The 63,214-nt window shown below is 45.8% G+C and overlaps 2 protein-coding genes across 11 annotated transcripts in view; both read right to left on the bottom strand.

The window, feature by feature from the left end:
- Positions 1-16,288: 16,288 nt before the first annotated feature.
- SLC22A14 (solute carrier family 22 member 14) lies at positions 16,289-45,009 on the bottom strand. Of its 9 annotated transcripts, none has more exons than XM_038570456.1 (12): positions 44,949-45,009; positions 44,744-44,831; positions 29,437-29,952; positions 28,629-28,732; positions 28,265-28,419; positions 27,124-27,292; positions 22,167-22,287; positions 21,791-21,888; positions 21,337-21,551; positions 20,306-20,495; positions 19,515-19,718; positions 16,289-16,362 (listed from the first exon to the last, which is right to left on the bottom strand). In XM_038570456.1, exons 1-12 carry the CDS (start codon positions 44,957-44,959, stop codon positions 16,350-16,352), a joined length of 1,884 nt encoding a protein of 627 aa, XP_038426384.1. In that variant the 5' UTR covers positions 44,960-45,009; the 3' UTR covers positions 16,289-16,349. The 9 variants fall into 9 exon arrangements, with proteins under 9 accessions (XP_038426384.1, XP_038426379.1, XP_038426383.1 ...); XM_038570451.1 differs by lacking the exon at positions 16,289-16,362 and adding an exon at positions 18,455-18,839; XM_038570455.1 differs by lacking the exon at positions 16,289-16,362 and adding an exon at positions 18,455-18,706.
- A 14,115-nt stretch (positions 45,010-59,124) lies between these two features.
- The window catches only part of SLC22A13 (solute carrier family 22 member 13), a 12,111-nt gene continuing 8,021 nt past the window's right edge, over positions 59,125-63,214 (bottom strand). The window contains exons 3-10 of one of the 2 annotated variants that reach the window (XM_038570460.1): positions 63,208-63,214; positions 62,822-62,990; positions 62,512-62,632; positions 62,326-62,420; positions 61,931-62,145; positions 61,623-61,731; positions 60,850-61,065; positions 59,125-60,648 (exon numbers count right to left, since the gene is read on the bottom strand). The exon at positions 63,208-63,214 is cut by the window's right edge and continues 148 nt beyond it. In XM_038570460.1, coding sequence (XP_038426388.1) covers positions 60,555-60,648; positions 60,850-61,065; positions 61,623-61,731; positions 61,931-62,145; positions 62,326-62,420; positions 62,512-62,632; positions 62,822-62,990; positions 63,208-63,214 — 1,026 coding nt within the window. In that variant the 3' untranslated portion in view covers positions 59,125-60,554. Of the gene's footprint in view, positions 60,649-60,849; positions 61,066-61,622; positions 61,732-61,930; positions 62,146-62,325; positions 62,421-62,511; positions 62,633-62,821; positions 62,991-63,207 lie in introns of those variants that run through there. The other variant, XM_038570461.1, reaches the window with a different exon arrangement.

The following is a 63,214-nucleotide window of genomic DNA, read 5'->3' as shown; positions in this document are numbered from 1 at the left end:
CAGATTTGCATAATAGGAGGATGCTGTCTGAAGAATAGAGGCCAAAGGCAGGAAGGGAAAATGGGTTAAAATGGGATTGCAGGGGACACCTGGGTGACTCCGGAGGTTAGGTGTCTCTGCCTTTAGCTCAGGTCATGATTCTAGGGTCCTGGGATCAAGCCCTGCATCAGGATCCCTGCTCCACTGGGAGCATGCTGCTCCCCCTGCTTGTATTGGCTCTCTCTTTTCTGTGAAAAGAATAAAATCTTTTTTAAAATGGGGTTGTAGGAGGCCCGAGGTAGAGCAGAGCTACTGAGGATGGAGACTAGTAAATGAAGTCCTAAGATATTTGGGAAGCTCTGGGCATCATGTGGGCCTAGGGGGGAGGAATCAAAGGCAATGTCCAGGTTTCTGGTTTAGGTAATGTGGTTGGTTAACTGTTAGAACTGTTATTCTAAGCCTTCCAACTTGGTGGCTTATAACAGTAATCTTGCAGTGTCCCTCACTTGTCAGCAGGGCAGCAGTGGGGAGGGAAGGGGGTGTCAGCTGATCTAGGTTAGGTTCCAGTGGAATGGCTCTGCTCTTCCCTTCATGGGACCAGCAGAGTACCCCAGGCATGCTTTGCTCTTCTCATGGAAGCAATGACAAACCTGGACAGGTAGGGTAGGACAATGGCAAACATGTGAGGCCTCCGAAGGCCTAGTTCAGAACTGGCATACTGCACTTCCTCCTCTGTGCCACCAGTCAAAGTCTCAGGGACAGCCAAAGTCAAATGGTGGGGATGAGGCCAGGGCAAAGGTGTGGATGCAGGGAGGGTAAGGAACGGAGGCCACTGATGCAATCTGCCACAGGCCACCACCAGATGGAGAGTGGTTCCATTCTCTGAGTTGGGAAACACGAGGGGAGAAGCAGCTGGGGGAGTGGGGAAGATGGGGAGCTTAGGACATAGTAGGTCTCAGGTACCTGAGGGATGTCTGAGTGGAGACATTGAACAGACAGTTAGATACGTGACCCCCCCACTCAAGAAAGAGCTCTGGACCAAAGACAATGATTTGTGAGTTATCAGCTCCCAATAGGAGTGGGCTACCTGGTGCAGAAAGGGCTCAGAGGGGGACAAATGGAGGCTACCAAAGGGCACTGGAAGGGACAAGTCAAAGATGAGGAAGAGATCATGAGAGAAGGGATTAGTGGAAGCTGATGGAAGACCCCTTCTGAGAGGCTCAACAGGATTAAATGCTACATGGGAACCTGTCCCCTGGGTCAGCAGTAGGAGGCAGGTCATTGAAATCTCAGCAAGAACAGACTCAGTGGAGCCTCTTGGGCCTTAGTTTTCCAGTACTTTCTAAAATTTGGCACTGTTTTTATGGTTCATTCATATTGCCATAGGTATACCTAATTCTGTGGTTCCCAGAGGGTGCCATGTGAACTGCTAATTTGAGGTAGTCCACAGCTCCAGCATTAGCTTGTGCTACATTCTTTTTTATAATATAATGTCATCTATCTTTGCAGAGCTGTGGCACCAGCAGTTGTAGCGAGAAGCAAGTACTGCAGGGAAATCAGGGTGAAATAGAAGATAAAGACAGCGTTATCCAATCCTATGCCAACATTTGAGAAGTTGGGCAGTGCTCAACAGGCACACACATCCTCTTAGTAGTTATTCTGGTTATTTAAGAATGAAGTGAAATATTATTTTCTCCTCCAACTTATGTGCATTATTTTCTTCAGATATTATTTTCTAAGTTGTTAGAACGTACATATATATTAAGCTGTTTGGACCTAATTACCTAATACACAGACTTGTTAGCCATTACTAATGGCCTACAAGTTCCATGAAAAAATTATTGAGATTCTAAGTGTGCCGTGTAGTGAGAACATTTGGGAACTCCTGATCTAGTTGTTTGCTTCTCACTGCTTCATCATACTCAGTAGTATGCCAACCCCACATTTTACAATTCAGGCTCCCAGTGAGTGACACTTGGGTGGAGTCGAGTTCCCTATTAATGCAAACGACACTGCACAAAACGTCCTCATCCATGGCCCTTTGGATGAGGATTTGGGGGATTCTATATGGAGAGAATTATGTGGGCTTATGTATCCAAGAGTAGGATTTCTACTATGTGTGCATAACTAGTTTGATTGGAGTGCTGGGTTCCTCCTAATGTTGGCTATGCCAATCTATGCCCCCAGCTAGAATGCTCAAAGGTATCTCTAGCCCCTTATATAAAGTCCTTGGCATTTCCTCTGTGAAAACTGATCAAAGGAAACTCATTTAGAATAAAGTGCAGAGGCCAGCAGGGGGAGCGCTCACACCCTACCCCTTGTCATTTGCAGACTCCCTAGATAGAGGAAGACCTTACCCTTGGCTACTACTTTAGCTACTGCTTTACTATGCCAGCAGGAGGAGGAAGCCCTCTTCAGCAGCACCCCCCAAGAGCCCAGCCAATGAGAGACAGCCACAACTCAGCCAATCAAAAGCCACTGTCCTTCAAACTCCCAGTTTCCTCCACTGGCTTTTTTTTTTTTTTTAATTTTTATTTATTTATGATAGTCACACACAGAGAGAGAGAGAGGCAGAGACATAGGCAGAGGGAGAAGCAGGCTCATGCCCCGGGAGCCCGACGTGGGATTCGATCCCAGGTCTCCAGGATCGCGCCCTGGGCCAAAGGCAGGCGCCAAACCGCTGCACCACCCAGGGATCCCATCCACTGGCTTTTTGGTGTGTAACATCCTCTCCAACACCTCCGTTTCCTCTTTAAGAGTGGTTCTCTCCTGTGTTTTGCAGACTTGCTTATGGGTTTTGTGGCAGCATAGTTGTTTCTGATTACAATTCTCTGCTATTCCCAAGTAAGCCCATTTTTCCTGATGAAATAACTGGCACTTTTATTTTTTTAAGGTTACACCATCCTTCTGATGTTTGCCAGTCTAATAAGTGAGGAGTGATTTGTTATTTTAATTTGCATTTCCCTCTTTACTGATGATTTTGAGCATCTCTTCAAATATATACTGAGTATATATATACTGAGTATATATATATATATATATATATATATATACTCAGTAGACATTTGGGATTTACTATTCAGTGACTTCCTGCTTGTGTCCTTTGTCCATTTTTCAGTTGAGCAAAGAACAGAAGGAGATTTTTTACTTTTTCTTGTGGATTTGCAGGAGTTTCTGACATTTCAAGGTATAAATCCCTTGTCTGTCTTAGATGTTGCAAATCTTTTCCTCAATATGTCATATATCTTCTGCCTTTGTCCATCTTCCCTTTGTTGACTGGAAATATTTAATTTAAATATAATAAAATCCATTGATTTTTTTTCGCCTTAGTGTCAAAGCTATTTTATCTTGTCAAAGCAGTATTACCCCACTTGCAGGCCACAGAACTAATATCTGACATTTTCTACAAAGATATCAGCCCACATTTTCTTCTCTAAGTACAGTCTTGGATTTTTGAATCGTGAGTTTTCTTTGATCTAGGTGTTTGTCAGCTGAATAAATTACATCATAACACAGAAATCGGCGAAAACTCATCAGTTTGAGAGGTAAGCACTAGAGACAAGTGTTTCAGGGAAAGAAAAACTTTTGATTTAGTACATATAATAATGAAATTCATTGTAACATAGGAAAATAGAGACAAGCCTAAATTCAAATCTGGTCTCCAATGAAACAGCACCAGAATATCTGTTCATTCTTTAAAGTTGGCAGCCACAACACAGATTTTTCTCCAAGTAAACATGGGATTTTTCTCAGAAATAAGCCTTTTTCTTTGCAAAAGTCCTGAAGAAAATATGCTTTCTTTCTAAAGATGCATTGTGTATAAATTCCAATATTTTATTTTTTTTCATATAAAACTAGCAAACTAGTTTTTTATCCCACCCAGCCTAAATCTATGTTCATTAGTACTGAACTATTGAAATCATCCAGGCCTATGTATATTTTTCTAAATGAGTAGTTTTGAGAGACACCTGGGTGGCTCAGCGGTTGAGCGTCTGCCTTCAGCTCAGGGTGTGATCCCCGGGGTCCTAGGATCGAGTCCCATATAAGGCTCCCTGCAGGAAGCCTGCTTCTCTCTCTGCCTAGGTCTCTGCCTCTCTCTTTCTGTGTCTCTCATGAATAAATAAATAAAATCTTTTCTAAAAAATCAGAAATTAGGGAATGAAAAAGACATTATAATTCAGGCTAATTTATTTTATCTGTCTGAAATTTTTTAGATTCATCTTGGGATATGTTACCAGTTAAATAATTCTTCTGATTATATCAAAGGTAGTACAAATTCTTTGTAAGATGAGTGGAAAGCTGTAAGGAGGGAAAAGAAATATTTTGAACTATAGTCCCTAGCAGGGTAGATATCACAGAAATTTGTTTGTCAAAATTTGAAAGTAAGGAGTGATCCAGCCTCCAGTTTAATAAGTAACTGATTTAGCTGAGGTTAAGATTTTTTAAAGGCTGATTTTTGTGTTTATATCTGAAGAAAAGTTTGATGGACTTTGATTTTTAAGCAAATAGATTCTCAAGAGCCCTGAGGAGAAAAGTGCTTATTTTCACCAGAGTATGGATATGCCTGCTGTTGATGTGTTTGTACTCACCTCAGAAACAAACTTGGGGGATGCCCGCCCGGCTGGCTCAGCAACTGAGTGTCTGCCTTCAGCTCAGGGCATGATCCTGGAGTCCTGGGATCGAGTCCCACGTCAGGCTCCCTGCATGAAGCCTGCTTCTCCCTCCGCCTGTGTCTCTGCCTCTCTGTCTCATGAATAAATAAATAAAATCTAAAAAAAAAAAAAAAAGCAAACTTGGCTTAGGAAAATTTTTTTTGTATATATTTTTATTGGAGTTCGATTTGCCAACATATAGTATAACACCCAGTGCTCGTCCCATCAAGTGCCCCCCTCAGTGCCTATCACCCAGTCACCCCTTCCCCCCACCCACCTCCCCTCCTACTACGGGTTTAGGAAAATTAAATGTAGGTGTGGATATCTTCCTTTTTTCTGATTTTTCTGCATTTGTGCCTTGGTATCTGCCCTTCCCCACTCTGTGGGCATTTGAGGAAGATGTGTATATGTGAAAGAAAGGTCTGGAAAGATTAACTCAAGTAATCAACAATTATCTGTGAGAATGGGATTTAAAAAAAAAAAAGATTTATTTATTTATTTATTTAAGAGAGAGGGAGAGAGAGAGAACTTGAGCAAGGGGGAGAGGGAGAAGCAGGCTCCCCACTGAGCAGGGAGGGCCCGACTTGAGGCTCCATCCCAGAGCCCCAGGATCATGACCTGAGCCAAAGTCAGATGCTCAGGCAGCTCAAGCGACTGAGCCACCCAGATGCCCTGTGAATGGGATTTAGAAACTGGTGTTTGGCAGGTCACCTTTGTATTTTAATTACCTCTGTATTGTTGGGGATTTTTGGTGGGGGGTGTAGTTGATAAATTATCGAACTTTCAACCTTTGGGCTGAAAGAATTTTAAAAAGAAAACAAAACAGCAATAATGGTACCCCATTAGTACCTAAGTACCAAGGTACTTAGGACTTTTAACTAATTCTCTTAAATAATTATTGGTCAAAAAGGAAATAAAATCTTTTTTTAAATATGTGTAAGTTCCTTTTTTTAAAAAAGATTTTATTTATTTATTCATAGACACAGAGAGAGAGAGGCAGAGACACAGGCAGAGGGAGAGGGAGAAGCAGGCTCCATGCAGGGAGCCCGATATGGGACTCGATCCCCGGTCTCCAGGATCACACCCCAGGCTGCAGGTGGCACCAAACTGCTGTGCCACCAGGGCTGCCCAGGAAATAAAAATCTAACGCACCATCTAGAAAGCAAGAAAATAGAAACATCTTCAGCAGAATCTTTGGGATTGACTCACAAGTGAATGCATATTCTTGAATGTTTTCATTAAAGAGTGAAAAGAAATTGACTCTGTGTAGTGAGTACAATTGTGTGCCCCCCAAAATACAGGTAAAATTCTAACTCATAGTACCTGTGAGTGTAACCTTATTTGGAAATAAGATATTTGCAGATGTAATCAAGTTAAGATGACATCATACTAGATTAGGGCAAGTCCAAATCCAATGACCGGTGTTTTTATAAGAGGAGGGGAAGTTAGAACAGACACACAGAGGGGAGGAAGCCACATGAAGTCAGGCACAGATTGGAGAGTAGCATCTACAAGTCAAGAAGCCCCAAAGATTGCCGGCAAGCACCAGAGGGTTAGTTTGGCAAAAAATATACATGTTTTCCTAAGACATGCTTAGTCTTACTCAAACCACTTTCTCTTTTTTATATCATTAAAATTGTAAAGGCTTTTTAATGGAGACCTTTGAAAATCCATGAAAGTAGATAGAATGATATAATGAACCCCTATGGACCCATCACACAGCCCCCAAATCATCTACCCATGGCCCATCCTGCCCATGCACACTCCCCTGCTCATCATTTCCCCTACTTTATTATTATCTTGAAGCAATCCCAGATGTTACATCATTTCATCAGTATGTATTTATTTCTTTTAAGAACCAACTTTTTTACTTTTTAGGTTTTTATTTATTTTGAGAGAGAGAGAGTGGAGGGGGACAGAGGGAGAGGGACAAGCAGACTCCATGCTGAGTGTGGAGTCTGACACGGGGCTCAGTCCCACAACCCTGAGATCATGACTTGACCCGAAACCAAGAGTTGGACACTCAACCAACCAAGCCACCCAGGCACCTTTCAGAAAACAGCCTTTTTGAAAAATAGCCACAATCCCATTATGAAACTTAAATTTAAAGTGATTTCCTATTATTTTCAATATTCAAATTTCCATTTGTTTGCAAATGCCATAAATATTTGTTTGAACCGGGACCCCAAAATGTGCACACTCTGTGATCAGCTGATCTACCTTTTAGGGCTCCCTCTCTCTGCAGGCTCTCCTTCCATCTTTTTTTTTTCCCCTTGCAAATGATTCAATGCAGAAGATGGGTTGTTTGTTCCATGGGGTTTCTTATGATGTATATTTTAGTGAATGCACCCCTGGGGTGTCATTTAACATGTTTGCCTGTTCACTGTCTTTCCTGTAAGTTGATAATTTTATTCCTAGAAACTTGATCACATGGAGGTGGGAACAAGAATGGAAGAACAGATCAGAACCCAGTGATATTTTGGGGGGAAGAGTCCACAGGTCTTGGAGACTTAAGTGGAAATACAAGGGTGATGAAGATGCTAAAGTGAGCTTCACTCACAGCCCTCAGCCCCACTTAGTGTCAGGGTGTAAGGATGTCCTGTGCTTTGGAGACGCTCCATCAGAGATCTTTCTTGTCTTTTCAAAAGCTTTATGTAATGTTGAGCTTTTAACATCTCTTAATGAAGTTTTGTATCCCTTCCTAAGGTCACTATCTTTGTGAATTTTGAATTTTGAAGCCTTCTTCTCAGGGCTGTGCTCTTCCAGAAGTCCCCTAATAAAGACATTGTTTGGTGTTGTCCTCTGGTGACTGGCCAGCTCCTCTGTCTGGGTATCACTCTGGGCCTGGACTTGGACAGGAGGCTTGCTCCTTGGCTAATTTGCTCCCAAGAACTTCACAGGTGGTGTGTAGATGTGGACTGAAAACCTGCCTGGAAACCAGCTAGCTGTATCTTTCATTTCCTTTATTCATAGAGTTTTAAACTTTTCCTACAAGGACTTGTCTGCAACTATAATGAAGACATTTTAACATGCTTATCCCATTACTTGTCTCACTAGACTGGCTTGGGTGTCTAGCAGCTGCAGAATAGAAGTAGTGAGAGCTACTTTTCTTTTCTCAAAGAAAAACACTTTCAACATTTTAACACCAAGTACAATCTCTACTGCACAATCTTATATAGATACTGTATTGTTCAGGGTTCTCCAGAGAAACAAAACTAATGGGATGTATAGAGATATAGACAAGAGGAGATTTATTTTTTATTTATTTATTAGAGACACACAGAGAGGGAGAGAGAGAGGCAGAGACACAGGCAGAGGAAGAAGCAGGCTCCATGCAGGGAGCCTGACATGGGACTCAATCCTGGGTCTCCAGGATCTGGCCCCGGGCTGAAGGCGGCGCTAAACCGCTGAGCCACCCAAGCTGCCCAGAGGAGATTTAATATAGGAATGGACTCCTAGGGCAGCCCCGGTGGTGCAGTGGTTTAGCGCCGCCTGCAGCCCGGGGTGTGATCATGGAGACCTGGGATGAGTCCCGCCTCGGGATCCCTGCATGGAGCCTGCTTCTCTCTCTACCTGTCTCTCTCTCTCTCTCTCTGAATACATAAATTTTTTAAAAAATCTTAAAAAAAAAAAAAAAGGAATGGACTCCTATGGTTATGTAGGTCAAGAAGCCCCACTGTCAGCCACCTGCAAGCTGGAGGAGAACTAGGAAAGCTGGTGGTATAGTTCAGTCAAGTCTGAAGGCTGGAGGGTTGAAGAACTGTAATGTAAATCCCAATGTGGGTCTGAAGGCCAGAGAACCCAGAGTACCAATGTCAGAGAGCAGGAGAAGGTGGATGTCTCAGCTTAAGGAGAGAGAGAGTGAATTTGCCCTTCCTCCACCTTTTTGTTCTATTCAAGCACTCATTGGATTCAATGGTACCCACCCACAGTGGGGAGAGCCCTCTCTGCTTTACTAATTCACATGCTAAACTCATCTGGAAACACCTTCACAAACACACCTAGAAATAATGCTTTCGGGGGGCGCCTGGCTGGCTCAGCGGTTGAGCATCTGCCTTTGGCTCAGGTCGTGATCCTGGGGTCCTGGGATCGAGTCCCACATGGGGCTTACTGCAGAGAGCCTGCTTCTCCCTCTGTCTATGTCCCTGCCTTTCTCTCTGCGTCTCTCATGAATAAATAAATAAAATACTAAAAAAAAAAAAAAAAAAAGAAATAATGTTTTCAACAGCTCTCTGGGGATCCCTTACCACAGTCAAGTTGACACATTTTCCCAGATGCCCTCCCTCTCACATTCTTGAGTTTATACTAAGAGGTTTTTTTTGAAATTAATGCATATTAAATCTATAAATGATTGTTTTTAATTCTATTAATGTGCTCAAATATATTAATATATTTTTTGAATATTTTATTTATTTATTCATGAGACACACACAGAGGCAGAGACACAGGCAGAGGGAGAAGGAGGCTGCCCAAGAGGAGCTCCATTTAGGACTCGATCCCAGACCCCAGGATCACAACCTGAGCCAAAGGCAGATGCTCAACCACTGAGCCACCCAGGTGCCCTATTAATCTATTTTTTAAAAAGATTTATTTGATGTAGGGGGGCATGAGTAGTGGGAAAGGGAGAGAAGCAGACTCCCTGCTGAGGGCAGAGTCTGATGCAGGCTCAATATAGGGCTTAATCCCAGGACCCTGAGATCATGACCTAAGCTGAAATCAAGGGTCAGCTGCTTATCCAACTGAGCCACCCAGGCACCCCACATATATTAGTCTACTTTATAAGGAGGGTAAGCCAATCTTGAGTTTCAGGAAAATTCAACCTGGTCAAAATGTATTTTCATTTTTTCTATATTTTGCTAGATTTGGTTTGTAATCTATTGCTAAAATTTTTACATCTATGTTCATGAATGAGATTGAGATGCAGTTTTCCTTTTCTAAATAGTCCTAAGTGGGGCAGCCTGGGTGGCTCAGTGGTTCAGCACTGCCTTCAGCCCAGGGCGTGATCCTGGAGACCTGGGATCAAGTCCCACGTCGGGCTTCCTGCATGGAGCCTGCTTCTCCCTCTGCCTTTGTCTCTGCCTCTCTCTGTGTGTGTCTGTCATGAATAAATAAATAAAATCTTTAAAATAAATAAATAGTCCTAAGCTGTGTCCATGTTCTTATCAAGAATTTGCAAGCCTTGTGAATGAGTTCACAACTATTTTCTCTTTCACTGTCTTCCAGAAAATTTTATGTAACATTTACATTCCTTGATGAGTGGAGCTTGCCCTTTTGTCCTCTTTCATTTAAAAAAAATTTTTAATGTTTCTCCTCCTTGAGAATACCTTGCTGTTTTATAAGCATCATGCATATATATATTTTATACTTCCAACATTATAGAAAAAGATAAATAAAATTTAAAAAAATATTTCCTTAAGACCTTCTTTTAAAAATAAAGATTTTTTAAAAAGATTTTATTTATTTGAGAGAGAGAGAAAGAACACAAGCAGGGGGAGAGGAAGAAGTAGGGAAACCGTCTCAAGACTCCATCCTAGGACTCCAGGATCACCACCTGAGCTGAAGGCAGATACCCAACCTACTGAGCCACCCAGGCACCCTCTTTAAAACCTTCTATCCAGTGGAAATCACTCAACATTTTGATGAACATCCCTAAATGTATGAATACATGTCTAAATTTTATATAACTGGATGTACAACATGTGATTCTGTAAACTGCTTACTTCCCACAACATTATGCCACTGACACTGTCCACGTCAGGAAATACAGAACTTTATTATAAATTGTATCAGTTACTTAGTTTGAACTGTAATGTCTCCTATTGATGACTTAAAGATTGTTTTTAAAAAGTGTGTTTTTAACGTAACAAAGCTGCAGTGAATATCCTTGTGTCCATGCATGTTCATGTTGGGGTAATGATCCCCTTGGAGTAAATCCTAGAAGAGGGATTACAAGTCCAAGGGTACACACATTTTAAATGTTTGCACATATTGCCAAATTGCCTTCCAGAAACGTTACACAATTTGTTCCTGTCCAGGAGAGCACCTTATTCTCTGCTTATTCTCTGCTTCTTCACCACTCTGACTTCTGCTAAACTTTCTTTTAAAAAACTAACCCTCCCTCTTGATATGTAAGTCATATGCCACACAATTAACCTATTTAGAATATGCAGTTCCATGGATTTTAGTGTCTTCGTGGAATTGTGCAATTAGTTTAGTTTTTACTTAAATTCCAGTTAGTTTACATACAATGTAATACTGGTTTCAGGTGTAGAATTTAGTGATTCAACACTTTCATACAACACTGAGTGCTCATCATAAGCACTTTCCTTAATCCCCATTGCCACAACCAATCCTGGAACATTTTCATCACCTGCCCAAAGAAATCCCATTCTTTATCCTTTCCCTTTCCCCCCAGCCCCTACCCTAGGAGACCACTAGTCTACTTTCTGACTGAGGATTTGCCTATTTCAGCCATTTAAAATAAATGGAATCATACAACATGTGGCCTTTTATGATGGATTTATTTCACTTAGCATACTGTTTTCTAAATTTTTTTTAAGATTTTATTTATTTATTCATGAGACACAGAGAGAGAGAGAGAGAGAGGCAGAGACACAGGCAGAGAGAGGAGAAGCGGGCTCCCTGCATGGAGCCCAATGTGGGACTCGATCCCAGGACTCCAGGATCACACCCTGAGCCAAAGGCAGACACTCAACCACTGAGCCACCCAGGCGTCCCAATTAAAAAAAAAAAAAAATTTTTTTAAAGATTTTATTTATTTATAGCATACTGTTTTCAAAATGCATCCATGTTGTAGCAGGGTGAGTACTTTTTTTTTTTAAGCCAAAAAAAATTTTTATCACATGTATTTACCACATTTTATTTATCCAGCTAATGGACATTTGAGTTGTTTCTACTTTCAGGCTCTTATTTGTAATGCTGCTGTGGATATTCCCACAGATTTTTGTGTGGATGGATGCTTCATTTCTCTTGGGTATACACCCAGGAGGGGGATTGTAGGGCCACATGGTCTATCCAAACATCAGTCCATGTCTGATCTTTTGAGGAGCTTCTTTCCCTTTTAATTCTTTTTTAAACTTTTTTTAAGATTGTATTTATTTGTTTGAGTGAGAGCATGAATGGAGGAGTGGAGGGAGAAACAGACTCTCTGATGACAGGGAACCCACAGGGCTTGATCCCAGGACCCTGGAATCATGACCTGAGCCAAAGGCAGACAGTTAACCGAGTCATACAGGCACCCCTTCTTTCCCTTCTAATTCTTAATACTGTTTATTTGTGCCCTCTCTCTCTCTCTCTCTCTCTCTCTAAAGAATTCTTATAGGTAAAGATTTTTCCATTTGTCGCTGTAATTAATACTCTCAAATAACAAATTATCAGGCTTCTTTGCTTTTGTATTTCATTCATCTCTGCTCTTTATCATTTCATTCTTTATATATTTGATGGACTTGTTTAATTATCCAATTTCTAACTTCTTACATTGAAATACCTAACTCATTAATTTTCAACCTTTCCTGTTTCTTTTTTTCTTTTTTTAAATAGATTTTATTTATTTATTCATGAGAGACACACACAGAGAGGCAGAGATACAGGCAGAGGGAGCAGCAGGCTCCCTGTGGGGAGCCTGATGTGGGACTTGATCCCAGGACCCCGGGGTCATGACCTGAAGGCAGATGTTGAACCACTGAGCCACCCAGGTGCCCCACCCTTTCCTGTTTCTTAAAAAGAAAAGTGTTAAGACTCTAGCCACATGTGGCTAGTGGCTACTGTGTGAACAGCACACATATAGAACATTGCCCAGAAGCTTCCACTAAACTGGTCTAGTTGAAAGGGTCTAGGAGCACAGCCTTAAATCTTTCAGAGTCTTAATAAAGAGTCTTAGAGTTGGTTGCATTTTTTACTTACTCTTGATCCTGTGGCCCACAAATTTGTATTTTAACAGGTGTATTTGATAAATTCCTTGAGCGAGGTTCACTGACCTGTGTGGAAGTCACACATCCAAGCCCCATCTAAGCCCCAAGTTATACCTCAGGCCCTTGACTCTTGTGCCCCCTTGCCGCCTCCCCACAGCAGGCAGAGTGACCTCCGTGGAAGGCAAAGCTGACCTGGATGTGTCCCCACCCCGGTGCTTACAACCCATTAGAGCGGCTCCTCTTTGTTCTCAGGTTAAAGACACAGGCAGGACCTGACTGACAGGTCAGGTTTGCATGTGGTCCTCCCCAAGGTCCTTGGCTCCTGAGGCCCCATCCCCAGGACTAGTAGGTGCAGGGCACAGAGCACGGCCAGTGTCTATGGACCGAATGCCCCAGGCAGGGGCACCAGGAGGAGGCAGGCGCACTGCTGGGCTGGTCGTGTCAGGGGCCAAGCTGGGGCCTTGCCGGGCAGCTGGGGGCCGTGGAGGGGAGGAGGACGGAGCTTGGGGTGAGGGGTGGGGGGCGGGGGTGCCTGTCTGCAGCAGCCGGAGCTGACAGCCCTGTTTGCACCTGCTCAGGTGAACGTGTCCTTCTCACTGTCCCTGGAGCTGCTCTCCTACCAGAAGCTCCCGGCTGACCAGATGCTGCCCGGGGTGGACATTCGGCAGCATGCCAGCGGGGAGAAAGAGATGGTGTTTACTCAGAGCCTGCTCCTGGAGTACGCCAACCACACCACTCAGGTGAGTCCCGGGCCCGCCCCACACCGAGGAGGGTGCAGCCGGGCCAGACTGTTCTCGGGGGTCAGAGGACAGACCCCGACGAAGACTTCAGAAACAAGAGGAGCCCCGGCCCATGTCCTGAGGGCCCCGTCTGCCCTGGAAGAGGACCTTCCATGAGGACACACACATGGAGAAAGGAGGATCATCTCTCCTTACCTACCTCAGCTCAGAACCAGGTGAGGTACTGTAGGGTGGGAAACAGGGAAGGCTTCCCAGAGCAGGTGGCATGTGAAGTGTCCCAGCTGGAAGGTACAGGTGAGGAACAAAAAGGACTAGCCTCAGGGATGGATTCCAGGGAAGCCAGAAGGAAGAATCCATTTGTGACCAGGCAGGCCCTCCAGCTTGGTCCTTGGGTGGCTGCTGGGGCCCAGAGGTGGGGTAGGCTGAGGCAGGGCCTGAGGGTGATGTGGGGGGACCGCCAGGAGCTAGGACCACTCAGCGCACAGGTGGGGCCTGAGGCTAAGAGAAGAGGTGAGATGGGCCCCAGCAGGAGCAGGGGGCTGGGCCTTGGGGCCCCCACAGGATGGGGGAAGAGGAGGAGGAGAGAGGCCTGAGCAGGGAGCAGAAACCAGGGCTTGAACAGGGCAGGGGGTTGGGGGGATCACTGGCCTCTTGATGGTCAAAGGCCTCATTGATCTCAAAGATGGCCACGTCCTTCACCATCAGGGGGTGGCAGGGAGAGCAGAGGGCATCTTCTGGGCCCTTGATCTGCAGACCCCCACCAGCCTTGGTTTCAGCTGCTGGCGCCCAGCCCCCTTCTGCTCACCGAGGCGCTGCCCATGGGCTCCCCAGAAGCTGCAGTACCTGGGGTCAGAGGGCCCCGTGTCCCTGAGACCCTGGCCTGGAGCCCAGCAGGAGTGGGCAGGGGCCCCACACCACAGGCTCTGTCCCCCTAGGTGGTGCCCCTGAGAGCCACCGTGGCCGTGCCCGAGCTGCAGCTCTCCACCAGCTGGGTGGACTTCGGGACCTGCTTTGTGAACCAGGAACGGGTCCGGGAGGTCTACCTCATGAACCTGAGCGGCTGTCGGAGCTACTGGGCTGTGCTGATGGGTAGGCTGGGCCTGCCCCCCACTTCCTGTGCAGGCTGGCACCTCGTGGGAGGCCCTGCAGAGAAGGCTGGTTCCCAAATCCCAAGTGATCCCAGGGTGGCCTTGCCCTGTGGCCCTGGGCCAGACCCGAGGTGCACCCCTGGGATCCAGGGAGGGGCAGGGGGCTCTCTGGGTGGTGCATGAAGTGCCCCAGCTCCTGCGTGCTCCCTTCCCTCAGTGCAGGCCAGCAGGACCTGGACAAGGATCCTGCGGCCTTCATAATATCTCCAAACAGTGGGCTGCTGGAGGCACAACTGGTCAATGCACCCCCAACACCATCACCCTCTGGGCCCAGGTCCCCTCCCAAACCTCAGCCCCCACTCCCCATAGGAGCAATGAGCTATATGAGTCCCTCCTGGTGGTGGGACGTATGCTTGGTGAGAAGGCCTGTGCCCTATGGCTGTAGGGCCAAGCCTCCACCAGCTCAGAGACTCTGCTTCACACCCCAGTCCTAAGTTCCCAGAGCTAAGAAGCAGGTCTGCTGGGCAAGTGGCTGGACCAGACCACAAACTGAGGAACAGATGAGCTGGCACCTTAGACCTCCACTTACTCTGAACAGCTCTTGGGATGGAGGGACCCCTTTCCAAAAGGGCAATATTTGATAAAATTTAAGATCCAGAGAAGAAAAAAAAAAATCCCAACTCCTAGAAAAAGAAAAATAGTAAGGCACTTCCTTAATCTGATTAAGGCTATCTACAATAAATTGATAACAAGCATCAGGCTTTTTTTTTTTTTAAAGATTTTATTTATTTATTCATGACAGACACACAGAGAGAGGCAGAGACACAGGCAGAGGGAGAAGCACGCTCCATGCAGGGAGCCTAATGTGGGACTTGATCCCGGGTTTCCAGGATCACACTCTGAGCCGAAGGCAGCGCTAAACCGCTGGGCCACCTGGGGCTTCCCGACTTTTTTTTATTAAATATTTTATTCATTTATTTGAGAGAGAGAGAGCGCACAATCGGGGTAAGGGGTAGAGGGAGAAGTAGACTCCCCACTGAGCAGGATTCTGATGCGGGACTTGATCCCAGGACCCTGGGATCATGACCTAAGCTGAAGGCAGACACTTAACCGACTGATGCACCCATGTGGCTCACAGAAATCATACTTGTTGAATGCCTTCTCTAACATCATGAGTAAGACAAGGATGCCTGCTCACACCACTTCTGTTCCATTTTATACTGGAAGAACTAGTTAAGATCTAATAAGACAAGAAAAAGAAATATAAGACATAAACATTGGAAAGGAAGAGACTATTTAATAATGCTGTGGATATAAATCTAATATACAAAAGTCAATGGCATTTCCATCTACTAGAAACTGATGGAAAATGAAATTAAAAGCAAACACCAAAAGTAGTATTTATGATAGCTTAAAAAAATCAAGTACCCAAGGAAGAATAAAAACCATATGGGGCCCAAGAAAGAAAACTATAAAACTTTGCTGATGGGTTTTAAAGAAGGCCTAAATAAATGGAGAGATGATCTAGTATGTTCTTGGATTGGAAGACTCTGTATTGTAAATTGTTCTATAGATTCCTCCTACTCCCAGTCAGAACCCCAACATATGCTTTTCATTTATGTTGTGAAACTTAATGAACTGGCTCTAGGGTCTACATGGAAGTGCAGAGGGCTGGGAGAAGCCTAGAAAAAAATTAGGCATCCATATTTTTTTTTAATAAAAGTAACTGTAAAAAATTTTTGAGTGAAATGACAGACCAAAGAGAGAGAAGATATTTGCAACACATATAACTGACAACAGACTCATTAAAAACACATAACAGAGACACCTGGGTGGCTCAGCGGTTGAGCATCTGCCTTTGGCTCGGCGTGTGATCCTGAAGTCCCGGGATCGAGTCCCACATTGGGCTTCCTGCATGGAGTCTGCTTCTTCCTCTGCCTCTCTCTCTCTATCTCTCTCTCATGAATAAATTCTTAAAAAAAAAAAAAAAAAAAAGAACACATAACATCCTCCTATACAAAGAACAGATAGCCTAATACAAAAATGGGCAAAAGACTTGACCAGGTATTTCAGAAAATAGGAAATCCAAGTGGCCAATAAATTTATCAAGAGATACTCAACCTCCTTAGGAATGAGAGAAACGTAAGCTTAAATAGAAGAGATAGCATTATGCAACAAAAGATTGGGTAAGATTTCAAGTCTGAAAATGTAAAGCATTATCAAAGATGTGACAAAGAAAACGTCTTTTACCTTGCCTTTGTTTTTGTTTTTTTTTTAAGATTTTGTTTATTTGTTCATGAGAGACACACGAGAGAGGCAGAAACATAGGCAGAGGGAGAAGCAGGCTCCCTGTGGGGAGTCCAATGCAGGGACTCAATCCCGGGACCCCAGGATCATGCCCTGAGCCAAAGGCAGTTGCTCAACCACTGAACCACCAGGCATCCCTCTTAACTTACCTTTAAAAAGTGTGAATTGAAGCAACTACTTTGGATGATGCATGGCCTGACATGTCAGGGTTTTTTTTTTTTTTTTTTTTTTACATGTCAGGGTTGAAGTGATATATACCCTATGACCCAGCAATCTCATTCTCAAGTAGAGCCTCGAGAAACGTGTTTCTGTGCTCCAGAACATAGTTACCAGAAAGCTCACAGAAGCTGTGTTAGTCCATTTGGACTCCTATAACAACATGCCATAGATCAGGTGGTTTATGAAAAGCAGAAATTTATTTCTCACAGCTCTGGAGGCTGGGAAGTCCAAGGTGGCTGGGCGGCACCAACAGATTTGCTATCTGGAGAGGGGCTCTCCCCAGGTTGCCAAGGGCTGTCTTCTCAACTGTGCCCCCATGTGATGGAAGGAAGAAGCCAGCCCTTTTAGAAGGGCATGAATCTCATTCATTTGTGCTTCACTCTCATGACACAATTACTTCCCAGAGGCCCCACCTCCTAATAACATCACCTTGGGCATTAAGTTTTCAACATGCTATTCTTGGGGGATATAAACATTGAGACCATAGCATAGAAGTAGAATTATTCATGGCAGCACATCTCTCCCTTTTGGAGACAACCAAAATGTTTGTCACAACGAGAGTGGCTGAATACATTGTGGTCCGTTCATAATAATGGAATTCTCTACAGGATGAATCTCAGAGTTGGAAGAAGCCAGATATACAAGAATTTGAACGGTGACTCCTCCTACCTGTTCAAAACCCCACAGAAGTAACCTATGTGGTCAGAAGGTGACTAGTTTCCTTGGAAGAAGGGAAGGTGGTGAGTGGGAGAGTCAGGAGGAACCCCTGAGATGCTTGCTATTAATCTTATCCATGTGGGTGATGGATTCCATGTGCTTTGTGATAATTCATAAAATGGAACATTAACTGATTTATGCATTTCTCTGCATGTTATTCAGTGAAGTTTCTAAGATTCTTCACTGGGTCCCAGGGCCTGACCCAAAGGTTTCTGGGTCTGGCTAATGGTTGAGGAGCCCTGGGCCCTATTTGGGGAAGCTCCCACACTAGCTGGGAAGGGGAGACTCACCCTAAGCGTAGTTGGGACTGTGAGCTGGATGTGCGGGCTTATTATCCTCAGGGCACTAGAGCTCAGAGGTCAGCCAGGCTGGAGCCATCGGGGAAGGAACCCCCAAAGAGAAGTCTGAGATAAGTAATCCCCAAAGCCATGCTTATTTGTGAGTGGCAAAGAGAAAACTGAACGAGAAAGCTCTGTGCAATGATACAATTGGGAAAAATGATCAATATTCCTTTACATTCCATCCTTGACAGGTGCATATGATGGGGCTGAAGTCTTTGTCAGCCTGCACATGAGCTGGAAGCCCACCACAGTAGCGGACGCCTGGGCAGAGGACATGGGTGGTGTGGGCCCAGTCCTGCCCTTGCCCTCTCCCAGCCCTTACAGACACAACCACCGCCCCCCCCTTCTATCCAGAGAGCTCCTCACCATGCCCAAGGTCAGCTAAGGATAGGAAGGACTCTAGGGAGACTGTTCGACCCACCCTCCTCCAGGCCTGGGTTTCTGGGCTCTCCAGACGCAGTGAATTTTGACCTAGCCATCTCAAGTCCAACATGGCACCTTTATTGGAATGAATCACACACTAGGTCACCCAGGAGGGGCCATTTTTGGATCTCAACGGCTGGCTTTGGAGCAGGGCTGACCTGCCCCTCAGCTGGACTGGGCCTGGAATTCGTGGCCTGGAGTCCACAGCCCCACACCCAGCCACTCAGCTCCAACTCAGATCGTCTGGGGGCCAGGCCCTCAGTTATTTAGTGGGTCTGTTTCCTCTCCTCTGCCCTGCAAAGACGCATCCTGCAAAGACACGTTGGAGAGGATGTCCATGTCCGATTTCTGGATCATGGAATTGAGAATGGTGTTCTTTGTCACTTCGTCAGTCCCATCATCAACTACTACTTCCTTGGTGAACAGTTCCTCAGCCACGTTCCTGAAGAAGCCATTTGAGAACAAGTCATGAGCTGCATCTTTAGGAGCTAACGAAAGCAGTAACTGCATTCCAGACAGTGAGGCTTTTCCTTGCCTGACAGTCCCCAGCCAAGCTTTGTCATGCACTCATGAAGGACCCTCACCTCCAGGACTGGGCCTGTTCTAAATTCCCAACTGCACCCAGACCCTTCATGCTTCTGCATCTTTGGGGGTTATTCTTTCACATTGCTGAGCACTTTTCATGTGCCAGACTTTGCACCAAGCTCTTTCTGTGGGCTTAATCCCGTCAAAAGCTCCACAACAGAGTCATGAGTCCAGTCGGAGTCCTCCTTGAGAAGCTGAGAGTTCAGGTAGGACAGGACAGGTACTCAGAGAGCTGTTCCCAGCCAGGCCGTGTGCTCTGGGCAGGAGAGCCCAGGGTATCTCCAGGGGCAGAACCCAGTCCAGACAGGCGGCCAGAGGGGGTTAAAGGAGAAAACCCAGCCCAGACTGGTCAGGACAGCCAAGAGGACAGAAGCTGGCAGAGGGCAGGCTGCACATAGGAGATGTGTGGCAACATCCAAGAGAGCCGGAGAGACAGCTGTAGGCAGCCCTCGTGTCACAGGCCCATCTGGCAAATGGGCAGGGATGGACAGTGCTTGACCTACTCTCAGTGGCAAGGGCCTCACAAACCTACCTCATCTGCAGGGAGTAGTGCTCCAGGGTATCAGAGAGAGGCTGATCTTGCGTTTCTGGCAGCAGGGAGCAGAGAAACAAGGCCAGAAAGGCTGAGATGCAGCAGAGAAAGATGGGTAGGAAGGTGAGTTTCTGTTGGATGACCACCAGGGATGAGATGGCTCCAGCTGCCCAGGCCAGAGATACCAGCCCCAGACCTGTTGCCCTGGAAGGGGAGGTAAGAGTTCATCTAGGAGGCCTCCTGGGCCCAGAGGCTGGAGGAGGTAGGGTGGAAGCAGCAGCTCCCCAAATCTCACATGCTCCAGTCTCCAGCCTGTCCCTACTCACCAAGCGCTGGTGGAGCATTTGGCTCTCCCCTGATTCAGGGCAGGCAGTCATTTCTTCAGGGGCCTACTTCATGGGTCAGGAGCAGGGGAAGCGGGAGCCACCCTGGCCAGCGCTCCTCCCACCACCCCCCACCCCCAACCCCAGCCCCTCCCGAAGCTGCAGCTGGAGCCTCAGAGCAGCACAGACACACTCAGGCCCGCAGTGCAAGGCAGAGCCTGCGATGAGACCTCTGGGTCCTGCCGTGTGCTGTCTGGCCTCCACTTGACTCTGCTGTCAGAGATAGGGCTAATGACAGCATTTGGGGGCACTTTTGTGAGGGTTAATGGGCTGATCCAGGGAAACCACTCGCACGTGCCCATCACCAGGTGCATGGCCACTCTGAGTGCTGTGTGCATCTGGTTCCCAGGCTGCGCCCCCACCGCACCCCCACCCCGCCCCCACACCCCTGCCTGCCAGCCCGCCTACCTGAGGACGGTGGGCAGGAGCTCTGCGGTGTAGATGAAGAACACTGAGGCCGAGGCGGCCAGGCTGAACTCTCCAAGCACAATCATCAAGACCATCATGGATTTCAGCTCTATGGCCAGATAATGCTCAGCCCACCTGAGTCTGGGGTGGGGGACAAGGGACCCACCCATCTGCTCTCCCTCCATCTCTCCTGGAAGGCATCAGAACCGTCCTCCCTCACCACCTGGTTGGCTGGTCGGCAGACTCAGGCCCAGCCAGGCCAGAAGTTAGTACATCTGCATTAGGAGAGTTGCTAACCCCATGGCCCCTCAGCCCCCTTGCCTCTGCCTCCAGGCTCATTCCTATCTTCCCCTACCCCATGGTCTGCTCACGGCCCTGCCACTGTCCCTCTTATCCTCTGCAAGGGGGACGGAAGCAGGGAAGTAAGTGTGCACAGGGGGCCGGAGGGTCCCAAGAGCCAGGATTCCCAACATTGGGCAGCCAGACATGCACATTGAGGGAAGAAAAGATCCAGGAAAGCCCATTCCTCAGACTTGGTGAAGCCCGGAGCAGGAACCCCCTGCTCCCTGACTCAGAGCTGGAAGCTTGTAGCTGTTCCCTGATGAGCCTCTGCTGGCCCCTGCCCCTGCCCCACTCTGGCCCCAGCTTTTCTTGGCTCTGGGATGAAACCCCAGATCTAGCTGTACTTATTGGGGGTTCTATTGTTAGTTTTTCTCACACTTTTGAGAGACTATCTGTGGGCATCCGCTCACATTCAACTATCAGATCTGACGTGGGCTGGAAGAAGGCCACCCAAGGATTAATCCTTCCGGATAGCACGCCCTCCTCTTCCAGGTTTCTGAGAGCTTCCAGAGCCCAGTCTTGGGATTCCGCCTTGGGCAGGGCAGTGCTCCAGTGTCTGACACCAGCTCGGGAGGGCAGTAGGGCTGGGGGTGCAGGAGGCAGACTCCTAGGGCGTACGTTGGTAGGACAGGGCAGGAGGAAGGGGTCTAAGGAAGCAGGAAGGCTGGGGAGGGGAGGGTGAGCCGTACCTGGGGGGAGGATGAGGATAAGCAAGCACATAAGGGAGCCTTGGAAGAGAGTCAAGATCAAGCTCCATTTCCTCCCCATCAGCTCAAGGAGAAAGATGCAACACAGCCGGGCGGGCACCTCCATGAGGCCAGGAACCACTTGTGTGAGGTTGATGTTCACACCAAAATCCTTCAACTTGAGGCTCATTGTAAAATAGCTGTAACCGACAGTAAACCTGAAATAGAGCAGGAGACAGACACTCAGAGAGAGAGAGAGAGAGAGAGAGAGAGATCAGACAGGCCAGGAATAAAGACAGAAGCAGAGACAAGAGGAGCAGTGTGGGAACAGGAGACGGAAATAAGCCCAGAGCTCTGGGCCTGTAGTCCAGCCAGTGTCCTCGGGCCTTGCCGGTCCCCTCAGCAGAGCTCTCCATGCTCTGCTTGCAGTCCCGGCCGGCCACTCCCAGGTACTTACCACACACAGCCCATCACCAAGGTCACCTTGCGGAGGTGCCTGTTGTTATAGAAGTCCAGGACAGAGGCCTTAGTCACCTTCTTTCCGGGCAGCTGCAGCTACAGGACGAGCAGGACCAGCCAGAGGCAAGACCACAACCCCAGCTTGCTCGCTGCCCCCACAGGACCTCAAGGCCTGCCCGCCCCTCCCCCACTCCCCACCCCACCCCCGCAGTGCCAGCCTGGCCCCTGGCAGGGTCAGGTTTTGCTGTCACCATTCTCCTCAAGCAGTGGCCTGGGGACACCCTCTGGGCAGAGGTCCCACCAGAAAGGACGAGCGAGGAAGAGGCTCCTCCTCACCCCTGCCCTGGCTCCAGTGCAGGACCGAGGCCTCTTACCTTGTCCAGCAGACTTAAGGGAATGGTCTTCTCGTTCACACTGGCCGCATAGCACAGCACCCGCTTGGCCGCCCCCAGCTTGCCTTTCAGCATCAGCCACCGCGGGGACTCGGGCAGCATCCTGCACGACCCACCCGCTCTTACTCATCCTCCTAAGATGCCCCGGAGGTCTCCAGCACGACCAGACGGGGAGGTGGGAGGCCTTGACAGTGACCGGTACCTGCAAGGCGCCCCTGCCCCTGCCTGGCAGCAGCCACTCCGGGCCGCCCAGGGTCTCCGCCGGCCTGGCTGCCCCTGGCCTGCAGCTGCTCCCCGCTCCCTCTTGGCGCTCTCTGCCTTGCCATCTCAGGGCACTCGGAGGGCACCACCCCCCATATCCACACGCTCCCTAAGAGCCCCATTCTCAGGGTTGGCACTGCTCCTGTTTCCTCTCTGTGTCCTAAAAGCCTGGAGACCAGCAGGACCGCAGGGCCAACCCCAGGGCTGACCCCCTGCCCGGTGGACAGCAGTCCTCTCTGTCCCCCTCCGCCCCAGCCACATTGCCACTGGCTTTGACCTTGGAGTAACTCTGGTCCCTCAGTTCTTCTCGATTCTTCCTGGCTGTCAGAATCCACACAGGTGAACACTTAAAGAGCTTATTACAGCCAGGGATTGTGCCTGGTGCCCTTACTTATGAATCATCAGGTTTAATCCCTGCCCAACCCTGGACCTAGTATGATTATCCCCATTTTATTCCCAGACTCAGGGGGTCAGGGCTTGCCCAAGGTCACAGAGGCAGAGCTGGTACGGACCCCAGTGCCCTGATCAGGCACTCTATAAACTATGCCATTGTCCCCTGCTGACTTCTTGCACACCCACCCCCTGCCCAATCCAGGCCCGGCCTAAAGTCCATGGCCAGCCTTGTAAACATGTGCCTCTGACATGAGAGGCAACTTCATTTTCTCTGCCTGTCTCTGCTCCTGCCCTTCGCGGCAGGGGGATGGGGGGATGCGGGGGGGAAGCAGACTCCCTGCCATCCTTCTCCATGGTAAGGCTGGGGAACTCTCCTAAAGAAAGCCACCCAACTGGGGCTTTTTCAAAAAGATAAGATATTGAGCACGTGCCCACTAAACTAGAGGAAAGAGAAAGGAGATCAAAAAAGAGAGCAGTGGAAGAAAGATTTAACAAAAATACACACAGCCCAGCAGAAGATGGAGGCAGGCTGGTGGCCACACGGCAAGGCACGGCATGTAACACCCCAGTCCTCAGATACGGGACTCCAGTTCCCTCTGTAGTTTGCTCCCAGAGCCTAGGGGAGGTCGAGGACAAACCAGGGGAGCCAAGTGGAAGTCCCCATGATGATGACAAGAGGCCCCCCTCCCAGCCCCACTTAGGAACAAAACAACCTGAGCCAGGCAGCTCCCTGACTTGAGGATCCCTCAAAGAAAAGGCTACCGGCCATCTGGTCACCTGATAGTAGTGGTTCGCAAAGTGGTCATCGGATCAGCAGCATCAGCATCACCTGGGAGCTTGTAGGAAATACAGATTCTGCTCTACTCCCAGTCCTGCTGATTGAGAATCTCTGAGCGCAGGGCCTAGTCATTGATGTTTTCACCAGCCCCCATGTGACTGATTCTGCTGCTCAAAGAAATCTGAGATTCATTGCCCTACAGGATTACCAGGCAGTCAGCTTCTGTTCAGTTTCCCACTAGTGTCTTAGTGACTTAGGGATGGAGAGATGCTCTTAGAGATGAAGGATGACCAAAAAAAAAATCGCCCAATAGTGGAAAACAAAATAAAGCAAGCAATCAAACCAAACCCTCCTAGTGAAAAAGGGGCCAAAGTAATCAAGCAGGAAAAAAAAAATTACCCCAGAGGACACAAGTAATGTAGGGAACAAGAGGGGAAAAAAAAAAAACAAAACAAAACTCTAACTTGTAGCCAAAATATTTGTGAATGTTTTTTTGCAATTTTATTGACTTCTATACAAGAATTTCAAATGCTATTGAGAAAATAATAAAATCAGAGAATGAGGAAAAGCAGTGTAAGTGAACAGGACACGGAAATTTTGTCTTGGAATTTCAGCTGATGTCCCAAGGCTAGTAGCAATGACTGGTAACCTCACATTCTAAAGAGGGTTGTTATCACATTCAGGATAGGACCCACTAAAAACCAAAAGCCAAACAAAACAAAACAAAACAGGGATCCCTGGGTGGCGCAGCGGTTTGGCGCCTGCCTTTGGCCCAGGGCATGATCCTGGAGACCCGGGATCGAATCCCACGTTGGGCTCCCGGTGCATGGAGCCTGCTTCTCCCTCTGCCTATGTCTCTGCCTCTCTCTCTCTCTCTCTGTGACTATCATAAATAAATAAAAAATTAAAAAAACAAAACAAAACAAAAAACATCCCAGCGGCCACCTCCTGCAACCATCCAGAGAGGCTAGAAATTTCCATTTTGTGGTAGTGAGACTGTCTTCTCCCCAGGTTGCTCTCATCTATTCAAACCTGATTAAGGAGAGGGTCTTTGAGACAGAGAGTCTGCCCTCCCATTCTGCCTGGAGCTTACTGATTCAGAAACAAGGGGGTTGTCCTGTACTCCAGACAGTCATCTACGGGGAGAGTTAACTCAAATCCCCTCAAGTTGGAGGACCTATGCAAACCCAGAGTTGGGGGGACCTCTCTCCCCTGCGTATGACCAGGCAGTAAGTTGGTGGGAGCCACCACAATGGCAGCCTGGGGGATGGGGTGATGAGAGTCTTTTTGGCCAAGTGGACCCTACTATCTTGAAGTCACCCCACATGCTAGGGCAAGGAGACCTCTGCAGAGAGAGTCTATGGGGTGAACTGCTGAAGACAGCCTGGAGCATTAGAAAACGCCAAGTGGACCCCTGAAGACCCACACATGGGCCCCAGAGGATCCTACAGAAGACACCGACCACCCATGACAGCGCCTGTTGCACACTTGTCTCTTTTCTCTGATGCCCTACCTCCTGCCTAGGACCTGGAAGATCAGAGCAGGTAGACAGAGGAGGAAGGGCAAAGATCAGAACACTAGCCCGACTCAGCCACCAGGGAGAAGCTGTGAACTGGATGTAAGATCAAGTTTAAAATTGGACTGGATTGGATTTTTTAATCCCTGAAAGTGAGTCCAAATTACAAAAATGAGACTTCGCTTTCAATTAAGAATGGCTATAAAGAAGGGTGCCTGGGTGGCTCAGTCAGTTAAACATCTGACTCTTGATTTCAGCTCAGGTCATGATCTTGGGGTCCTGGGATCAAACCCCGCATCGAGCTCAGCACACAGTCTGCTTGAGATTCTCTCTCTCCCCCTCCTCCCACTTGTTTGCTCTCTCTTTCTCTCTCTTTCAAATAAAGAAATAAATACAATCTTTTGGGGGGAAAAAAAGAATGACTGTAAAGAGATGGAACCTGCCCAAGATATTGACAAGTGTCAAGGAAGGAACATCTCACAGGACACGTCTCCAGAAAAATGTGCCCCAATGAGCCGTCTACTCACAGAATGTAGAACTATGTAGGCATCTACCAGAAGAAAGAGCTAAGAGTCCACAGAGTGATGGCTTTTAGGGAAGGAACTGGGGGCTGAGGGGAGCTGAAATTGTTGACTTATTTTTCACCACAGACCTTTTGCTATTCCTTACTTTAACCACATGCATCTATTGCTTTTAAAAACTTTTAAAATTTATGATAGTCACATCAGAGAGAGAGAGAGAGAGAGAGAGAGAGAGGCAGAGACACAGGCAGAGGGAGAAGCAGGCCCCATGCACCAGGAGCCCAACGTGGGATTCGATCCCGGGTCTCCAGGATTGTGCCCTGGGCCAAAGGCAGGTGCTAAACCGCTGCGCCACCCAGGGATCCCCGCTTTTAAAAACTTTTTAAGGTTAAGCCATGAAATGCCATTTCCTAGCTACATGGCAGAGTCATGCCACCTGGCATCAGGGAGCCCCCGGTACACACTTGGGAACGTCGACGACCTTCAAGATGGTCCCCAGCTTTGGAATTTGGAAGGTCTCCAAGCCACCTATGTGCCCTCACTTCTTCTTCTTCTTTTTTTTTTTTTTTTTTTGTGCCCTCACTTCTTAAAGAGTAACCCCACCTCTTACAATCCATGTTGTGTATGGCGGCGCAGTGGGGAAAATTCAGAGGCTCTGAATTCAGTGGCCCCACCCCACAGAGGCTGAGCCAAATCCCAGGTCTGCCACTCTGTAGCTGTGTGGCCTTGGGCAAGTTATTTTGGTCTTCTGAAGCTTCAGTTCTCCCCTCATCCTCACCCCTTCAGCCCCCATGACATGAGAATCACATCCTTCTCTCAGGGTTGTAAAGCTTAAATGTGATGTCAAGGTGAAACCTGATCCCTTCTCCACACAGAACTGCCTGCCCCTTAACGGGGTGATTTCTGTCTCTTCTTCTCTCTACCTTCTCTTCCCTCTCTCCCATCACCTGTCTTTTCCTAGCTTTGGGGTCTCAGGTTCCTGTCTGTGACCCTCCCCCCCCAATTCAGAACACCACACAGCTTTCCCTGACTGCCTTTGCTGCCCAATCACGTTATTACTTCCCCTTGCCCACCTCAGCTCAGCATGGTGAAAGAGTCACCTTCTAGAAGGCTCCATTTTCAGCCTCTCCTCTTTCCTCACTCCCCTGCCGCTCCACTGCAGCCACCTCAAGGTCAACAAGGCCAGTTGACTCTTCCCCAGGATCACCTTTCTTGCCTTCAGCCCTGACTCTACCTTTCAACACCTTGCCTTCTGACTTTTCTGACTACTTCTTTGACATCTCTTCAAGTGTCTCCTCTGATGGGGATTAATGCTATGGTTCCAGAGGCTCTGCTCTGGGCTCTTTCTCATTTCATCCACATGCACTTTCTCCAAGCGAAAATTCCACCCACTCCACCCCTTCCAGGACCCTCCAGACTCCTCAGCATCAGCCCATCAGACTCATCACTGCACACACCCTGTTTGCTCACCAGATGTAGGAGATGAGGGGGAACACAGGTGCCCCACCCACCAGAAACAGTAGCCGCCAGTGGGGAAGGATGTAGGCAAGTCCCGTCAGGAACATGACTCCCATAGAGAAAAAGCAGTGTTCCAGGATGATGGCGTGGGCCCGGTGCTGACCTACGAGCCACTCGGTGGCTGTGCAGAGGCCAAGAGGACAAAATCATGGTCAGCTTAGGATCCCCGGGGCTACCCTGCCACCCAGCCTTCTGAGATGCCCCACCCCAGCTTAGGACAGTTCAGCCTGGGTGAAGGTGCTTTTGCCCTAGGTTGACTTCTAAGCCAAGCAGAGTGCCTCTGGAACCCCAAGATATGCCTGAGACCCATTGCCCGAACTCCCAATCATATGTATAGCCTCCAGTCCCTTCTCCACATGTCTGCTCCCTCTCAACACCTCCCGCCTGACCATGGGTCTCTCTTGCAGAGATGGCCCATTTTTGGGCACAACTCCTCACATGTGCCCTAACACATGGGGAGGCAGGGAGTCTGGGCCCCCATCTGTGTTTTCGGTGCCTCGGTGCTTTGGCTACCTAGGCCTAGGGCTCCATTGGAGAAGCCAGTTCCCTCCGACAAGCTCCAACAAGAAGTCTCTTGCCAGGGAACTCTAAGCTCACCAGGCCGCAGAGGCTGAAAGCTGAATGAGTGCGTGGGCACTTAGGGCTTTCGCATCCCACAGGCCTGGGATGAAATCCCAGCTCTTCCCTGTAACTGTTGTGTGGTCCCGAGCAAAGTGGTTAAACTTCGTGAGGCTCAAGTATCCTTCTCTGCTAAAGGGACAATAGAAGAGTACCTCCCGAAGACAGTGCTGTCACCAGGAAATGAGACAGTGTGTGTGTATATATATAGGTTTAAGAGCAGCCAGGCCTTCTGAAGGGCTCAATGCATATAAGCCATGTGGGGGACCGGGGGTGGGGGGGTGGTCCTCAAGAGGAGAATGTGTAGAGTACAAGGGGGCTAGGATGGAAGACAGGGGAGAAGGGCAGTCTGAGCAGATTCTCCAGCATCTCCAGGGCCCTGGGGGCGGAGGCTCCTCCCTCCGCGGCGGCCTCAGAGGGGCTGCAGCTCTGCTAGTCCAGGGGGCTCCGCGTGGGCCCGCGCCCGCGGCCTCACCCAAGCACACGCTGCTGATGGCGTAGCACACCAAAGCCTGGGACACCACGAAGCGGAAGAACAGGTACTGGTGAAAGGTGTTGACAAAGGCTGCGCCGAAGCCGAAGATGATCAGCCCCAGCAGCGACATCAGGATGGTGGGGTAGCGGCCCAGCCTGTGGGGTCCAAGTGAGGCTGCGCCAAGGGCGCCCACCGACCGCAGTGGCTGCCCAGCCCAGTCCTGGGGCGGTCCTGGGCCGTCTGGAGGCCTCCATGGTGCCGCTGCCCCCCTCCGCCCCACCTCCCACTTGAGACCCTAGCTCTGAAGGCGCGCGAGGAGGAGCCAGGGGCTTCCAGGGACTAGAGGGAACTCCGGGACACTTACTTGTCACTTACGAACCCAAAGATGAGAGACCCTATAAGGAGGCCCGCCAGGAACATGGTCTGCACGCCTTCCATGTTCGACTCCTTGCCACACACCAAGTCAAACTGGGGGTTTTACGCGGGATTGGCTACAGGCCTCCACCCAGGGTCAGCCTCTGGGTCCAGAGACTGAGCCTACACCCCTGCCCCACCCCCTCAGGGTGGGCCTTTAGGCAGAAGGGGCCTGGGGCAGGGACAGGAAGCTAACTGTGGTGCAAAATGCCTCAGCTGTGACCTCTGCAACCCATCCTGCATCTGGCAGACCCTGGGAATGAGGCCTGGAGAGAAGGGACCAGAGGCACAGGCCAAAATAGGGAATAGGTGGAGATGTAACTGAGCACAGGCTGGAATCACTGAAGACCCTTTCCCAAATACAGATGTTGGGCCCCAGCCTAGAGATTCAAATTGGGCAGGTCTGTGCTGTGAAGGGCCCAGGTTACAGTTCTAGTTGAGAAACCCTGTGAGAGGTACCTGATCCAAGCCGCTTCATTCCCTATTTTCTATCTTGTGAGAGTTCAGAGGGCAAAGCCACAACTACAGAGCAATTCCCTGGACAGATGGTAGAGCCTTTGCCTCTACACCCAAATCTATTCTAGCTTCCTGGCTAAGACAGGGGAGGCCAGGCCTAGACAGTTTCTGCCCTCGCTCTGCCTCTGCAAGGTCACCTTGAACAATTGTTCCCCTTCCGGAGCCTCAGTATTGCCACCTGTTCGGTGAGGGCACATCTCTGGGCTGTGGGGTAGCTATAAACAACTCAGGAGAATGCACACCTCATTGACAAGTGATCGCTTCTTGGTCTCAGGATAGATCCACCCATCTTGGCATGACACTGTGTAGTTGAGGCCAAATTGGATAATAGAATCCAGATCCCAGGCCACGGGCAAGTACATGAGACATGTCTGGAAACTGCCATTGGGTTCTCGGGGCAGGGTCAGATTCAACTGCTCAGCCTCTGACAGGTTGGGGTCGATTGCCAGTATCCAGCTGGTATTGCAATAAGGCTTCTGGGCTGTGAACATGAAGATGTCAGCAAACATGAAGAAGGCCAGCAGGATGTTGGGGATGAAGGTGAGGGCCACCAGCCTACGCTGGAATGTGCCAAACTTCCCCACCACATCCAGGATACTGGCAAACTTGTCATCCTGCTGAGCTTCCATTGCCCTCAGTCTGCGTAACAGCATCTCCAGAGATGGGGAATGGATGTGTTCTGGTACCTCAAGCTGGTTCAAGGTCTCGGAAGGATGGTGGTATCTTTGCTTTACCTTGCAGTTGTTTTCTGTCGCCAACTATTGAAAGAAACGACACAGCTCAGACTCTGCTGACACCACTTCCCAGACGTCAGAGATGGGCATGGCAGCCACTAGTCAGAAGTTTGGATTCCTGCCTTGATGTTCTCTGTGGTTCTCTCCTTCGTTTATGAAGTTTCTTAGTTAACATAATCTGTTCCCCATGGGCCCCACCCATCCCTAATTTTCAGTGCACTTAAGATTTTTTAAATGTTTTAGAAAATGCTATGTTTCCATTGTCATGAATAAATTCTGAGGAGCTTTGTCTCCCACAGCTTCCCCACAACTGAAAATCTGGTTACACAGACAAGCAGGCACTGCCAGTCTTGCAAAAGGTAAGAGAGAATCTCCAGGGAAAATTTCTCCAAGAAAACAAACACCCCACCACCACCACCACCACCAAATATCTGGATCAGGAGTAGCCAGAAAACTGAGGCCAAGATGGGTGGGTGACCACAGAAGTGGGGAACCAGGCCTGGAGCACCAAAATGGTAGAGGGGTGTAGAGCAACACAGAGCCTAACTGGAAAGGCAGGTAAGGGGGAGGAGGGGAGGAAGAAAGCAATACTGGCTGTAAGGATATGAAGCAGGTCAAGCAAAGAGTTTAAAATGAAAGGTTCTGAAAGTCCTAAGAAGGCAATCCATTCTGAGTCAATAGAAACAAAGACAGCTCCTGACTGCAGATGTTGGAACTGTCAGATACAGAGTATAGAACCACTATCATATAAACTTCTCAAAGACATCAAAGTTGTAATTACAAGATGAACTCACAACAAGAATAGGCAAAAAAGACATTTTTAGAGGGAAGACACTGAACTTCTAGAAGAAATGGAAACACTGGGGAACCTAGGTGGCTCATTCAGTTGACTGACTGACTCTTGGTTTTCGCTCAGGTCATGATCTCAGGTTATGAGATTGAGCCTTGTGCCGGGCTCTGTGCTTAGTGTGGAGTCTGCTTGGAACTCTCTCTCCCCCTCGCCCCTGTTCTCTCCCTCTTTGTAAAATAAACAAATACATATTTTAAAAAATGGAAACACTAAAAGGAAAAAAATATTAATCAGATTTGACACAGAGAATTACCAAACTGGAACACATAGCAGGAATGTGAAAGAGGCAGAGACTCTGGAGATACAAGGTTTACCATGCATCCTCCAACTGGAAGAGAAATGAGAAATGGAGAAGCAAGATTTAAAGGGATAAAAACAAAGCATTTTCTAAAACTTGGAAAACATGAATCCACAGACTCAGGAAGCAGCATATCCCAAGCAGTATCAATAATAAAGAAACCCATGGCTACACACATTGTAATAAAGCTGCAGCACATCAGGGACAAAGATCTTCAAAAACATCTAGAAGACAGATCACTGACAAACAAGTGGTGTTCACAGTCTTCTGTAAAGAAACAGAAGTTGAGAAGCAACAAGGAAATCAGAAAGAGTGAAAGTCTTTAGAAAAAAGACAATAATAGCCAATCTAGAATTGTTGACTCAGCAAAATTGTCGAGAACTAGGATAAAATAAAGACAGTTATAGCTAGTCAAAAATTAGGGAGCATTCATGTAAGAGATCTGATTAAATGGAGTTTCTAAAGAATAAGAAGGAGGAAAAGTATCTCAGGAGGACAGCCTCAGATGCAATAATGAGCAATCAAAAATGGTAAACATGTAAGTAAACTCAACTATTAATTGTATTAAATAATAAAAATCCTGTCCATTTGTGGAAAATAATAAAGATAAAATGATGGGCAACAATAATATCTGTCAGGAGGGGGACAATCTAAGCCAAAGTGTTGCTCAGAAACCCTTCTATTGGGGCATCTGGGTGGCGCAGTCAGTAAAGTGTCTGCCTAGAGCTCAGATTGAGATCCCAGGGTCCTGGGATTGAGACCCACATCAGGCACTCTGACCAGCAGGGAGCCTGCTTCCCCCTCTCCCTCTGCCTGCTGCTCCCCCTGCTTGTGCTCTCTCTTTCTCTGTTAAGTAAATAAATAAAGTCTTAAAAAAAGAACCCTTTCTTTCTATTATTTGGGGTGTATGACAGAGAAGGTACACTTGCATGATAACATTTTAAGGACAACCATTCCAGTTGTCCAGTTCCATTCTCTACTACTAGAGAATAGTAGTGGGAAAACATAGACTGAAGGTAAAAACAAATACAAACCCTCAATCCAAAAGAAGCTAAGAGAAAAAATGAGAAGAAACAAAAAAGCAGATGACAATAATTGAGATTGGAGAAATGAGACACAGTATATTGATTATCACTAGTAAAAAGAGATGGTTGGATTGAGCCTTTTAGTTTTTTTAATTTATTTTTTAAATTTTATTTATTTATGATAGTCACACAGAGAGAGAGAGAGAGGGAGGCAGAGACATAGGCAGAGAGAGAAGCAGGCTCCATGCACCGGGAGCCCAACGAGGGATTCGATCCCGGGTCTCTAGGATCGCGCCCTGGGCCAAAGGCAGGCACCAAACCGCTGCGCCACCCAGGGATCCCTGGATTGAGCCTTTTAATGATTGATTGATTTAGAGAGCAGGAGGAGGGGCAGACGTAGAGGGAGAATCTCAAGCATGCTCCCCACTGAGTGCAGAGCATGATGTGGGGCTCCATCTCATAATCCTGAGATTATGATTTGAGCTGAAACCATGAGTTGGACACTTAACCAACTAAGCCACCCAGGTGCCCCACGTATTTAGCCTTTTAAAAGTTAAATTCATATACAGGGGCACCTGGGTGGCTCAGTCGGTTAAGCGGCTGCCCTTGGCTCAGGTCATGATCCCAGGGTCCTGGGATCCAGTTCCACATCGGGCTACTTGCTCCGAAGGGAGTCTGCTTAACCCTTTCTCCCTCTGCCCCTCCCCCTGCTCATGCTCTCTCTCTCTCTCAATTGAATAAATAAAATCTTAAAAAAAAGTTCTATTAGGCAAACACTCATCAAAGGAAAGCTGATTTTAGCCATATTACTACTAGGCAAAATAAAAAGATAAAGTATCATTCAGAATAAAGAGATTCATTATTTAAAGATAAAAGTTCAAGCACCTGGGTGGCTCAGTCAGTTAAGCATCTGCCTTCACCTCAGGTCATGGTCCCAAGGTCCTGGGATGGAGGTCCCCATTGGGCTCCCTGCTTAGCAAGAAGTCTGCTTCTCCCTCTGTCCCTCACCTCACTTGTTCTCTCCCTTTCTTGCTTTCTCTCTCTCAATAAATAAATAAATAAATAAATAAATAAATAAAATCTTTATTAAAAAAAAGATAAAAATTCAGACACTAAAAATGTTAATTTTAAATATATATGAAGCTAAAACAAATGTATTCAAATATATAAAACAATAATGGGTACAACTAATAGGAGAAATTGACAGCTCCAATTTAATAATGAGAAATTTTAGTGTATCTTTTTCAAGAGGTCAAATATACAAAAACTTAGCAAGATAAAATTATTTGAATAACACAACTTAACAAGCTTTTTCTAATTAGCCTTTGTAAAATTCTGCATCCAACACTAGAGAATACACCTTTTTCTCATGCCTAGTTAGAGCACTGGTAAAACTTCATCACATACCAGGCAATAATGCAAGCCTCAACAAATTTCAAAGAATAGTCAGAAATTACCTTCTGACTCCCATGCAATTAAATTAGAAGTCACTAACAGACAGCTTGATTTGTAATTCTTGTGAATTTTTCATGTATTTGTAATACAGTTATAGTTATTTGTCACAGTCTGCCTTCTGTCCTGAGATCTCTTGGTCTCCTAAATGATTTTTAAAAATGTTTGTATGTTAAAGTTTACTCTTTGCTTTGTAAAGTCCTAAGGGTTTTGACAAATGCATAGGGTTGTGTATCCACTAGGACACCAGAGAATATCATACAAGAATTTCACTGCCCTAAAAAAGTTTCCTGTGTTCCACTTATTAAATCCTTCTCCCTTCTCTCACACCCCTGGCAACCCCTGGTCTTTTTACTATATATCTTACCTTTTCTAGAATGTTATATAGCTGGAATTATACAGTGTATAGCTTTTCAGACTGGCTCCTTTCACTTAACAATATGCTAGGGTATTCCATAATTTTTCTTGGCTTGGTAGCTCTTCAATCACTGAATAATATTCTACTGTATTCACTTTCCACAGGTTCCCCATTCACCTATTGGAGAACCTCTTGGTCTTTTCCAGTGTTTGGCAATTATGAATAAAGCTGCTAAACATTTGCATGCAGGTTTTTTGTGTAAACATAGTTTTTGAATCCTTTGGGTAAATACCTAGGAACAAAGGTGCTAGATCACATGGTAAAACTATGTTTAGCTTTGTAAGGAACTGTCAAACTATCTTCCAAAGTGGCTAGCTGAACCATTTTCCAGTCCCATCAGCAATGAGTGAAAAGGCTTGTTTGCCTGCATCTTTACCAGCATTGGTGTCACTTTATTGGATTTTAGTCATTTTTTAAAAAAGATAAATTTATTTATTTATTTATTTATTTATTTATTTATTTATTTATTTATTTATTTATTTATTTTAGAGCAAGAATGAGTGAGAGAATGCATAAGCAGTGGAGAGGGGTAGAGGGACAGGGAGAAGCAACCTCCCTGCTGAACAGGGAGCCCAATGTGTGATCGATCCCAGGACCCCAGGATCATGCCCTGAGTTGAAAGCAGATGCTCAACCACTTAGCTACTCAGGCATCCCTCTTGCTGTATTTTTATTGAGATTTGTATTGAACCTATAGGTTCAGGAGCAATTGACATCTTAATAATAATATTGGGTCTTCCAATCCATGAATCCATGAATGTGGAATATATATATATATATATATATATTTATATCTTTAAGTCTTATAAATATATATACTATTTAAGATTAAAAAAAAACTTGTGAATACCCCAGAAGTCAAAAAAGATCATAACAGAAATTTTAATATATTTATAAATGAGTCATAATGAGTGAGAACATATTAAAACTTGTGGGTGGTATAAAAAGGTGGTACTCTGTGGGGAATTTATAGCTTTAAGTACTTTGTAATAGAAAAATAAACAAGATGCCTATAATAAAAAGTGGAAAAAAAAGAACAGTAGAATAAACCCAAATAAATAAAGGAAGAGATAATAAAGTTAAGGAAAATAAATAGAAATTTAAAAATATAATAAGAGAATCAACAAAGCCCAAAATTGTTCTTTAAGTAGATAAGTTAGACACACCCTGGTGAAATTAAACAAAAAATTTAAAGCAGGAGTACAATTAAGTCTTTTATATATGCAAAAAGAAATATAAATACATAGGAAGATTAAAAATATTAACTAAATGCTTACATCAACTTTATGTCAATGAATTTGAAAGATGAATTAAATTCTTATAACAAAATGAACCCAATAGACTCAAGAATAAATAGAAAGCCTTAAAAGTTCTACAATGATGAACAAAAGGAAAGCGGGAGCTCCTGGGTGGTTCAGTCGGTTAAGCATCCCACTCTTGATTTCAGCTCAGGTCATAATCTCAGGGTCTTGGGATCGAGCCCCGCATTAGGCTCTGTGCTCAATGGGGAGTCTGCTTGAGATTCTCTCTCTTCCTTTCCCTCTGCACCCCTCCCCATCTCTCTCTAAAAAAATAAAATGAAAATAAATTATAAGAAAAAGAAAGAAAGAAATGAAAGCAGAGGTTAAGAACCTTTTCACAGAGGAAAACACCAGACCCAAAATGTCCTATAGGAGGTCTACCAAACTTTTATGTAACAGATCATTCCAGTGTATACAAGTGTTTTTCAGGGAATAAGAAGAGAGAGAAACTTCCCAATCATTCTAACTTCAATAACAAAACTAGAGAACTATAGTACAACAATGGAAATTATAGATCCAGTTCATTCCTAAAAATAGATATAAAACCTCTAAGTAACAAAGTTAAAAAAATTTGATTGTGTGTAAAGAGGAAAAATATACCACAATCAAGTCAGTTTTAAACTAGGAATGCAAATAAACAAACAAACAAACAAGCTAGGAAGGTAAGATGGTTTGCAATTAGAAAATACCTAAATACGGGATCCCTGGGTGGCGCAGTGGTTTAGCACCTGCCTTTGGCCCAGGGCGCGATCCTGGAGACCCGGGATCGAATCCCACGTCAGGCTCCCGGTGCATGGAGCCGCGTCTTTCCCTCATGCCTGTTTCTCTGCCCTCTCTCTCTCTGTGACTATCATAAATAAATAAAAAAAAAAAAAAAAAAAAAAAAAAAAGAAAATACATAAATACTTATATCTAATAGATTAAAAGAGAAAAGCCATATGATCATGTTTAGAGATGCAGAAAATTCATTAAATAAAATTCAACACTGATTCATGATTTTTAAAATATCCTAGTAAAAATTGGAAATTCTTTGACCCAATAAAGAGAATATACCTCCCTCCAAATATCCTAAAATGGGGAAACATTAGAATTATCCCCTTTAAAAATAAGAGAGAAGACAAAAGGGTCCATGGTCACCTGTTCAATATTGTACTACCACCCTGAGCCAGTGCAATGAGATAAAGAAAAATTAAAAGCATAAAGATTGGAAAGAAGAAAATAAAACCCCAAAGAATCTACAAATAATTAGAAACAATAGGAGAAATGAGCCAACTAACTGAGTGTAATGTGAATATATAAAAGTCAACTACATACCTGTAAACCTAAAACCCTTTAATTTATTTTTTAAAGATTTTTTAATTCATTTGAGAGAGAGGGAGAGCACAAGCAAGAGGAGGGTCAGAAGAAGGGAGAGAAGCAGATTCCCTGCTGAGTAGGGAGCCTGATATGGGGCTCTATCCCAGGACCCTGGGATCACGACCCCAGCTGAAGGCAGATGCTTAACCAACTGAGCCACCCAGGTGCCACATCAGTTTGTAAAAATAAACCTTTTTATTGGGAAAATGTTTGAGTTCACTTGAAATTAGAGAAATGCAAATTACAATACTAAGGTAACATTTTTTACCTATCAGATTGGCAAAAATTAAAAATTATGACAACACATTTTGTTGGTGAGACCATGAGGAAGCAAATTCCCATTGTTGATAGGAATGCAAACTGGTGCAAACCTTCTGAAGGACAATTTGGCAATACCTAACATGCAGGAGAGTTAACCCAGCTGCCCTGAGTTGCATAAATCTTGCACATTCTCATAGGACCTGCATGTGTGACTGGTCCTTGGCTGGCTTCTGGGAATTGAGCCCTGTGCTGCAAAGTGATAAGAGAATTTTGCATGCTTGGAACTTTGAACCACACAGTACTGGCCTATCTATGTGGCTTATGCCTCATGGGGAACATCTTCCTTCCTAAGGTCTGAAATTGAGTAATGAAGTTCCAGTAACTGCAATTAATCAACAAGGTACTGGTTGCCTATGTGAACAACCCCCACCTTCCCACCTCCCCCCAGTAAAAACCCTCAACTCTCAGGCTCATGGAAGTTTCCCTGGCAAAAGACTTGATATATGTTGCTACTGTTCATTGCTGGGGGAGTAAGGGTATCCTGTGTAATTCTCATGAAAGAGTACTATTGGAAGCTGGTGCCTGGTTCCCCCAGAGTCCACCCAATGCACCTTTCCCCTCTATTGACCTTGATTTGTATTCTTTAGCTGTAATACATTTTAACTGTGATATAACAATTTCTGAGGCCTGTGAGTGCTTCTAGTGAATCTCAGAACCGGGGATGGTCTTGAAGAACTATATATGACAGAACTATATATGAACTTACTTTTTTTTGTTGTTGTTGTTGTTGTTTTGTTTTTTTTGTGTGTTTTTTTTTTTAACTTACTTTTTGACTCAGCAATCCCACTTCTAGGAATTTACCCTGATGATACACTTTTGACTATAAGAAATACATAGGCACAAGATTATTCACTGCAGCATTGATGGTATTGCAAAATATTAGGCACAACCTAAATGTCCATATATAGGAGAGTGGTTGAATAAAAGATGGTACATCTGTCCAATGGAATATTATGCAGCTACAAAAAGGAGAAGGAAAATTTCTATGAACTGTTATGGAATGATTTCCAGGCCATACTGGTTAGTGAGAAAAGCAATATGCTCAATAATATGTATACTATGCTACTTTCCATATAATAAAGGGAGATTTAAGGTATATGCTCATTTGTGGAAAAAAATACAGGACAGGCAAGTCACAAGCTAATGAGACTGGTTATCTATGAGAGTAAGTGGGTGGAAAAGGGTAAATGGGGATAAAAGGATGAGGGGAAGCAATGCTTCTCTAAGTACAGCTTTTTGTATTCTGACCCTTAGAACCATACCATGTTTCACATACACTCCCCTCCTCAAATAAATAATGAAAATTAATCGGAACAAGGCAAAAATCCAAATGGCAAACCTAAGTGTTCTATAAATAAATGTCATAACCACACTGAAGGGGATGAGGAAGAAAAGAACTAGCTGAAGTAACTTTGAAAAATAATATGTTGAAGATATACTATAAAGCTGAAGGTAAGAATTGTACAAAAGAAGGGGGCACCTGGATGGTGCAGCAGTTGAGCATCACTGCAGCTCAGGTAGTGATCCTGGGGTACTGGGATCACCACATTGGGCTCCCTGCAGGGAGCCTGCTTCTTCCTCTGCCTATGTCTTCTGCCTCTCTCTGTGTCTTTCATGAATAAATAAATAAAATATTTTTTTAAAAAGAATTGTATAAAAATGTATTCTAGTTAGTGCCACTATGTGTCACGGGGATATGAATTTGTAATTCTGAAGCTACTTTATATATATACTGGACTTAGTTAAGCAAATAACTATATTGTAGATAATAAGAGCTAGGTATCTATTAGAGAAAAGAGTTACAGCCAAGGACAGGGGAAGACTAGAATGAAGATCATGGCATTGGATTGGAATCAAAGGTATCAGTGTGAACTCATGACTTCAGATACATATGGAGAGATAGAGATAGGCTGGATATATATTTTCTAGCCCTGCCCACTGAGATGGCCTACAAGCAGTGATATCTCATAGCAGTGATCACATCTAGTACTCAGATCTTGGTTTCTAAGTAAAAGAATGAAGGTTCTTTGAAGAAGTGGTTGGTCCCAGGGCTGGAGCAGGAAAAAAGCAAGATGCAGGGGGGGAGAGATGTTTTGTGCTGCCAGAAAGTAAGGAAGTGCCCCCAAAGTGACAGGGGCATGTAAGGAAGACACAAAAGCCAACCAGAAGAAGTCCCCAACACCCAAACCTGGGACAACTTTAGCACAAAAATAGTGATAGTAATAAATTATAACACATAGATTAAATACACTGGAGTCTGTGCTGATGTAATAGTTGGAGAAAAGGGACATCTCTTCCTTACTGTACAATTCTACATTAATAATATAGAAGGAGGGTGCCCAGGTGGCTCAGTCTGTTAGATGTCTGCCTTCAGCTCAGGTCATGATCCCAAGGTTGTGGGATTGAGACCTGCATCAAGCTTCCTGCTCAGTGAAGAGTCTGATTCTCCCTCTCTCCTCACCCCTGCTAGTTCTCTCTCTCTCAATAAATAAAATCTTTTAAAAAAAATAATAATAATACAGAAGGAATGATGGAAATAGAAAAATCACCATTTGGCAAGCACCATAGTCATAATTGTTGCAGGCAAGAATCACTGATGGATATATAAAACCAGAAGATGAACATATGGAAGAAGGATATTTGCAGAGCTTCAGAGTATCTCCCTACAAGACTCTTATCGATTTCAAAGGGGAAAACAACTTTATAATGAAGAAACTTGGCAGACACCCCTTCAAACAATTGATCAATGTTAAAATCACCGGTAATGGGTCATGTTGACATCAGGTATCCCTTGATATCATACACTGAGAAGGGTGCACCATCACTTCTTGCCCAAAATGCATAATGTTGATATAATCATGAGAAAATACCAAACAAATTTAGGGACATTCTACAAAATAACTAGTTAGAACTTTCCAAAAATGTCAAAACATGGAAGATGAAGCCTGAATTTTTCCAGATTGGAAGAGACAAGGAAGACAACTGAAGGTATTGTGGGACCAGTTCTGACTCCAGGGAAGGAGTCAGGAGCAGCCCAGTCACTTGTAACCTACCAGCAAGCAGCTCCCCTGCCCAGAGATTAGGGGGTGTTGGGTGCCAATGGCTCTAGTTATTATGGCCTTCATAAGGTCTAGAATGAAGTCACAAACTTCTAATAGGTTGGGATCCTTGTCAGCTTTGGGCTCTTCATATGTACCAAGAGGAATAAAAGGAAAATTATGAGAGTATTCAGTGTGTGTCACCTACAGCAGAAACTTCATCAGAGCCCAACTTTTATGACATAATAAGCAAAATGCTTTTAAGATAGTACTTGGAAAAGTATCCCATACAGCCATAAAATCAAGCTAACAATATGCAGCTCTTCCTTGGAATGAAATCTCAGAAAATGAACAATGTAAGTAATTGTTAAACAACATGGTAGCAAATTCCTAAGTCTACTGAATCATGAATAGCATTTTTTTAAAAGATTTTATTTATTTATTCATGACAGACACAGAGAAAAGAAAGAGAGGCAGAGACACAGGCAGAGGGAGAAGCAGGCTCCATGCAGGGAGCCTGACATGGGACTCAATCCCGGGTCTCCAGGATCACACCCCAGGTTGAAGGTGGTGCCAAACCGCTGGGCCATCAGGGCTGCCCGTGAATAGCATTTTTAAAAAAACTTCTGTCTCTATAAAATCATCTGTGACTTTCCCTTGATTTTTGTGTGTGTTTCGTTTTGCTTTTTAAAATTGCAATGTCAGGGGTGCCTGGCCGGCTCAGTCGGTAGAGCATGCAATTCTCGATCTTGGGGTTGTGAGTTCAAGCCCCACATTGGGTGTAGAGCTTACTTTTTTAAAAATAATAAAAACAAATAAATAAAATTGTATCTCCAACTCATTTGTTATACAAATTTCTTAAATGGCTCACGAAGCAGGAACATAAAGAGTCTGCATATACCTGGGAAGATAGACTATAACAAGGGATGGGGATTTTCCCTTTGATTTCTTCAGGGTACAGTCCATCAGGAATAAAAACACATCTTTGGAAGAGAGAATCTGGAGCTTAGACCACTTTGATATGAACATTTTTGCAAAACTAAAACACAAGCATCATCGGAATAACTTCCTCTTTGATTGTATTCTGTGATAAATGTACCAAGGATAACAGATTAATTATGTTCTTATTGCTGTTTCATTGAAATAACTATCTCTGCTTCTTTAGAACCTACCCAGCAGACTGTCTTTTCTGTAGCATGAAGCCTATACACCTGCTAATTATGGAAGCTTTCTGTGGCTGGACTTTTCTCCCCTTAATTGTGTTCCAAAGAGCATGCTTTTTTTTTTTTTTTTTTTTTTTTTTTTAAATCCCACAGTTTCACTTCCACCAGAAGAGTCTTCATAGGCTAATGTACTGGGGCCATGCTGCTGAATAAATGGACACCTCTATATTGATTGGTGTTAGGAGCTTGCTTTTTGGTCATATGACTATCAGTGTTTACTATAACTGTCGGATTACTTATGCTTTTTTAGTATAATATGCAGTCCTGAAGACTCTCTTGTCCTGTACCATTTTGTACTGTACTTTAAAACGTCTTAACCTAATTTTTCATATTTATTGTAACAAAAGCTGGTTGGAGATGGCGGCAGGGAAGGTTGTCCATGTAACTGTCCAAGAATTAGTTTTTAAACCCAAACTATTCTTTATTTAAAGAGTTAGAGTTAATATTTCAAGCATTATTTCCTTTTCCTTTTAGAATTGTGATGTAAAGAATATAAATTTTATTTTTTTAAGCTTTTTTTTTTTTTTTTAATTCACTCATGAGAGACACACACAGAGAGGCAGAGACACAGGCAGAGGGAGAAGCAGGCTCCATGCAGGGAGTCTGACGTGGGACTTGATCCTGGGACTCCAGGATCACACCCTGGGCTGAAGGCAGCACTAAACCGCTGAGCCACCCAAGGATCCCCAGAATATAAATTTTAAATGAAGTTTGGGACCAAATAAAATCATTCAGGGAAATTGCATTTACTTTCAAAATTTAATTTTATGGCTCAAAAATATATCTGTGGTACAAGGTGAATTACGAAGTGATGGATGTGTTAATTGACTAGATGGGGAATCATTTCACAATGTATGTGTATATCAAAGCACCATGATATGTAAATGAGATATTTACATAATGAGTCATTTGCTTAACAAGACACTTTAAACATCTCATAATTTTATGTCAATTATATCTCAAAAAAGCTAAAAATAAAAAATGGTTAAAAGGATTTTTATATTTCGTATATTTTACTAGAATAAAAAATGGTTCAAAAATATGTGCAAAGCCTGGTTGGAAAATAATTATAAAACTTACAAAACTAAGGGGAGCTTGGGTGGCTCAGTCAGTAAGACTCCACCTCTTGATTTCAGCTCAGGTTGTGATTTCAGGGTTATGATATCAAGTCCCACCTGGGGCTTTGTGCTGGTTGTAGAGCCTGCTTAAGATTCTCTCTCCTGGGATCCCTGGGTGGCTCAGCGGTTTAGCGCCTGCCTTTGGCCCAGGGCGTGATTCTGGAGTCTCGGAATCGAGTCCCACGTCGGGTTCCCGGCATGGAGCCTGCTTCTGCCTCCTCCTGTGTCTCTGCCTCTCTCTCTCTCTATGTCTATCATAAATAAATAAGTAAATCTTTAAAAAAAAAAAAAAAGATTCTCTCTCCTTCTGCCCCACCCTCCCCCTTAAAAAATAAAAACAAGTGGGTAGCTTCGGTAGCCTCAGGTGGCTCAGGGGTTTAGCACCGCCTTCAGCCCGGAGTGTGATCCTGGAGACCCGGGATCGAGTCGCACGTCAGGCTCCCTGCATGGAGCCTGCTTCTCCCTCTGCCTGTGTCTCTGCCTCTCTCTCTCTCTCTCTCTCTCTCTCTGTCTCTCATGAATAAATTAATAAAATCTTTAAAAAAAAACTTATGAAAATACGTTGAGAAAGCAAAATACATGGAAAGAAAGCTAATGGTCACAGATGAAAGTTGTCAACTCTTCCCCATATTGATCTTTAGATTCAGTAGAATTCCAGTCAAAATCCAAAAGACACTTTTTGTGAAGTTTCTCAAGATGATTCCAAAATATGGAAGACTAGAAGGCATGAATACCTAAGAAAATTCTGAAGAATGATAGGGAGGAATGATTTGTCCTGCCAGATATTGAAATTTATTATAAAGTGACATTCATTAAAGGCACAGTGGTAACAGTTCAGGAATAGCTAAATAGAAAGCCCGGAAATAGATCTATGCAAACAAAAGTTTGGAAGGAAAGAGAGAGTAGCATGATGGATCAGAAATGGAAGAAATTAACACTAGAGTCCTGCCTTAGACCATAAACAAAAATTCCAACCTTCTTAAGGACTTAAATTTCACTTTGAATAGAAAATATAAGGTATATATGTTTTACTTTTGGGTGAGGATTTTTTAACCACGACACAAAAGCTGTGCTGTTTTATGCTGACCATGAAGTTGTTAAATGATAAATCTGAATACTTAAAGATGAAAATTATAGAGTAAAAAAAAAAACAAAAAACAAAAAACCGAGCCACAGCTGGGAGAGTATGTTTGCAAATGCATATTATTGAGGGGGAATATGAGAATCAAGAATAGATAATGAGTCTTACAAATCAATAATAAAAAGACAATAGAAAACTAGATAAAAGACACGTATTTCAGGAACAGAAAATTCCTATGGCCCACAAACATATGGACAAATGTTCAACCTCTTTAATAATCAGGAAAATGCAAATTAGGGCCATAATGAGATATTTACATAATGAGTCATTTGCTTAACAAGACTTAGGAAGTCTGACAATACCGTGTTTTATTTATTTATTTTTTATTTTATTTTTTTTTAATTTTTTTTAATACCGTGTTTTAGAGAAGGTCATCATTTCTGGCAGGATTATTCACAATTCTACTTTGAAAACCAATCTCGCATTATCTTACACAGTTTAATATCCAGCAATTCTACTTCCAGGTATATACTCTGGGGAAACATGTTTATATAGGATGCAGGAATAGATACCAAAATGTTCATGATAACATACATCAAGTATGAAAAAAAAAAAAGAGTATCAATGCCCATCAACAGAAGAATGGATAAAGTGTCGTATATTTACACAATGGAATATAATATACTAATGAAAAATTAATAAATCTTAGCTACATCCATTAGGATTTGACCATTGCTGCTTTAAAGGTGGAGGGGATCAGGAGTCAAGCAATATGGGCAGCCTGTAGAAAAGCTGGGAAAGATAAGAAAATGAATTCTCCCCTAGAGCCTCCAGAAAGGAACGCAGCCCAATTGACAGCTTGACTTCAGCCCAGTAAGAATCATTTTGGACTTCTGACCTCCAGAACTATAAGGTAACAAATTTGTGTTAAGCCACTATATTGGTGGTAACTTGTTACAGCGGCTATCAGAAACCAATACAGCATGTATGTCTGGAAGGTTGGAGGGGGTAGAGGGGGATAGAGACCTCCAGGTAGGGAGAGTTGCTCTCCCACAGGGATTTGGCTTTAAGGCCTGGAAACCAGCTACACTAGCCCTCTCTTGCAGGGTCTCCTTCCATGTGCCCCTCACGGGGCCCTGCCAATCTACAAGGCTCTGGAGCACTTTCTTCCTCTACTAATCCCAAAGATCACCTGCCAGGAGGAGAGCCCCCAGACAGTTGGTTCACAATGTACCAAAAAAAAAAAAAAAAAAAAAAGGAGACTGAGGCCCAAAAAAGGAAAGGAAAGCGGGAGCAGCACTTTGTCTGAGGGCGGCAAATGGCCAAGGGCCGTACCTGAGAACTCACACTTCCTGTGAGGGCAGCCTGATCCTTCCCCAGACTTCTCATAGCTGAACAGGCCCCAGCAAGCTCCCGTCCACATCTGTGCTGAGAACGCAGCCCCACAATTGCCAGGTGTCATCATAATTGCCACCTTCCATACCCCCGCCCCAGTCCCTCCTCCTTGGAGATAGGACCACAAGCCAGAGCCAGGGCCCACCTGACCACCATCCAGCCCCAGCCAGACCCTGGGAAGCAGAACAGTTGGGTTCTATTGGTGACTGGGGATTAGTGTCACAATGGGACGGGGAGGTCCTTGGGGTGAGGAGGAATGGTGAGGAGCAGCATTCTATTCCAGGGGCATGTCCAGCCTCATACCCTAGAGACAGAATGGGGCCAGGTGGTTTGGGAAGATCTCCACAAGCGCCAGCCCTAGGCCTCTGGGCAGATGGTTCTGGCACCTGGAGCACCTGCCGTCCCCATACCTTGGGGGAGGCTGTCTCACTTGCCCATCCCTGCGTCCCATGCCCAAAGGCAGGGGATGGGGAGGAGAGTCAGGGGAGCCCAGCTGCCCTCAGACCTGAGAACAGAGGCAGAAGCAGAGTGGAGGCCTGAGAGTAGAGGTCTCAGATTCAGTGGTGGGAAGTTTGGGGAGCCCCCCTAGGATGATTTCTCCTTTCCCTGAAAGGAGGTAGGAGAAAGGGAGCTATGCAGAGCAAAGGGTAGGAAGAGCCTTGGTGGAGGTTGGCAAATCAGCTCACTAAAAAAAGCTGGCAGGAAGGCTGGGCACCGTAAAGCCCAGTAGGAGACTGGTGGCCAGGAATTCACGGAAGAAGCCGGCCGGGGGTGTGACCCTGGCAGTGACCAGCAGTCTGGGGTGCAGGGAGCAGGAAAGCAGACAGTCAGGCTCATTGGCTGCCGTGGTTTTGCTAGCTGGGCGCAACTAGAGTGGCAGGGTTAGGGAGTAGGCTTTGGCAAGAGGGAGAGATAGTGTCTGGGTCTCAGTAGACATGGAAACGATGGCTTACATACCCTAATAGGAGCAGAGAGGCCGGAGGTGGAGAGAGAGTCCCAAAGTCAGCAGCCCAGGTGCCTCATTTAGATTGAGGATGGTGCTATGGTGTGAACGTGTATCCCCCAAATTTATATATTGATATCCTAGCCCTCAACGTGATGGTATTTGGAGATGGGTCTTTGGGAGGTGATTCAGTTTAGAACGGGGTGCGTGAATTAGAGTGCTTCATTTCTTGACTTACAAGCCAGGGATTGTTGAGATTTTGGAGGTGGGCATGTATTTTCCCAAGATGACAGCAGGAGCTGGGGTGGAAGGGGCAGCCCTTCCCTGGAAGGGAAGCAGGTAGTTTCAGGTGAATGAGGCAATGTGAGCTGGAAGTCAGGAAAAGGAGGTTTCTGCCAGAGGGAGGGGCCCCAGTGGCAGAGCAGCAGCAGCAGCCAGGAGCAGGAGGCACTCAGGCTGTATGGGAAGAGCCCAGGGGCCCAGAGGAAGAGGCGGGAGACGGGCACCCTTCTGTGAAGGGCTGAAGACATGGGGGCTTCTTCTGGTTTTGTGGCAGTAGTTCGAGATGCAGAGGTGAGAGCATGGTACAGAGCCAGGTCAGGGAGAGAAGAGCAGGGCTCCCTAGGATTTGGACATTCACATGGGGACACAGGCCACAGTGCAGTGTCTTGGTCTCTGAGATCTCTCTGCGGAGGGCAGGCACAGAGCTGTGCCCCACCCCGGGGTGTAGTTCGGGGGTGGGATACCGATCAGGTAGGTGTTCCTCTTATTCCCTCCAGTCCATGGCCATCTCTCCATTGAATCATCTGATAAGACGAGGTGGTCAGCGTGTGCAGTTGAGCTCATGGTCATGATGCCCTGCCTTGTTTCTCTGCTCTTGCTTTTGCCCTCTTCCAACACATTCTACAGAAATAGGCTGACTTTCATAATACAGATCTTATCAGGGCCACTCCCTTGCTTAAAAAAAAAAAAAAAAAAGACAATCTACTCTTCTAATTGCTCTGAGAACGAAGTTCAAAATTTTTTTTTTTAAGGTATTTATTTATTTATTTATGATAGTCACAGAGAGAGAGAGAGGCAGAGACACAGGCAGAGGGAGAAGCAGGCTCCATGCACCAGGAGCCCGATGTGGGATTCGATCCCGGGTCTCCAGGATCGCGCCCTGGGCCAAAGGCAGGCGCCAAACCGCTGTGCCATCCAGGGATCCCCGAAGTTCAAAATTAAACATGTGTGGCCTGAGTGTGCCTTCTCAAGCTCCCAGAGCTCCGACTGGCTACGGCACATGCCTGTTACTGGTCTTCTCCCCAGTGCACTTGTGCATCCCCTGCCTGCCTGCTCTTCATCTGGCCTGGACCTCCTTCTCCCTCCAGATACCTGTCCTTGGTGGGGGGCCTTCCAGGCCAGGGAGGGGTGATTTAATAGCTGCAGATGAATTGTGTGTTTCTGGGTCCAGTATGCTCCCCAAGGTGGGGCAGTGGGTGAGTGGGACGGCCAGTGAGGCAAGCCCAGAGTGTGTAAGTCAGGGTCATGCTCCAGGACTCAGCCCCGAGATATGGGGGTGTGGGGTGGGGGTACGAGTTGACACTCCTTTCCTATCTCCTTGGACCTTGGGAGCAGACCAATACAGCCCTTTGCCTTTCACATTTGAGATTAGAATCCTTGAGAATTTGTATAGAGGGACCTATGAAATCATCCACTCTAAAATGGAAAGCCATGTAGCAGGCTCCTGTCGCTAAGGCCCGAGAGGTGAGCCCTGCGCTAGCCTCCATACAGCTAACCGTAATGATTCCACTGCTAGTGTGTCTCCCAGATCGGGGCTTTTCTCTGATCAACAGTCTATGGAGAATTGCCATGGTCCAGGCTCACTGGAAATGTCCTGGTCATGTCAGACCCCCTTTGTCACGCTCCTCAGGGTAGGGTTAAAATCAGGCTTGCGGGATCCCTGGGTGGCGCAGCGGTTTAGCGCCTGCCTTTGGCCCAGGGCGCGATCCTGGAGACCCGGGATCGAATCCCATGTCGGGCTCCTGGTGCATGGAGCCTGCTTCTCCCTCTGCCTGTGACTCTGCCTCTCTCCTTCTCTCTCTCTGTGTGTGACTATCATAAATAAATAAAAAATAAAAAAAATAAAAAATAAAAAAAATAAAATAAAATCAGGCTTGCATATCTTCCCCACTTTGAGGTCTCAGGGTCTCAGCTGCTGCCTCCTGTCAGCAACTGCTAAAAGACATTTCCCATTTAAACAAAACAAACCACAGGGCACTGAACACAAAGAAAAATCTTTCCCCCAACAGACCACAATCCCTAAAAAAAAAAAAAAAAAAAAAAAAAAAAAATTCCCAAAGACCTGCCCAAAGGCAATAAGTGAACCTTTGTATTTATGCTTGTGTCCTAACAGATGTGTTCAAGTCTCCTTATAGGAAAGGGAATCATTTTGCTTCAAAAGGATATGAGTGTCCACATTTAGAGAAAATGGCCTCTGGCTTTGAACTGGCTACTTTCCACGCAGGATGTTTTCAAAAACAGGCTTAAGTTTAACCTGAGTGCCACACCATGCCACGAAAGACATTCTAGTGTCCCCAGTTGGGGACTTTAGCTTGGCATTCCATGATTGGGTACAAAGTAGGAAGCCAAATAGAACTTTTCCCCATCACTTCAAAGCTGAGTGTGTGAGTAATAAATACCCATGTATTTGGAAGAGGTGCTGGACACTTTCATGCCATATTCACAAAGACAGTGAAACTAGCCCGTCACCTACCGCCCCCTCCAGCCTCTAGAGGAGAAGGTGAGTGGGAGAGAGGGTGGGAAGGTAAGACAAACTATGCGGAATGCAGTGCTGGGAGCAGGAGATGAAGAGGGGCCTGAGAGGTCAGTTGGGAGTATGTTGCTCAGATGCGGGAACGACCAGGGGTCCTGGGAGCACCAAAATGAGAGATCCACCGGAATGTCCCCATGGGAGAGCTAACTATTAGAAGCCTGCCAGGGTGCGCTCACTGATGATTAGCCAGTACAAGCCGCCAGCAGCAGCTACGTAAAAAAAAAAGGCTGCTCCCCTCACCCCTCCCCCGTAAGAGCCCTGCAGGAGCCAGAAGCCGAAGAGGAGGGGGAGAGGGAGGAGGGAGGCAAGGAGAGGCACACCCAACCTCCCAACCTTCTTTCTTTGCCTGCTGCTGGTCCCTGGGCCACACATTAGGTGTGAGCTGAGCACAGGGCAGGGGATGGAGGATCTTTGAAGAGAATGCAAGACTGAAGCTTTGATTTGGAGGAGAGGGTGTCTTCTCTCAGCAGGATCAAATGTCTTGTGGGACCCCTGATGTGATTTGGAGTTTGGGGCCAGAGAGTGAATGGCCAAGAAAGAATTCTTGACATGTTTTTGGTGCAAAAAAATGGTGATTTTATTAAAGCACAGTGATAGGAACCATGGGCAGAAAGGGCTGCATTCTAAGTGTGGGGAGTGACTGATTATATAGGGTTTTTGTATCCTGTGGAGGGGAGAGGTGATGTTAGGGCTCCAGGAAATTGAGTCTATAGGTGTCTAGAGGTCTGTTTATTCTCAAGGTTGTGTTTTTCTTTTTCTTTTTTTAAATCAATTTATTTATTTTAGAGAGAGAGAGAGAGAGTCTCAAGCAGACTCCGTACTGAGCACAGAGCCTGATGTGGGGCTGATCTCACGATTCCTGAGATCATGACTTTTTTTTTTAAAGATTTATTTACTTATTTATGACAGACATAGAGAGAGAGAGGCAGAGACACAGGCAGAAGGAGAAGCAGGCTCCATGCAGGGATCCCGACGTGGGACTCGATCCGGGGTCTCCAGGATCAGGTCCCTGGACTGAAGGCAGCAATAAACTGCTGAGCCACCCAGGGATCCCCTGAGATCATGACTTGAGCAGAAATCAAGAGTCAGACGTCTAGCTGATGGCACCACCAGGACACCCCAAGATTGTGTTCTTGTAAATCATTAAGACAGTTAACAAACTGATGGAATTTGATGTCCTTCATGACTGTGATCTTTATCAGGTAACCATTTGTTTTTTTCCTTCCTTTGTTCTTGGGCATTCCTGAGTGCTTGAGAAATGTCACATATATCTTACTTCCATCTTGCAGGGGAGAGTGGTGTGCCTTGCCTTTTGTTATCATTTCCTTCCCCTGAACAATTTTGACACCTAAATCTTTAATGCTATTGAAGGCGCAAGGTCTCATCTTCTGTAGCTTCTTCCTGCTAAATAGGGATGTGGAGATGTTCCTACATATGAGTCAACACTGATCAGCTAGGAAACGTATAGGGGAGTTTGGAAGGCAGAGACAGGGATGCCTGGGTGGCTCAGTGGTTGAGCATCTGCCTTTGGCTCAGGGCTTGATCCCAAGGCCCTGGGATTGAGTCCCACATTGGGCTCCCTGCAGGGAGCCTGCTTCTCCCTCTGCCTACGTCTCTGCCTCTCTCACTATGTCTCTCATGAATAAATAAATTTTTTGTATATATTTTTTATTGGAGTTCGATTTGCCAACATATAGCATAACACCCAGTGCTCATCCTGTCAAGTGCCCCCCTCAGTGCCCGTCACCCAGTCACCCCATCCCCCCACCAACTTTCCTTTCCCCTACCCTTTGTTCGTTTCCCAGAGTTAGGTGTCTCTCATGTTCTGTGACCCTCACTGATATTTCCCACTCATTTTCTCTCCTTTCCCCTTTACTCCCTTTCACTATTTTTTATATTCCCCAAATGAATGAGACCATATAATGTTTGTCCTTCTCCGATTGACTTACTTCACTCAGCATAATACCCTCCAGGTCCATCCACGTTGAAGCAAATGGTGGGTATTTGTCATTTCTAATGGCTGAGGAATATTCCATTGTATACATAGACCACATCTTCTTTATCCATTCATCTTTCGATGGACACCGAGGCTCCTTCCACAGTTTGGCTACTTGTGGACATTGCTGCTAGAAACATCGGGGTGCAGGTGTCCCGGCGTTTCACTGCATCTGTATCTTTGGGGTAAATCCCCAGCAGCGCAGATCTATTTTTAACTCTCTGAGGAACCTCCACACAGTTTTCCAGAGTGGCTGCACCAGTTCACATTCCTACCAACAGTGCAGGAGGGTTCCCCTTTCTCCACATCCTCTCCAACATTTGTGGTTTCCTGCCTTGTTAATTTACCCCATTCTCACTGGTGTGAGGTGGTATCTCATTGTGGTTTTGATTTGTATTTCCCTGATGGCAAGTGATGCGGAGCATTTTCTCATGTGCTTGTTGGCCGTGTCTATGTCTTCCTCTGTGAGATTTCTGTTCCTGTTCTTAGGGGAAAGGCTCCCAGTGCTTCCCCATTGAGAATGGTATTTGCTGTGGGCTTTTCGTAGATGGCTTTTAAGATGCTGAGGAATGTTCCCTCTATCCCTACACTCTGAAGAGTTTTGATCAGAAATGGATGCTGTATTTTGTCAAATGCTTTCTCTGCATCTATTGAGAGGATCATATGGTTCTTTTTTTTTCTCTTGTTGATATGATCTATCACGCTGATTGCTTTAGAGTGGTGAACCAGCCTTGCATCCCGGGGATAAATCCCACTTGGTCATGGTGAATGATCTTCCTAATGTGCTGTTGGATCCTATTGGCTAGTATCTTGTTGAGAATTTTTGCATCTGTGTTCATCAGGGATATTGGTCTATAATTGTCCTTTTTGGTGGGGTCTTTGTCTGGTTTTGGAATTAAGGTGATGCTGGCCTCATAGAACAAGTTTGGGAATATTCCATCCTTTTCTATCTTTCAGAACAGCTTTAGTGGAATAGCTATTGTTTCTTCTACAAACATTTGATAGAATTCCCCTGGGAAGCCATCTGGCCCTGGAGTTTTGTGTCTTGGGAGGTTTTTGATGATGGCTTCAATTTCCTCCCTGGCTATTTGCCTGTTCAGGTTTTCTATTTCTTCTTGTTCCAGTTTTGGTAGTTTGTGGTTTTCCAGAAATGTGTCCATTTCTTCTAGATTGCCTAATCTATTGGCATATAGCTGCTCATAATATGTTTTTAGAATTGTTTGTATTTCCTTGGTATTTTTGGTGATCTCTCCTTTTTCGTTCGTGATTTTATAGAGTATTTCTTTTTTTTGGTAGTCCTGTGACATTTTTATGATAATCTGGGATGTGTATACACAGCATTCTCTTTTAATAATGGCACATGTACCTCCTTGTGCTGCTGTTAGGACATTCACAAAAGTACAAAGGCACATTAGTTTGTTCACTGTTGTCCTGTGAAGGAGGTACAGGTTTTATTCTAGATATACGAGTCCAGCAGAAGTGCCCCACTAGCTGTCCTGCAGTGAGAATACATAATATGATCTGAAATGGACCTTTCCATTTTGGATTTAAGTCCCCTGCTCTATCTATCTGACTTCCAGATAAATAAATCATGTCTCCTGGACTTACATGGGGTGACCTTGCAGTTATAGTTAAATCAGGTTTTGGGCCTGATACATGTGATCAGTATATTTATTAAGTAACTTATAATATAATATATAATAACTCAAAAGGGCTGAGTCCTAGAGATGGTTTTGAAGCACTCCTCATCCTGAGAAGTCCTGTTGGTAAGAGTGTAATCCAGTTTTCCTGGGCCTCTAGACTAAGTTTAGAAAGCTGTTGCTTTGGAGTGCCTGAATGGCTCAGTGCTTGAGTATCTGCTTTTGGCTCAGGTCATGATCCTGGAGTCCTAGGATCAAGCCCCTACATTGGGGCTCCCTGCTTAGTGGGGAGTCTACTTCTCCCTCTCTCTGCATCAAATAAATAAATAAAACCTTAAAAAAAAAAAGAAGGGGATCCCTGGGTGGCGCAGCGGTTTGGCGCCTGCCTTTGGCCCAGGGTGCGATCCTGGAGACCCTGGATCGAATCCCACGTCGGGCTCCCGGTGCATGGAGCCTGCTTCTCCCTCTGCCTATGTCTCTGCCTCTCTCTCTCTCTCTCTCTCTGTGTGACTATCATAAATAAATAAAAATTAAAAAAAAAAAGAAGAAGAAGAAGAAAGAAAGCTGTTGTATTAAAGTATGGTTAGCTTTCTCTACCTTTCCAGAGGATTGTGGAGCCAGGTTGAATGTACAAAATATTTAATTTTTAAAGCTTGTGCTATTAGTTGAGTTATTTGCACAGTAAAACAAGGACTGTTGGGGCACCTGGGTGGCTCAGTTAGTTAAGTGTCTGCCTTTGGCTCTAGTTGTGATCCCAGGGCCTGGGATCGAGTCCCATTTCTAGTTCTCTGCTCAGCAGGGAATCTGCTTCTCCCTTGGCACCCACCCCACCCCCCTCATGCTCTCTCTCTCAAATAAATAAATCTTAAAGAAAAACAAAACAAAACAAAACAAAAAAACCCAAGGACCATTGTTATTTTGAATGGATCGTGGAAGACCAAATCTAGGAATAATTTCTTGCAGCAAAACTTTGGTCACTTCTGTGGTTCTTTCAGTTTTACAAGAAAGGGCCTCTATCCATCCAGTGAAAGTATCAACAAACACTAGTAGGAATTCATAGCCTTTGCAAGGAGGCATTTGTGTGAAATCAAGCTGTTAGTCCTCTCCTGGATAAATTCCATGCCTTCAGACCGGTTTCAAAAGGGGAGGACAGGGCTGACTGTGTCATTTGGATTTACTTGTACATGAGCAATACAGGATTGGCAGACATTTTATTGTAGTTGTTAAATTTACTCCATTAAATATATTTTTAATTAAATGTTCTAAAGCACTTTGGCTCAAATGAGTAGCCTGGTGTAAACCCTGTACTACCTTACATTGGTTATTTTTGGGTCTAAAAATAATAATAAGCCAGTCCTGTGTATTTTTTTTAATATCCTGATTCCTGGGCTAAGTGAATTTCTTGGTCTGAATAGACCAGAGTTATGTACTTTATTGGAGTTAAGACTGTAAGACTTAACATTTGTTTATTTTGTGCTGCCTGCTTGGCTACACAGTCTGTCGAATTGTTTCCTTTAGAGTCTTTTTTTTTTTTTTTAAGATTTTATTTATTTATTCATGAGAGACACACAGAGAGGCAGAGATGTAGGCAGAGGGAGAAGCAGGCTCCCTGCAGGGAGCCCAATGTGGGACTCAATCCCAGGGTCTTGGGATCATGCCCTGAGCCAAAGGCAGATGCTCAACCGCTGAGCCACCCAAGCTTCCCTGTTGCCTTTAGATTCTAAGGTCATATTCTTTTGAGGTCCTTGGAGGCGGATCATAGCTACCTCCTTAGCTAAGTGTACACCTCAAGAAGAGTAAGAATTTCAGGCCCATATTTGATTGGGGAGTTATGGCTTGATAATAATCCTCTTTCCTTCCAAATTGTCTCATGGGCATGTTGCACCAGAAAAGTATAATCAATAATTTTGAGGCCTTTTGCCAATTGAAGAGCACAGGTAGGTATTATTAATTCAGGCTTTTGAGTAGAAGTATTCATTGGAGGCGTTTTTGCCTCAATGATTTTAGTTTAACTATAGCATATCTGACTTTTCTCTCTCCTTATCCATGAAGCTACTGCCATCAGTAAACCAACAGTCGTCTATATTTTCAATAGGGGAATCTTTTATTTATTTATTTTTGAAGATTTTATTTATTTATTCATGAGAGACACAGAGAGCGAGGCAGAGACACAGGCAGAAGGAGAAGCAGGCTCCCAGCGGGGAAGCCTGTTGTGGGACTCCATCCCAGGGCCCTGGAATCATGACCTGAGCCAAAATCAGACTCTCAACCACTGAGCCACCCAGGCATCCCAACAGGGGAATCTTTTAAATTTGGTCTGCTAGAATAAATAAAATTGATAATCCCTGAGCAGTCATGTTCTAGCATAGAAGGATGATGGTCAGATGCAGGCATAAGTGTAGCCAGGTTTAGGGACACCTGGGTAGCTCAGCAGTTGAGCGTCTGCCTTCGGCTCAGGGCATGATCCTGGAGTCAGGGGATCGAGTCCCATATTGGGCTCCCTGTGGGGAGCCTGCTTTTCCCTCTGCCTATGTCTCTGCCTCTATGTGTCTCTCATGAATAAATAAAATCTTTAAAAGAAAGAAGTATAGCTAGCTTCAAAGTTTGACAGGTTTAAGTACTATTTCAGGTCTGCCTAAAAGCATAGCCTGGTATTTAGTGAGTTAGCCTCCTGTCATCCATTGGTACCTTTGGTCTCCAGAACACTTTGGACCTGATGTAGAGTCATTACTGTCAAAGATTTTCCCATAGCAAGTTCAGAAGCTTCTTCCACCAGGAGGGCTATTGCAGCCACTGTTCAAAGACAAGCCAGCAACCCCTGTGCTATGTTATTGAGTTACTTTGAAAAATAGCCCATCAGTCGTGTTTCATTTCCTAATTTCAGGGCAAGAACTCCCGAAGCTCGTCCCTGTTTTTCTGCTATGTATAAAGTGAAAGGTTTTTCTAAATTTGGTAAAGCCAAAGCTGGGGCTAACAAAAGCTTTGCTTTTAATGTTTGAAAGGCTGTCTGCCTGGGCTTTAGTCCAGAGTAAAGGTACTTCATCAAGGCCTTTAATTGAGTCATACAATGGTCTGGCTAAGAGCTCAAATCCAGGAATCCACAGGCAGCAAAAACCTGTCCCACCTAGGAATATACAAGGGGTCCAGGATCTAATATAGCCTTTTTCCTGTCAGTAGACAGGGTACAGTGACCTGGTGTTAGCTCATATCCCAAATATTGTACTTTCAGTTTAGATATTTGCACCTTTTTAGGGGATACATGGTACCCTCTGTCTGCCAGGAAACTAATTTATAGAACTGCCATTAATTTATAGAACTTGTTTTATGGAGCTAAGATTAGAATATCAACCACATTTTTTTAAAGGATTTTATTTATTTGACACAGAGAGAGAGCACAAGTAGGCAGAGTGGCAGGCAGAGGGAGAGGGAGAAGCAGGCTCCCCACCGAGCAGGGAGCCTTGATGTGGACTTGATTCCAGGACCCTGAGATCATGACCTGAGCTGACGGCAGATACTTAATCAACTGAGCCACCCAGTTGATAAGGCACCTTATCAACTACATATTAAACTGTAGTCCCTTGAGGCAGGGAAATATCGTGGAGGTCTTTGCTAAGCACAGCTGAACAAGTGAGGTTTGCCTCTAACTCCCTTCAGTAAGACTGTCCAAGTTCATGGAGTAGCATGTGGGAGAGGCCCATTCAAAGGCAAATAGTGGCTCCCTTTACTTACTTGGAGGGATGCAAAAGAAGGTGTCTTTTTTTTTTTTTAAGAATTTATTTATTTATTCATGAGAGACACAGAGAGAGAGGCAGAGACATAGGCAGAGGGAGAAGCAGAGGGAGAAGCAGGCTCCTTGCAGGGAGCCCCATGCAGGACTTGATCCCAGGACTCCAGGATCACGCCCTTAGCCGAAGGCAGATGTTCAACCACTGAACCACCCAGGTGCCCCAAGAAGGCATCTTTTAAGTCAAGTACTGTAAATCAGTTGCCATTACCAGGGGACCTGGGTGAGAATAGTATATGGATTTGTCACTATGGGATGAATAGGTACAATGGCTTCATTTATAGCTCTTAGTTCTTGTACCATTCAGTATTTCCCATTTGGCTTTTTTACCAGGTAGAATTGGAGTGCTGTAAAGAGATTGACAAGGCTTTAAAATACCCTGTTTAGGAAACTTAGCAGTATGCAGTTGTAACCCAGCCTTTGCCTCAGGTTTTGAAGGGTACTATTTTTTATGAGGTATAGTAGCTGGGTCCTTTAAGGTCACTTTAACTGGTTGTGCTTTAAGAGCCCTTCCTGGGACATCATAATCCTAGACCTATGGGATTGACTTTCTTCCAGATATTAGAAGGGATGTCAGGCTAAGGCTTTACTTCTCCAGGTGTTAAAGAGACCAAGCCACCCCCTCCCTTTAAGAACAGACCTGCTTCCTAGTTTACACATGAAGTCTCGTCCAAATAATGAAGTGGGACAAAACTGAAGGACTACAAAAACATGAGTGATCAATTGACTTCTATAGCTACAGGGTAGAATCATTGTCTGGTGGCACATGTTAGTTTCTCTTCTCTGCCAACGATCGATCTTATGGCTGGAAAGACAATTAAGGCCAGAATGCTGAATGAGAACAGAGCAACTGGCTCCTGTAGCAATAAGGAAATTGATAAACTCACCTTTTACATTCAGGTTAACCTGGGGCTCAGGCAGCTTGATGTCAAAGCGAGTCCGACTAGCCTCAGGGCCCTGTCACACCAGATCCTCTGGTTCCTGCTCTTGGGTGGGGAATTGGGTTCCTTTCTTCCCCTCTCTCTGGAGTTGAGGACAGTTTCTCTTCCAATGTCCTTTTTTCTGACAGACAGGACATGGCCCTGGTGGAGAGCCTTTGTTTGGACAGCCTTCACTCCAATGTCCAATTTGGCCACACCTGTAGTGCGGTGTCTCACCTGGTCCTGAGTATGATACGGACTTTTTCTTCATGGTCCTAATTTAGGACCATGAAGTACCTGGTTGGTCCGGTGTTGTGGGGAATCTGCAATAGCACCAACCAATAGTTGAGTCTGTATTTCAGCTCACTGGTCCTTTTCCTGCTGTAAGGCCATATCTCTATTATTAAAGACTCCAGTAGTGGGGCACCTGGGTGGCTCAGTCGGTTAAGCGTCTGCCTTAGCTTAGGTCATGATCCCAGGGTCCTGGGATGGAGCCCTGCATCAGGCTCCCTGCTCAGCAGGGAGTCTGCTTCTCCCTCTACCCCTTCCCCCTGCTTGTGCACTGTCTCTCTCTCTCTCACTTGCTCACACACTCTCTCAAATAAAAAAAAAAAAAAATTAAAGACTGCAGTAGCTGCCTCTAATACTCACTAGGTGGGGGTTTGAGGTCCTAAAGCCATTTTAGTCAGTTTTGGCATATGTGAGGCACCAACTGACTTATAAAGTGTATGTTAGTATAGTTGTTCCCTCGGGTAAGATTGGGTTCAGATTTGTATATTTATGGATGGCTTCCATTAAACAACCCTGAAATAGAGCTGGATTCTCATTGGCTCCTTGAGTAATTTCCTGATTTTTATCAAAATGTATTGGTTTAGACAATACTTTCTTTTTTCCTTCTATTAAACAGGCAATCATATGGTCTCACTTTTCCCTTTCCTGTCTATCTGCTTGGTAATTCCAGTGAGGTTCAGGATTGGAAATAGCAATGCCTCCTACCAGATAACGATCTCTATCTCTGGCTGCTAGTTCATCGGCAAACTCTCAAGTTCCTGCCCAGATATAGTTCTTTTCCTCAGGGGTGCAACAATGAGATAATATGAAGGATATATCTTTCCAGGTCAAATCAAACATAATAGATAATTGTTAGAAGCCCCCAATAAATTTAGAAGGGTTTTCAGAATATTGTCCTATTGTTTTATCTGAGCCAGGTCTGCCATGGAGAATGGAACGTGGACTTTGTGCCCGTTTCTCCATTGGCAACCTCTCCAAAAGGATGCAATCCAGATTTAGGTGGAAGTCCTAGAAGATAGGGAGTTCTGCTCCTGGTAAGTCCAGCTGGGCTAGGAGGAGAGGCATGTTGAGGTTTATAAGGAGGAGGGATAATAATAGAGCTGGTGTTCCCTTTGTTTGGATTGGTCAGTGATTCCTCCAGTAGCCCAGATTTTTTAGGAGGAATGGGCCTACTTAGACAATCATCATCAAATATGTCCTGAGGGGAGGTTATTAAATTGATTGGTGGTTAGACACATTCTGCAAGAGGTCCTCAGGTTCAGATCCTAATTCAGGACCATGAAGGCCTGGCATAGGGTATCTCAATCCATATGCCCTGTTTTCTGCAGAAGAGATCTAATGGATAGATTGTATTGAAGTATAATGGGCCAGTTTTCCTCAATTCCTAAGGAGTACTGAGGCTATGCAATGTTACAGAAGATCAGTTTTCTCTTTCATAAATCTTGTAATCCAAATTGATTCCAGTGGATTATAAGGCATCCCAAAGAATAATCCTTGGGGACTGAAGAAGATCCCATGTTCTTAGAAAAGTAGAAAAGTCCATTATCAAAAATTACCCCCTCCCATCTCCCAGGTAGTGTCCCACACGGGACATGTCAGAGGTTCCTGATATCAGAGTGACCAGAGGTGTCCCTCTACAAAGTTGCTATGAACAGCACCTTGCCTTGTAGGAGAGATACTGGCATTTCTTCCTGCTTCCCCATTGCATCCTAGGCTACGAATGGGTGCTGGTGAATGGACCAAAATGCCATGCCATGAAGAACCCACCATTTTTAATCCACGGAAAACACTAAGAAAAGTTTTACAAGGGGGAAATGACCCAATTTTGTAATTTAAGTAGTTAGTAGGGGACACTGACAGAATAAAGATAGAAATTCACCATGATCTAAGTGACATTCCAACAGGCGTGCTTCCCTAGGAAATGGTCCCCAGTTGTGTTTTAATCAAATTGGGTACTGGTTTCAGCCAGCTCTGAGCAGAGTTCTCGCAACCAAAAGCAGCTACACCAGAAATGTCTAGAGAATCACATTAGACCAATGAAGAGGAAACCTCACATGGCAGTCTTTCAACTGGCAGCCGTCCTAGAGACTTCAGTGGCTGTCCTGTGCTGAAGAAAGATCATGTTGTATAAGGACAGAAACAAAGAGGAAGGCATCAAGTTTTTGGGTCTTATTACCATTCTGACCAATGTACTAACTTCTAGCCAAAAGGCAATCTTTCTCCTCCCCATAGAGTAGCCACAGGCTAGAGGATTGCAGCCTCAGTAATGAATGTGAAAGTGTTCCAATAAGACAATACTCCTTGAAAAGCCCCTGAAATGAAAGTAAAGGGAGAGCAAGAAGAGGTATTCACTGGGTTTGCACAAGGCTCAGAGTCCAGATGAGAAGCCTCAAGCTGCACACTGGGCACCAAAATGATATAATTTGGAGTTTGGGTCCAAGAGCAAGTGACCAAGAAAGAATTCTTGAGACGTTTTCAGTGCAAACAAAGGTGATTTTATTAAAGCACAGCAAGAGGACCTGTGGGCAGAAAAGGCTGAGGTCTAAGCATGAGGAATGGCTGATTACATAGAGTTTCTTATCCAATGGAAGAATATGTGACATTACGGCTCCAGGAAATTGAGTCTATAGGTTTATATATAAACTATATAACTATAGTTACATGACTATTCTCCAGATTGTGCTTTTCTTGTAAAAACTGTGATCTATTATCAGGTGACCATTTGCCTTTTCCTTCCTTCATTCTTGGTCAGTCCTGAGGGCCTGAGCAATGTCACAAATATCCCACTTTCATCTTTGGGGGAGGGGAGATGTGGAGTGTCAGTTTATCTTTTGCCCTCTGCTTGCCTTTTATTGTCTCATTAGCCCCACCCAAGCCTGGCCCAGCCACTAGAAGGAACTACAACCTTCTCCTCATCCACAGCCTTATCTCTCACTGGATAGATGTACACCGCAGCTTCAATTTTCTCTCCTTCTACTGCCACATCCTTGGAAAGGCTGTAAAGCATCTGCTCTGTTCTGAGCTTATCTGTTTTGAGAGCAGGGGGAGCCCAGATTGAGAAGAGCAGAGGAGCCATACTCTCACAAGACTGTCAGAGAACAAGTAAAGCCCAAGATATACCTAAGATCCTACCCCAGAACAGGGCTTGGGAGTATGCTGGGGTGGGGAAGTTGATGAGAAGCAACGAGAAGAGAGAAGCCCACCCGGATGCCTAGGGACTAAGCAGCCAGTGGCTGGCATGGGGACCAGGCCAGGGTGTGCTGCCTCTATCTGTGAGGTGGGGCTTGTGGGCAGGCCCCAGGCTTTTCCAGGGGGTGTTCAGGTAGCTCGCTACTGCTGCTACTCCAGCTCCAGAGACACAATCAGAAGTACGTACTGCTCACAAAAGTCACCCCTGGGCTGGAAGTGCTTTCTGAGGCCTCTGTTCCCTTTTCTGAAGGTGCTGACCCTGGAGGCCTAGAGGGAACAGGAGGCCATCACTGCCTGATCAGGAATTGAGCCCATGGCAGTATCCCTCACCACCCCTCCCCAGAGGATGGGGATCTGGCCCCAAGCTTGTCAGATGTCTGTGGCTCCTCAGGGCCCCATATTGGCTTCCAGGCAACAATAGACACCGTGAGGTAGAGGCCTGGGCTTCAGAAAAAGCAAGTAGCTCACCGTGGGTGGGGACCCTGGTCCAAGTCGCTGATGGTGTCCTTCAGGGGCTGGCCACGTGTCTCTGGCAGCAGAGCACAGAGTAAGCCTGCCCCAATGGGGAGGCTGCCATAGATGACCATAGGGAGGGCCGCCTGGTACTCGCCCAGCAGGATCACAAGAGGGGTAAGGATCCCTCCAATCCTTGAGAAGATGCCCATCAGCCCCATGCCCGTCTGCCTGGAGGAAGGTCAGTACAAGCTGAGCAGATCCAGCCAAGACTCTAGGCCACAGCTCCACCCCAGCTCTACCTTGGGAGAGCCCAGGCTCTCATTATGTCCCCACAGGCTCCCCAGGCTCACCCAGCCCAGTCAGCCTCTGTTCTCTGCTTCTGCACACTAACTGCTCATAGTCCAGCTGGGTGCCATGCTTCTTCCACCTCTAGGCTTTTCTGTTTGCTGCCTTCCTGCTCACCCACCAAGTCTCAAGCAAAAGTCTGTACCTCCCGACTATCCCCTCAGCTCCCCACCTGAGTGGTCCTCTTCTCAACCATTCATTCTTAGACTTCCTCCATATTTCAGTCTTGACAAAGCCAGGGCATGACCTACTCCTATATCTGTCCTCCACTGCCTAGGATGACATGGGGATTACATCGCTAGCTGCCCTGGACCCCACAAGCACTGCTGCCCCTGAGCCAGCCTCATAAGCTATCTATGGGATAGCAGTGAGGGCAGAGGAGGGATGGCCAAAATCAGGGTGTTGGGGCAGAGGAGCAGGAGCTGCCCAGCAGCCCTTACCGGATGATGGTGGGGAAGAGCTCAGCAGAGTATACGTAGGAGATGGTAAATCCAGAGGCCGTGGCAAATTTGCCCACCACGGCCAGCACGGTGACCACCACAGGCAGATCTAGTGGAGGATGCTGGTCAGCCAAGTGCAGGTAGACAGCCCCCTATCCTGGGTCCCACCCCTGCCCTGCCCTCCCAAACCTCCTGCTGCACCCGGACCCCAGGGCAGCCCTCACTCCTGGAAGGAATGCTATGGGCTTCTGGTAGCTTGCAGGGAGGTGGTTTGAGGGGTAAGGGTGTGGGAGAGCCAGGCCTGGTACCTGCTGGGACAAAGATGATGGCAATACACATGAGGCCACCCAGAACAAGACTGAGCATCTGACTCCACTTGCGGCCCAACCATTGCATCATGAAGATGCTGGAGTAGCGGGCGGGCACTTCAACTGCTCCGAAGATTAGCTGCGTCAGGTAGATATCCAGGCCAAAGTCACCAACTTGGAGGCTCAAGCCATAGTATCCCAGGCTGTCCACAAACCTACAAAGGGTCCAGGAATCCCTGTCACTGCTGGGTGATGAGATACCATTGCTCTCAGGGAGAGCCTGCCAGAGAGGGAGTCACACAGCCCATCCCTGACAGTCACCATGCCCCAGCTCCTGACACACCAGAGACACATGCAGGAGCCTCAGGGAGGGGCATGGACCCTGGTGTACTCACCAGACATAGCAGAGGATCAGGGTCATCTTCCAGAGCTGGGGGTGTCTGAACAGATCCAAGGCATTCCCCGAGGGGCCTGTCTTCTCTGCAACCAGCTGGGGGGAAGATGCACAGTGAGGGGCCAGGCAAAGAGTTCTGTACAGGCCAGATTCAGGGGCAGGGCTGAGTTCGGCCTGTAAGAAGTACCTGGCTCAGGAGCTCTGGAGAGAGTTTCCGCTTGTTGACAGAGGCCACCTTCTGGATCACTTGTCTCGCCTCCTCTACCCTCCCCTGGGTCAGAAGCCACCGTGCTGATTCTGGCAGAGCCCTGCATGTTGGAATGGCTGTGACGTTGGAGCCCCTTACTCCCCCAGAGGTGGTCCCAGCTGTTTCAGGGCACACTGAACCCCATACCCCTTGTGCTTTGGAGTGTGCTGTGAGGTGAACGTTAGTGTTGCACTCCAACCTCAGCACAGCTAGCCGGGGAGTGGCTTGCTCCTGGGAACTACCTCCTTACCAGAAGTAGAAGAAGAGCAGCAAGACAGGTGCAGTGCCAGCCATTTGGAAATGCCTCCAGTTTCGGATGCCATAGGCGAGTCCTGCCAGTGCCATCTCACCCACGGAGAAGGCGCACTGGGCCAGGACCACGGCTCGAGTCCTCCACAAGGGCCCCACCCACTCTGTAACTGTGTGAACAGATAGGCTGAGATTGGGCCAGCCCCTGCCCACCCCCTCCCTGTCACACCCTAGATCCCCCCTGGCAGCATGGGCCTCAGTCTCACTTGTGCATGGCCAGGTATGGGGGGGCAGGTACCTAACAAGCCTCCCCAAACGTGGCCAGCTCAGACCCCAAGGCTTTGCCTCATGCCTCATGGCTCAAGGCTTCAGGAGCTAGACACTCACGTAGGGT

The sequence above is a fragment of the Canis lupus genome, chromosome 23 (genome assembly GCF_011100685.1).
Source record: "Canis lupus familiaris isolate Mischka breed German Shepherd chromosome 23, alternate assembly UU_Cfam_GSD_1.0, whole genome shotgun sequence".
NCBI lineage: Eukaryota > Metazoa > Chordata > Mammalia > Carnivora > Canidae > Canis > Canis lupus.
This window is presented reverse-complemented; position numbering and strand designations above follow the sequence as displayed.

Excerpts from the sequence above, each read along its gene's own strand:
- SLC22A14 (XM_038570451.1), bottom strand. Across the intron at positions 29,953-44,743 it reads CAGGAAGTGTGAGTTCTCAG|TTGGCGACAGAAAACAACTG; the intron begins GTACGGCCCTTG and ends TTCTTTCAATAG. Across the intron at positions 28,420-28,628 it reads TTTGGGTTCGTAAGTGACAA|GCTGGGCCGCTACCCCACCA; the intron begins GTAAGTGTCCCG and ends TGGACCCCACAG.